This window comes from Pelophylax lessonae, assembly GCF_965119305.1.
Source record: "Pelophylax lessonae genome assembly, chromosome: 8".
Lineage (NCBI taxonomy): Eukaryota > Metazoa > Chordata > Amphibia > Anura > Ranidae > Pelophylax > Pelophylax lessonae.
Genome location: NC_138775.1, coordinates 215822881 through 215894969, shown reverse-complemented (window position 1 = coordinate 215894969; position 72089 = coordinate 215822881). Strand labels below are relative to the sequence as shown.

At 46.4% G+C, this 72089-nt stretch overlaps 1 long non-coding RNA gene across 1 annotated transcript; it reads left to right on the top strand.

The window, feature by feature from the left end:
• Window positions 1–35929: 35929 nt before the first annotated feature.
• Window positions 35930–67604, top strand: LOC309561033. Its single transcript, XR_014225544.1, has 3 exons — window positions 35930–36065; window positions 62644–62703; window positions 67534–67604. It is a non-coding gene; the product is annotated as an uncharacterized lncRNA (long non-coding RNA).
• The last annotated feature ends 4485 nt before the right edge of the window (window positions 67605–72089 follow it).

Here is a 72089-nt window from a genome sequence, read left to right as displayed (position 1 = left end):
TGTTTACATTGTAAACACCTGTAATTGGGCACAGATGATCATGTGGTAAAGTGACTCTGATTGGCTCTTTACCCTGAGCTGTGATTATCGGGCTCAATAATGGAACGTCATATGACTCCTTCCCAGAACTGGCCGGCCATGCTGTAGCCATAATTCGCTATAGCCTGGTCGAGAAGTGATTTTTTTTAAATGTGGTCCTTTGGTGATTTAAGGGACTAATTTAAGGGCTCATATATCAAGAAAGTTGACCACCTTTGTGGGTCTAGCCTCTTCAGTTCCCAACTCTTGCCAATGGGAAAGTGTAGGGGCAGAGGTGCTGAGAATGAGCAGTGTGATGGGCTCACATCTGTAGACAACATATGTGGCTACCCTGCAACAACATGCCAGGCAGCCATAGCCACCAAAGAAATGACTGTGCAGCAGCAGCCTCAAGACCCAGAGCACTAGGGCCCTTGTGATGCCCATGTCAATAAAAAGCAAAAAGGTGTCACCGAGAAAGTATCAAACTCTTTAGATCAGTATAACAGAGAGATGACTAGCAATACAGGGTCATCAATGGCAGCCTACACATTCTTGACTATAGGTTTCCATTAATGACCAAGTTAAAATATTTTACAATTAGCTGATCAATATAAAAAAAACAAAACAAAAAAAAAAAAAAAAAAAAACATCATGTAAATTTATTACTGATAAAAAAATTTTTTTACATGAAAATTAAAATTTTCCTCATGTTGATGATGGTGGATGGTTGAGCTGAAGGTTATATGTCATCTCTGTAATATTGGAAGCCTTGTCCTAAATAAAGTCTGATGCAACAACAGTAGCTCTGGTGGCTATCTCTGCCAGCTCCTCTCCAGGATGTTTACTTGCTATTGTCTTCACATCTTCTTTCAACTTATACCAAGTTCCATCTCATCTTTCTAATTAATATTTTGTGTACAGATCAATCATTAAATCAAACACTGTAGGCATTTCTCATTTTATATTGTGCATAGTAAAAATGCCACATCCGTATGAAAAGTAGATTTTAATTCAGAAGGTCCAGCTCCTTTTACAGCACACCTTGCAAAATGTATACCTGCCAGTTGGAGCTTCACATAAAATTAGTTAACCCCTGCATGTTTTTGTTTTTCAAACTCATTACTGTGTATGGTCAAATGCATGGACAAAATCTTAGAGTTTCTGTAGCACCCTCCTAGGTAGGTACTAGGTAGGTAAAGCCTAGTATCTCCTTCTGCTTATCAGGGGAGCCTGATCATTAGTTAGGCCTGTTGCATGTGTCCATATGTGATTCATCTGGGCTGAGGGAGCATCCCCACTGTGTCCAATAGGGAGGCCTGTTGGATAGTGGAGGAAACCCAGCCAGTGACACATAGGCTTTTGTAGCTGTCTCAGTGGGTTGGCACAGACAAGTGGTGCATCCTGGGATAGGCTATAAAAGCCAAGGGTACATGTGGCAGGGTGTCTTTGTGTGAGAGGCCAGGTCCCAGAAGGAGGGTGACATTTGTCTCTCCTGCTGCTATGGATGGTGGTCACAGGCAGTCGGCCTTGTGAGCCAGGAGTGTTGAGCTGAGCCAGAAGGTCCATGAAAGCTGACTGGTGGAGTTGGAGGCAGAGCAACCTTGGGAAAAACAGTGTCTGTGTGTACCGGAAAGCATTGCCGGGGGTCTGCCCAGGAAGAGGAACCCCTCCAGAGGAGAGTCAGTGGACGGGGGTCAGCCCACACAGCAAGAGAGAAAGGGGGTGCCAAGTTAGAACCCTGAAGAGTAATTCAAGTCAGTTGTCCTCACCATTGTGAATAGTTTTCAGTTCTCAATAAAACCACAAAACCAACACCCCCTGGATTATTTATTGACTGAGCCAAGAACTTTCATCTGCTGTTATTTGCTAAGGGTAACCCAGGGGAATCCAGAAAGTGTAATTCTCAGCAGTCCTCTGGGGGGTAGTGCTATATATGGGGGCTCGTCTGGGATATTGCCCTGGGTTACCGGAATGGCTGCTAACAGCAATGACTGAAAACATTTCTGAAAATGTAATTTTTCTCTCAAAAAATGTGTTCTGATGCTCAAGTGGAGTGTGAGGCCTGCTCTGCAGGAGATAGGGAGAGTGGGATGAAGAATCAAATTCAGAGTGATGGTGGCCAACAGCAACGGAAAAACCTTTGTCGGGACTGTAAATCGTCTGCTCAAGTAATGTGCTGGAGAGCGGGAGAGTTGCATCTTGCTGTACAAATGGACTGTGTCTGCTTAACAGTAGATGGTGCAAGTGTGGATGGAGAAAATGGAGGCCCAGGGCACGTGGATCGGTGTGCCGGGGGCCATGTGTGGGATAGAGCTTTGCAGAAAAATGTTGACCGTGCATCCAATGACAGCGGGACATTCTTCCAAAGTAGTGGCAAAGAGGATGCTGTAAAGAAAATTGTTGACCGTACAACTAATGACAGCGGGACATTTTTCCAAGACAGTATGGCGAGTCTTGCCTGTACAAGTGCTATGAAGAGAAATGTTGGCCATCTGACAGCGGGACAATTCTACTAAATAGCAAAGAGGGTCAGCTGGCCTGGAGATATGGAGGTGCAGCCCGGGCCCTGGTAGAGACAAGGAGGGTGGATGTGTCACGTGCAGACTGAAGAGCACGATTCGCCTTACAGTGACTTTCATGCAAGCTGAGCTGAGATGGAGTGGCACTGAAAAGGTTACTGTACCACGTGGGAAAGCGTGAGCTGGATAAATCTGCCTAGAAGGAGAAGCCACCGTCAATCCGGATTTGTGGAGACACCGCACAGCCAATCCGGAAATTTGAGGGAGTCCATAAATTGCTTCCGCTTTTGGGTGGGGCTGAGAGTGAGACACGTGTGTGGAGGAGCAAGATGGCGAGTACCGGAGTGAGCCGGAGCTCAGAGGCTATCCCACATGTTGGCGGAAAGCCGACATTGACCCTGTGGAATACAGGGGTGCGATTAGTGCTGACGGAAGACTGGAATTGTGCACTGGAGGAGGCCTGGAGCATTTGGGCCTGGTATGTAGTCAGTGTTTGAGTGTCACCATGCGGATGCAAGTTTGGGGCCAGTGAGGGCACTGCGGCAATCTGCTGATGCAGGCAGAGAGGAGTGAAGGTCAGCCCAGAAGATTGAGTGTGACATGGGAGACCGGGGTCACTCATGTCCTGTCAGCTGTGGAATCGGGACCCTTTGTGGGCAGAGGAAGAAGACCTGATAAGGAGACTAGGGATTCTGTGGTGTGGTCAATGTGCCAAGCATCTGGGGTTCTGATAGGCCTATTCTAATCGGGTCCCATATTTATCTCCACCAAGAAGCTATGCCCAGGCTTGGGATCAAAATGAGGCCTATGCCTCCCTCATCCAGAGAGTGGAGACCCTATACTCCCCACCTGGGTGAGGAAACCAACAGACCCTCTCCAGACTTTCCAGAATGCAACGCATGATTCAAAAGAAGGTGACTCTGGAGTTTAGGTATGACTATCCCTTTGCTCCACGGGAGGTCATGCTGGAGATAGAGTCCAGAAGAGAAGCATGGTGTGATGAGGCTGTGTGGGATTTTCTCTTTGTTCCAAAACCCCACCGCAACCAGTCCAAGATAGAGTTATGGAAGACCTTCCTGTTGGTAAAGGCAAACTGAATCATGGGCGGGCTATCCATATATACCGGGTGGAAGTTCGCCGCCCAGACGGATCTGGCCAGGCTAGGTCAATTAGAGTTAAAGATGAAGAGGGGAAAGTTGTGCGGATTCCCCATCCGGATTACTATTGTTGAAAGACAGACTGTTGAATCCTGTTAAGGCTGGCTAGCCTAAGTTATCGGCTGTGGAATATGCAGCACAGTCTGATCTTTGTTACTGTTAGGGCTCATGCCCTATGTCAACTACCCCTTCCCTTTCTATCCTTGCAAGAAGGGTTGAGGACTTTGCAAATATACCACTGTTAAGTGGATCCACCTGAGAGGGCCAACCTTCTAAAGAATCAACAGGGAATGACTTTGGAGAGTTTGAACCCATACTGTTAAGGAGAATAACTTGGGCCATGGGGCCAGGATTTTAAGCTTTGTAGACTAAACTTGGGCCAACGGGCCGAAGATGGAACTGTGTTGGGTTGCTGCTCAGCAGGAGCAGGTAGCAGCCTGAAGTATCCATTCTTGGTGGGGGGGTGCCCTAGTGCTAGGGGCCCCTAATGAGACTGCCACTTCCCAAAGGTCGGACAGGTTGCTCTGGCTCCAGCGGAAAATTTCCTGTCAAGGAGAAGACTTGATGTCTAGGTATGGCAGGTGATGAGGACACTGCCGACACTAGTCAGGACGGCACACGTCTTCCTGACCTTGGGGAGGGGGTGTTACCAGAATAGTTAGCCAGTGACAGGGTTAGTGTTGCCTTTGAGGAGCAATGTTATACGTTGTGTCAAGACTGGTGGAGGGAACACTTACTGGATCCCTTAGTTAGTAATGTTAGTTGAGAAGGTTGCCTCTACGGAGAGGGTCTTCTCGCCATATGCAGTTAGCTATGTGATTATTTGAATATGTAAACCAACAATGTACCTAACCTTGTTTCTTTTGCAGAATGCCTTATAAATAGATGACAGTCAGTTAAGATGTTGTGTTCACTCACCAGACTGAGTTTTGTTTGGTGGGGGGTGCGTTAAGTTAAATGCACTTTAAATGTATCATATTTGTACAGCCGATATTTCTATTTTTGCACCTAAATTATTTATTGTACATTTGTTCTTCCCTTTTCCAGGTTTGCGGAATACTCTGTGTAAATTTTGAGAAAATGTTTATATGGGGCGGCTGCCCCAGAGCCAATGTGGACATGGCTCATTTATGGTGGGGGGTGTATGTAGCACCCTCCTAGGTAGGTGCTAGGTGGTAAAGCCTATTATCTCCTTCTGCTTATCAGGGGAGCCTGATCATTAGTTAGGCCTGTTGCATGTGTCCATATGTGATTCATCTGAGCTGAGGGAGCGTCCCAACTGTGTCCAATAGGGAGGCCTTTTGGACAGTGGAGGAAACCCAGCCAGTGACACACAGGCTTTTGTAGCTGTCTCAGTGGGTTGGCACAGACAAGTGGTGCATCCTGTGATAGGCTATAAAAGCCAAGGGCGCATGTGGCAGGGTGTCTTTGGGCGGGAAGCCAAGTCCCAGAAGGAGGGTGACATTTGTTTTTCCTTCTGCTGCTGTGAATGGTGGTTACAGGCGTTCGGCCTTGTGAGCCAGGAGTGTTGAGCTGAGCCAGGAGGTCCATGAAAGCTGACTGGTGGAGTTGGAGGCAGAGCAACCTTGGGAAAAACAGTGTCGTGAGTACCGGAAAGCTTGCCGGGGGTCTGCCTAGGAAGGGGACCACTCCAGAGGCGAGTCAGTGGATGGGTATCAGCACACACAGCAAGAGAGAAAGGGGGTGCCAAGTTAGAACCCTGAAGAGTAATTCAAGCAGAAACACTTGATCTATCTTCTCTTCAGTGGAAGGGTGAAGCAGCGGCCTTGCCGCATTCTAAAATCAGTTGTCCTCACCATTGTGAATAGTTGTCAGTTGGAGTATCCCACTCATCCCTTCTCCTATCCAAATTCTCAATAAAACCTCAAAACCAACATCCCCTGGACTGATTATTGACTGAGCCAAGAACTTTAATGGCTGTTTATCTGCTTTCAGTTACTAAGCGTAACCCAGGGGAATCCAGAAAGTGTAATTCTCAGCAGTCCTCTAGGGGGTAGTGCTACATTTACAAAAGCTTGAGGGGTCTTCAAATGATGTAACTATAAATAGTTTACTAAATCATACAAGCTTTCTGTTTTACTTATTGACATATTAGCTGAACTCTCCATCCAAGTACTAACTAGTAGAGTTGAGCGGACACCTGGATGTCCGTGTTCGGCGGGTTCGGCCGAACTTGAAAAAAAAAGTCTGGGTCCGTGTCCCGGACTTTTTCCGAACTTTACCCGGACACCGAACCCCATTGAAGTCAATGGGGACCCGAACTTTCAGGCACTAAAATGGCTCTAAAACACCAATGGAAAGGGCTAGAGTGCTGCAAATGGCAGCAAAACGTAGTCAAGAGCATGGCAAGTGCTCTGCAAACAAATGTGGATAGGGAAATAACTTAAAACAACAGAAAAAAAAAAACAGAAAAATAAAACAATTTTCTTCATCTGTGAAGGACGAGGCCCATATGGAGTAGGAGGGAGGTTGAGGTGGTGGTGGATGTGGCAGTGTAGGTGGAAGCGGCGGTGGAGGAGGACGAGGTAGCCAACACTGCTTTTTTTCAGTCATTTTAAATGAGGGTACACCCCAAAAGAGTGAGAAAGATCAAAAATAGAACAATGGCTGGGTAAGGTCGGTATCCATCTCTATTCTGCACAAGGTACGGAAAAGTCCTGTGGGATCCATGCATGGTTCATTTTAATGAACGTGAGCTTGTCCACATTGTCTCTGGACAGGCGGCTGCGCTTGTCTGTGATAACGCCCCCCAGCCGTGCTAAATACACGTTCAGATAATACACTGGCTGCAGGGCACGCCAGCACCTCCAAGGCGTAAAGGGCAAGCTCAGGCCATGTGCCCAATTTGGAGACCCAGAAGTTGAAGGGGGCAGACCCGTCATTCACTACATGTAGGCGTGTGCACACATACTGCTCCACCATGTTGGTGAAATGCTGCCTCCTGCTAAGACGTTCCATATGAGCTGCTGGTGCTGCTGTTTAGTGTGGCGTGCTGACAAATCTTTTCCACATTTCGGCCATGCTAACCCTGCCTTCAGAGGTGCTGGCGGTGCCCTGGTTGCGTTGGCGACCTCTTCCTCCTCCTCCTCCTCTGCCTTGGCCTTGTGCTTCCACTGTGGCCCCGCTGTCAGGTGGGAATGCCAGCAGCATCGCGTCTACCACTGTGCGCTTGTACTCGCGCATCTTGCGATCGCGCTCCAGTGAGTGAATTAAGGACGGTACTTTGTCCTTGTAACGGGGATCCAGCAGCGTGGCCACCCAGTAATCAGCATAAGTTAGAATGTGGGCAACTCGGCGGTCGTTGTGGAGACACTGCAGCATGTAATCGCTCATGTGTGCCAGGCTGCCCAGAGGCAACGAAAGGCTGTCCTCTGTGGGAGGTGTATCGTCTGTGTCCTCTGTATCCCCCCAGCCATGCACCAGTGATGGCCATGAGCTGGCCTGGGTGCCACCCTATTGTGAACATGGTTCCATCTCCTCCTCCATCTCCTCCTCCTCATCCTCCTCATCCTCCAGAACTGTGCCCCTGCTGGACAAATGTGTCCCTGGCGTTTGTGGGTGCAGGAACCCACCCTCGGAGCCACTTGCGAATGACTGCCCTGAAAGCCTTGGAAATGTTACCTCTTCATCCTCCTCCTCATCCTGTGCCACATCCTCTTCCATCATCGCCCGAATCGTTTTTTGAAGGAGGCATAGAAGTGGGATAGTTAAGCTGACAACGGCATCATCGGCACTGGCCATGTTGGTGGAGTACTCAAAACAGCGCAACAAGGCACACAGGTCTCGCATGGAGGCCCAGTTATTGGTGGTGAAGTGGTGCTGTTCCGCAGAGCGACTCACGCGCGCGTGCTGCAGCTGAAACTCCACTATGGCCTACTGCTGCTCGCACAGTCTTTCCAGCATGTGCAAGGTGGAGTTCCACCTTGTGGGCACGTCACATATGAGGCGGTGAGCGGGAAGGCCAAAGTTACGCTGCAGCAGTGACAGGCGAGCAGCAGCAGGGTGAGAACGCCGAAAGTGCGCATAGACGGCCCGCACTTTCTGCAGCAGCTCTGACATATCGGGGTAATTTTTAAGGAACCTCTGCACCACCAAATTCAGCACATGTGCCAGGCAAGGGATGTGCGTCAAACCGGCTAGGCCCAGAGCTGCTATGAGATTTCGCCCGTTATCGCACACCACCAGGCGGGCTTGAGGCTCGCTGGCAGCAACCACTCATTTGTCTGCTGTTCCATGCTCCTCCACAACTCCTGCACGGTGTGTGGTTTTTCCTCCAAAAAGGCAAGTTTTAAAACTACCTGCTGTCGTTTACCCCTGGCTGTGCTGAAGTTGGTGGTGAAGGTGTTACGCTGACCGGATGAGGAGGCGGTAGAGGATGAGGAAGCGGAGTAGGAGGAGTTAGGAACAGGAGGCAAACTAAAGCGCCCTGCAATCCTCGGTGGTGGAAGGACATGCGCCAAATTGCTATCCGCCTCAGGCCCATCCGCCACTGCATTTACCCAGTGTGCCGTTAGGGAGATATAACGCCCCTGACCGTGCTTACTGGTCCACGTATCGGTAGTTAGGTGGACCTTGGCACAGATGGCGTTGCGCAGTGCACACCTGATTTTTTCCCCCATTTGGTTGTGCAGGGAAGGGATGGCTTGCCTGGAAAAGTAGTGGCGGCTGGGCACGACGTACTGTAAGGCTTTTAAAACTGTGTGTCTCCACCAGACGGAATGACAGCATTTCAAAGGCCAAGAATTTTGAAATGCTGGCATTCAGGGCCAGGGATCGCGGGTGGGTAGGGGGGTACTTCCTCTTCCTCTCAAGTGTTTGGGAGATGGAAAGCTGAATGCTTCCATGGGACATTGTGGAGATGGTTGGTGACCCAGGTGGTGGTGTTGCTGACAGATCCTCTGTTTGCGGGGTGGCAGGTGCCGGTATCACTACAGAGGTGGATGAAGAGGCCGAGACTGCAGCAGAAGAGGAAGCAGAAGGAGCCAGAGACCTTTCTTGGTTTTGAAGGTGTCTAGTCCACTGCAGCTCGTGCTTTGCACTTAGATGCCTGATCATGCAGGTTGTGCTCAGGTTGAGAAGGTTTATGCCTCGCTTCAGGCTCTGATTGCACAGGGTGCAAACCACTCGTGTCCTGTCATCAGCACATTTTCTGAAGAACTTCCACGCTAGAGAACTCCTTTGAGCTGGCTTTGGTGTGCTGGGTCCCTTGCTGCGTTGGGCAGTAGCAGGCGTAGTGTCTAGGGCACGGCCGCTCTGCTTCTGCACCCTGCTCCCTCTTCTGCTGTGCTGGTGGCTCTGTGCGACCACCGCCTCTTCCTCCAAACTACTCAGGTCACCTGCATGACCTTCATTCCATGTGGGGTCGAGGACCTCATCGTCCTCCACATCATCTTCCACCCAGTCTTCACCCCTGCCCTCCTTGTCAGTCTCCACAATTCTGAGTGCCGCAGCAGTTGGCACCTGCGTTTTGTCATCATCGGAGACGTGCTGCGATGGTCCTTCCATGTACTCATCTTGAGAAATAAGTGGTTGGGCATGGCTGCACTCAATCTCTTCCACTTCTGGGGCAGGGCTAGGTGGATGGCCCTGGGAAACCCTGCTGACAGAGTCATCAAAAAGAAGAAGAGACTGCTGCATGACTTGGGGCTCAGACTGCTTGCCTGATTTGCAAGGGGGTGAGGTGAAAGTCGGTTGGACATCGGCTGCAGGTGCCAACTCTGACCTTTCTGCAGTAGACTGGGTGGGTGACAATGTGAAGGAACTGGAGGCACTATCAGCAGCAAACCAATCTACTATCGCCTCTACTTGTTCTGGCCTCAACACTTGGCGCATGATGCCCTACCAAATACTGCTGCAGGTTCTGTCACCTACTCACACTTGAGGAAGGTGTTTCACTTGTGCGTGTAGCTGGCACAGATCGACCACGTCCTCTCCTTGCAACAGGAGCTCTACCAGCAGCACCACGACCCAGGCCATGGCCCCTATTTGACGGCCTCCTCATATTTCTGTAATTTATGATCTTGCCCTAGAAAGGTGTTTATTGAATAGCGGAACAAAACAACAACAGTATCGCAAGGGTGTATCTCAAATATGCAAACTATGCCGCAATTTATTTTTTTTACCCCAAAAGGGTGTTTATTAAATAGCGGAATAGAAAAAAGGATATAAAGCGGTGTATCTCACATGTACAAACACAGACTAGGCCCCGATTACAATTTTTTGTACCCTAAAGGCAGGATGAGGATGAGGAGTAGGAGGAGTTCGGAACAGGCAGGAGGCAAACTGAAGCACCCTGCAATCCTCTGCAGTGTAAGATGCGCCCAAAAATTGGAAAGGTGTATCTCACACGTACCGAAACAGACTATCCCGCAATTTAATTATTTTTACCCCAAAGGGTGTAGATTGAATAGCGGAATAGAAAATATGATATCAAAAGGTGTATCTCACACGTATAGACCCAGACTAGGCCCCGATTACAATTTTTTGTACCCTAAAGGCAGGATGAGGAGTAGGAGGAGTTCGGAACAGGAGGAAAACTGAAGCACCCTGCAATCCTCGGCGGTGGAAGATGCGCCCCAAAAATTTGAAAGGTGTATCTCACACGTACCGATACAGACTATGCCGCAATTTAATTCTTTTTACCCCAAAGGGTGTAGATTGAATAGCGGAATAGAAAATATGATATCAAAAGGTGTATCTAACACGTACAGACCCAGACTAGGCCCCGATTACAATTTTTTGTACCTTAAAGGCAGGATGAGGAGTAGGAGGAGTTCGGAACAGGAGGCAAACTGAAGCACCCTGCAATCCTCGGCGGTGGAGGATTCGCCCCAAAAATTTGAAAGGTGTATCTCACACGTACCGATACAGACTATGCCGCAATTTAATTCTTTTTACCCCAAAGGGTGTAGATTGAATAGCGGAATAGAAAATATGATATCAAAAAGTGTATCTCACACGTACAGACCCAGACTAGGCCCTGACTATAATTTTTTGTACCCTAAAGGCAGGATGAGGAGTAGGAGGAGTTCGGAAAAGGCAGAAGGCAAACTGAAGCACCCTGCAATCCTCTGCAGTGGAAGAAGCACCCCAAAAATTTGGAAGGTGTATCTCACACGTACCGATACTGACTATGCCGCAATTTAATTCTTTTTACCCCAAAGGGTGTAGATTGAATAGCAGAATAGGAAATATGATATCAAAAAGGTGTATCTCACATGTACAGACCCAGACTAGGCCCCCGATTACAATTTTTTGTACCCTAAAGGCAGGATAAGGAATAGGAGGAGTTCGGAACAGGAGGCAAACTGAAGCACCCTGCAATCCTCGGCGGTGGAAGATGCGCCCCACAAATTTGAAAGGTGTATCTAACACGTACTAATACAGACTATGCAGCAATTTAATTCTTTTTACCCCAAAGGATGTAGATTGAATAGCGGAATAGAAAATATGATATCAAAAGGTGTATCTCACACGTACAGACCCAGACTAGGCCCCGATTACAATTTTTTGTACCCTAATGGCAGGATGAGGAGTAGGAGGAGTTCGGAACAGGAGGCAAACTGAAGCACCCTGCAATCCTCGGCGGTGTAAGATGCGCCCCAAAAATTTGTAAGGTGTATCTCACATGTACCGATACAGACTATGCCGCAATTTAATTCTTTTTACCCCAAAGGGTGTAGATTGAATAGCGGAATAGAAAATATGATATCAAAAGGTGTATCTCACACGTATAGACCCAGACTAGGCCCCGATTACAATTTTTTGTACCCTAAAGGCAGGATGAGGAGTAGGAGGAGTTCGGAACAGGAGGCAAACTGAAGCACCCTGCAATCCTCGGCGGTGGAAGATGCGCCCCAAAAATTTGGAAGGTGTATCTCACACGTACCGATACAGACTATGCCGCAATTTAATTCTTTTTACCCCAAAGGGTGTAGATTGAATAGCGGAATAGAAAAAAATGTATAAAACGGTGTATCTCACACGTATAGACCCAGACTAGGCCCCGATTACAATTTTTTGTACCCTAAAGGCAGGATGAGGAGTAGGAGGAGTTCGGAACAGGAGGCAAACCGAAGCACCCTGCAATCCTCGGCGGTGGAAGATGCGCCCCAAAAATTTGTAAGGTGTATCTCACACGTACCGATACTGACTATGCCGCAATTTAATTCTTTTTACCCCAAAGGGTGTAGATTGAATAGCGGAATAGAAAATATGATATCAAAAGGTGTATCTCACACATATAGACCCAGACGTGGCCCGATTACAATTTTTTGTACCCTAAAGGCAGGATGAGGAGTAGGAGGAGTTCAGAACAGGAGGCAACCTGAAGCACCCTGCAATCCTCGGCGTTGGAAGATGCGCCCCAAAAATTTGGAAAGTGTATCTCACACGTACCGATACTGACTATGCTGCAATTTAATTTTTTTTACCCCAAAGGGTGTAGATTGAATAGCGGAATAGAAAATATGATATCAAAAGTAGGGTTGAGCGAACACGGACTTTATTATTCGTGTTCGTTCCAAATAATTGGATTTTTGTTACCCGAACACGGACCCGAAAACTTTACTGTATGTTTGGGTAAAAATCTTGGTGGGCTTTCAACAGCCAATCAACAAGCGTTTAACTGGTGTGCCTTAAACTATCCCAGCCATGCCTACAAATGTATTAGTAGATGTGATTGGCCATCTGAAGCATGTGACCAAGTCTTTAAAAGTTCGAGACGGAGCGCCGCTGCGTCATTATGCTGTAGTTCAGGGACAGAGCACACATCGTGCTGGCTGCTGATTAGGGACAGACAGGCAAAAAGCATTTTTGTCCGAATAGAATTGAGGGACAGGTCGGAGTGTTTTAGGCAGGGTGAGTTCTAGGGCATTTTAGGGCGAGGCTGCTGATTTTTAGGGTCAGTGTTCTACAATCGATTTTGCTGTGTGGGGGGGGTTTGCAGTGACCGATCTTATCAATCCTTTTAGGGAGAGGCTGGAGATAGGCAGGTGTCAGTGGTCCACATCGATTTTGCTGTGTGTGGGGTGCAGTGAACACAATCTTTTTGCACACTGAGGAGGAGGGAGAAAAGTCTTTTTTATCAGTCACTGTGTGCAGCGTTTTTCCTTCAGTGCTGCTGTGCTGACTGTGATAATACACTGCTGTGTGCACATGTGCTATTATTGAGTGATTTCAAAAGTTATACACTTTTTTCTATTCCACTATTCAATATACACCCTTGGGTTAAAAAAATTTAATTGTGGCATAGTCTGTACTAATCTAGTTAAAATTTACAAACTTAAAAGGGGAATTTTTTTTTCCCTCCATAGCCTGCAGCAGAGCTGACTGATATAAGACACTGCTGTTCACATGTGCTATTGATAAATCACACCAATTTTATATCATATTTTCTATTCCGCTATTCAATAAAAACCTTTGGGTATAAACAATTAAATTGCGGGATAGTCTGTGTCGGTATGTGCGAGATACACCTTTCCAATTTTTGGGGTGCATCTCATACTTCCGAGGATTTGAGGGTGCTGCCTGTTCCGAACTCCTCCTACTCCTCATCCTGCCTTTGGGGGTACAAAAAATAGTAATTGGGGCCTAGTCTGGTTCTGTACGTGTGAGATACATTCACCTTTTTTTTTATAATATTTTCTATTCCGCTATTCAATAAAAACCTTTGGGTATAAACAATTAAATTGCGGCATAGTCTGTGTTGGTACGTGTGAGATACACCTTTCCAATTTTTGGGGTGCATCTCATACTTCCGAGGATTTGAGGGTGCTGCCTGTTCCGAACTCCTCCTACTCCTCATCCTGCCTTTGGGGTACAAAAAATAGTAATTGGGGCCTAGTCTGGGTCTGTATGTGTGAGATACATACACCTTTTGATATCATATTTTCTATTCCGCTATTCAATAAAAACCTTTGGGTATAAACAATTAAATTGCGGGATAGTCTGTGTTGGTACGTGTGAGATACACCTTTCCAATTTTTGGGGTGCATCTCATACTTCTGAGGATTTGAGGGTGCTCCTGTTCCGAACTCCTCCTACTCCTCATCCTGCCTTTGGGGGTACAAAAAATAGTAATTGGGGCCTAGTCTGGGTCTGTACGTGCGAGATACATACACCTTTTGATATCATATTTTCTATTCCGCTATTCAATAAAAACCTTTGGGTATAAACAATTAAATTGCGGGATAGTCTGTGTCGGTACGTGTGAGCTACACCTTTCCAATTTTTGGGGTGCATCTCATACTTCCGAGGATTTGAGGATGCTGCCTGTTCCGAACTCCTCCTACTCCTCATCCTGCCTTTGGGGGTACAAAAAATAGTAATTGGGGCCTAGTCTGGGTCTGTACGTGTGAGATACATACACCTTTTGATATCATATTTTCTATTCCGCTATTCAATAAAAACCTTTGGGTATAAACAATTAAATTGCGGGATAGTCTGTGTCGGTACGTGTGAGATACACCTTTCCAATTTTTGGGGTGCATCTCATACTTCCGAGGATTTGAGGGTGCTGCCTGTTCCGAACTCCTCCTACTCCTCATCCTGCCTTTGGGGGTACAAAAAATAGTAATTGGGGCCTTGTCTGGGTCTGTACGTGTGAGATACATACACCTTTTGCTATCATATTTTCTATTCCGCTATTCAATAAAAACCTTTGGGTATAAACAATTAAATTGCGGGATAGTCTGTGTCGGTACGTGTGAGATACACCTTTCCAATTTTTGGGGTGCATCTCATACTTCCGAGAATTTGAGGGTGCTGCCTGTTCCGAACTCCTCCTACTCCTCATCCTGCCTTTGGGGGTACAAAAAATAGTAATTGGGGCCTAGTCTGGGTCTGTACATGTGAGATACATACACCTTTTGATATCATATTTTCTATTCCGCTATTCAATAAAAACCTTTGGGTATAAACAATTAAATTGCGGGATAGTCTGTGTCGGTACGTGTGAGATACACCTTTCCAATTTTTGGGGTGCATCTCATACGTCCGAGGATTTGAGGGTGCTGCCTGTTCCGAACTCCTCCTACTCCTCATCCTGCCTTTGGGGGTACAAAAAATAGTAATTGGGGCCTAGTCTGGTTCTGTACGTGTGAGATACATACACCTTTTTTTTGATAATATTTTCTATTCTGCTATTCAATAAAAACCTTTGGGTATAAACAATTAAATTGCGTGATAGTCTGTGTCGGTACGTGTGAGATACACCTTTCCAATTTTTGGGGTGCATCTCATACTTCCGAGGATTTGAGGGTGCTGCCTGTTCCGTACTCCTCCTACTCCTCATCCTGCCTTTGGGGGTACAAAAAATAGTAATTGGGGCCTAGTCTGGGTCTGTACGTGTGAGACACATACACCTTTTGATATCATATTTTCGATTCCGCTATTCATTTAAAAACCTTTGGGTATAAACAATTAAATTGCGGGATAGTCTGTGTCGGTACGTGTGAGATACACCTTTCCAATTTTTGGGGTGCATCTCATACTTCCGAGGATTTGAGGGTGCTGCCTGTTCCGAACTCCTCCTACTCCTCATCCTGCCTTTGGGGGTACAAAAAATAGTAATTGGGGCCTAGTCTGGTTCTGTACGTGTGAGATACATACACCTTTTTTTTGATAATATTTTCTATTCCACTATTCAATAAAAACCTTTGGGTATAAACAATTATATTGCGGGATAGTCTGTGTTGGTACGTGTGAGATACACCTTTCCAATTTTTGGGGTGCATCTCATACTTCTGAGGATTTGAGGGTGCTCCTGTTCCGAACTCCTCCTACTCCTCATCCTGCCTTTGGGGGTACAAAAAATAGTAATTGGGGCCTTGTCTGGGTCTGTACGTGTGAGATACATACACCTTTTTTTTGATAATAATTTCTATTCTGCTATTCAATAAAAACCTTTGGGTATAAACAATTAAATTGCGTGATAGTCTGTGTCGGTACGTGTGAGATACACCTTTCCAATTTTTGGGGTGCATCTCATACTTCCGAGGATTTGAGGGTGCTGCCTGTTCCGAACTCCTCCTACTCCTCATCCTGCCTTTGGGGGTACAAAAAATACTAATTGGGGCCTAGTCTGGGTCTGTACGTGTGAGATACATACACCTTTTGATATCATATTTTCTATTCCGCTATTCAATAAAAACCTTTGGGTATAAACAATTAAATTGCGGGATAGTCTGTGTCGGTAAGTGTGAGATACACCTTTCCAATTTTTGGGGTGCATCTCATACTTCCGAGGATTTGAGGGTGCTGCCTGTTCCAAACTCCTCCTACTCCTCATCCTGCCTTTGGGGGTACAAAAAATAATAATTGGGGCCTAGTCTGGGTCTGTAAGTGTGAGATATATATACCTTTTGATATCATATTTTCGATTCCGCTATTCAATAAAAACCTTTGGGTATAAACAATTAAATTGCGGGATAGTTTGTGTCGGTACGTGTGAGATACACCTTTCCAATTTTTGGGGTGCATCTCATACTCCGAGGATTTGAGAGTGCTGCCTGTTCCGAACTCCTCCAACTCCACATCCTGCCTTTGGGGGTACAAAAAATAGTAATTGGGGCCTAGTCTGGGTCTGTACGTGTGAGATACATACACCTTTTGATATCATATTTTCTATTCCGCTATTCAATAAAAACCTTTGGGTATAAACAATTAAATTGCGGGATAGTCTGTGTCGGTACGTGTGAGATACACCTTTCCAATTTTTGGGGTGCATCTCATACTTCTGAGGATTTGAGGGTGCTGCCTGTTCCGAACTCCTCCTACTCCTCATCCTGCCTTTGGGTGTACAAAAAATAGTAATTGGGGCCTAGTCTGGGTCTGTACGTGTGAGATACATACACCTTTTGATATCATATTTTCTATTCCGCTATTCAATAAAAACCTTTGGGTATAAACAATTAAATTACGGGATAGTCTGTGTCGGTACGTGTGAGATACACCTTTCCAATTTTTGGGGTGCATCTCATACTTCTGAGGATTTGAGGGTGCTGCCTGTTCCGAACTCCTCCTACTCCTCATCCTGCCTTTGGGTGTACAAAAAATAGTAATTGGGGCCTAGTCTGGTTCTGTACGTGTGAGATACATACACCTTTTTTTTGATAATATTTTCTATTCCGCTATTTAATCTACACCTTTGGGTAAAAACAATTAAATTGCGGGATAGTCTGTGTTGGTACGTGTGAGATACATACACCTTTTGATATCATATTTTCTATTCCGCTTATCAATCAAAACCTTTGTGTATAAACAATTAAATTGTGGGATAGTCTGTGTCGGTACGTGTGAGATACACCTTTCCAATTTTTGGGGTGCATCTCATACTTCCGAGGATTTGAGGGTGCTGCCTGTTCTGAACTCCTCCTACTCCTCATCCTGCCTTTGGGAGTACAAAAAATAGTAATTGGGGCCTAGTCTGGTTCTGTACGTGTGAGATACATACACCTTTTGATATCATATTTTCGATTACGCTATTCAATAAAAACCTTTGGGTATAAACAATTAAATTGCGGGATAGTCTGTGTCGGTACGTGTGAGATACACCTTTCCAATTTTTGGGGTGCATCTCATACTTCCGAGGATTTGAGGGTGCTGCCTGTTCCGAACTCCTCCTACTCCTCATCCTGCCTTTGGGGGTACAAAAAATAGTAATTGGGGCCTAGTCTGGTTCTGTACGTGTGAGATACATACACCTTTTTTTTGATAATATTTTCTATTCCGCTATTCAATAAAAACCTTTGGGTATAAACAATTAAATTGCGGGATAGTCTGTGTCGGTACGTGTGAGATACACCTTTCCAATTTTTGGGGTGCATCTCATACTCCGAGGATTTGAGGGTGCTGCCTGTTCTGAACTCCTCCTACTCCTCATCCTGCCTTTGGGGGTACAAAAAATAGTAATTGGGGCCTAGTCTGGGTCTGTACGTGTGAGATACATCCACCTTTTGATATCATATTTTCTATTCCGCTATTCAATAAAAACCTTTGGGTATAAACAATTAAATTGCGGGATAGTCTGTGTCGGTACGTGTGAGATACACCTTTCCAATTTTTGGGGTGCATCTCATACTTCCGAGGATTTGAGGGTGCTGCCTTTTCCGAACTCCTCCTACTCCTCATCCTTCCTTTGGGGGTACAAAAAATAGTAATTGGGGCCTAGTCTGGTTCTGTACGTGTGAGATACATACACCTTTTTTTGATAATATTTTCTATTCCGCTATTTAATCTACACCTTTGGGTAAAAACAATTAAATTGCGGGATAGTCTGTGTTTGTACATGTGAGATACATACACCTTTTGATATCATATTTTCTATTCCGCTTATCAATCAAAACCTTTGGGTATAAACAATTAAATTGCGGGATAGTCTGTGTCGGTACGTGTGAGATACCCGTTTCCAATTTTTGGGGCGCATCTCATACTGCCGAGGATTTGAGAGTGCTTCAGTCTGCCTCCTGCCTATTCCGAACTCCTCCTACTCCTCATCCTGCCTTTAGGGTACAAAAAAATCGGGACCTAGTTTGTGTTTGTACGTGTGAGATACACCGTTTTGTAAAATTTGTCCTATTCCGCTATTCAAATTTACACCCTGTTTGAGTGTAAAAAATTTAATTGCGGGATAGTCTGTATCGGTAAATGTGAGATATACCTTTTTAAATTTGTTTGGCGCATCTCCTTCTACCGCTTTGGTTTGCAGGGCGCCTCAGTTTGCCTCCTGTTCCCAACTCCTCCTACTCCTCTTCCTCATCCTGCCTTTAGGGTACAAAAAAATTGTAATCGGGGCCTAGTTTGTGTTTGTACGTGTGATACACCGTTTTGTAAAATTTGTCCTATTCCGCTATTCAATATACACCCTTTTGGGGTAAAAAACATTAAATTGCGGCATAGTTTGCATATTTGACTGTGAGATACACCCGTACGATACTGTTGTTGTTTTGTTCCGCTATTCAATAAACACCTTTCTAGGGCAAGATCATAAATTACAGAAATATGAGGAGGCCGTCAAATAGGGGCCGTGGCCTGGGTCGTGGTGCTGCTGATAGAGCTCCTGTTGCAAGGAGAGGACATGGTCGATCTGTGCCAGCTACACGCACAAGTGAAACACCTTCCTCAAGTGTGAGTAGGTGACAGAACCTGCAGCAGTATTTGGTAGGGCATCATACGCCTCTAGAAGTAATGAGGCCAGAAGAAGTAGAGGCGATAGTAGATTGGTTTGCTGCTGACAGTGCCTCCAGTTCCTTCAAATTGTCTCCCACCCAGTCTACTGCAGAAAGGTCAGAGTTGGCACCTGCAGCCGATGTCCAACCATCTTTCACCTCACCCCCTTGCAAATCAGGCAAGCAGTCTGAGCCCCAAGCCATACAGCAGTCTCTTCTTCTTTTTGAGGACTTTGTCAGCAGGGTTTCCCAGGGCCATCAACCTAGCCCTGCCCCAGAAGTGGAAGAGATTGAGGGCAGCGATGCCCAACCACTTATTTCTCAAGATGAGTACATGCAAGGACCATTGCAGCACATCTCCGATGATGACGAAACGCAGGTGCCAACTGCTGCGGCGTTCAGAATTGTGGAGACCGACAAGGAGGGCAGGGGTGAAGACTGCGTGGAAGATGATGTGGAGGACGATGAGGTCCTCGGCCCCACATGGAATGAAGGTCATGCAGGTGACCTGAGTAGTTTGGAGGAAGAGGCGGTGGTCGCACAGAGCCACCAGCACAGCAGAAGAGGGAGCAGGGTGCAGAAGCGGAGCGGCCGTGCCCTAGACACTACGCCTGCTACTGCCCAACGCAGCAAGGGAACGAGCGCACCAAAGCCAGCTCAAAGGAGTTCTCTAGCGTGGAAGTTCTTTAGAAAATGTGCTGATTACAGGACACGAGTGGTTTGCACTCTGTGCAATCAGAGCCTGAAGCGAGGCATAAACCTTCTCAACCTGAGCACAACCTGCATGATCAGGCATCTAAGTGCAAAGCACGAGCTGCAGTGGAGTAGACACCTTCAAAACCAAGAAACGTCTCTGGCTCATCCTGCTTCCTCTTCTGCTGCAGTCTCGGCCGCTCCATCCACATCTGTAGTGATACCGGCATCTGCTACCCCGCAAACAGACGATCTGTCAGTAACACCACCACCTGGGTCACCAACCATCTCCACAATGTCCCGTGGAAGCGTTCAGCTTTCCATCTCCCAAACACTTGAGAGGAAGAGGAAGTACCCCCCTACCCACCCGCGATCCCTGGCCCTGAATGCCAGCATTTCAAAATTCTTGGCCTTTTGGAGACGCACAGTTTTAAAAACCTTATGTCGGTGGCTGTCCCACAGTACGTCGTGCCCAGCCGCCACTACTTTTCCAGGCAAGCCATCCCTTCCCTGCACAACCAAGTGGGGGAAAAAATCAGGTGTGCACTGCGCAACGCCATCTGTGCCAAGGTCCACCTAACTACCGATACGTGGACCAGTAAGCACGGTCAGGGGCGTTATATCTCCCTAACGGCACACTGGGTAAATGCAGTGGCGGATGGGCCTGAGGCGGATAGCAATTTGGCGCATGTCCTTCCACCACCGAGGATTGCAGGGCGCTTCAGTTTGCCTCCTGTTCCTAACTCCTCCTACTCTGATTCCTCATCCTCTACCGCCTCCTCATCCGGTCAGCGTAACACCTTCACCACCAACTTCAGCACTGCCAGGGGTAAACGACAGCAGGCAGTTTTAAAACTTGCCTGTTTGGGGGAAAAACCACACACCGCGCAGGAGTTGTGGAGGAGCATGGAACAGCAGACAAATGAGTGGTTGCTGCCAGCGAGCCTCAAGCCCGGCCTGGTGGTGTGCGATAACCGGCGAAATCTCAGCAGCTTTGGGCCTAGCCGGTTTGACGCACATCCCTTGCCTGGCGCATGTGCTGAATTTGGTGGTGCAGAGGTTCCTTAAAAACTACCCCGATATGTCAGAGCTGCTGCAGAAAGTGCGGGCCGTCTGTGCGCACTTTCGGCGTTCTCACCCTGCTGCTGCTCGCCTGTCAGCGCTGCAGCATAACTTCGGCCTTTCCGCTCACCGCCTCATATGTGACGTGCCCACAAGGTGGAACTCCACCTTGTACATACTGGAAAGACTGTGCAAGCAGCAGCAGGCCATAGTGGAGTTTCAGCTGCAGCACGCACGCGTGAGTCGCTCTGTGGAACAGCACCACTTCACCACCAATAACTGGGCCTCCATGCGAGACCTGTGTGCCTTGTTGCGCTGTTTTGAGTACACCACCAACATGGCCAGTGCCAATGACGCCGTTGTCAGCTTAACTATCCCACTTCTATGCCTCCTTGAAAAAACAATTCGGGCGATGATGGAAGAGGATGTGGCACAGGATGAGGAGGAGGAGGATGAAGAGGTAACATTTCCAAGGCTTTCAGGGCAGTCATTCGCAAGGGGCTCCGAGGGTGGGTTCCTGCACACACAAACACCAGGGACACAATTGTCCAGCAGGGGCACAGTTCTGGAGGATGAGGAGGAGGAGATGGAGGAGATGGAACCATGCTCACAGCAGGGTGGCACCCAGGCCAGCTCATGGCCATCACTGGTGCGTGGCTGGGGGGATACAGAGGACACAGACGATACACCTCCCACAGAGGACAGCCTTTAGTTGCCTCTGGGCAGCCTGGCACACATGAGCGATTACATGCTGCAGTGTCTCCACAACGACCGCCGAGTTGCCCACATTCTAACTTGTGCTGATTACTGGGTGGCCACGCTGCTGGATCCCCGTTACAAGGACAACGTACCGTCCTTAATTCACTCACTGGAGCGCGATCGCAAGATGCGCGAGTACAAGCGCATGCTGGTAGACGTGATGCTGCTGGCATTCCCACCTGACAGCGGGGCCACAGTGGAAGCACAAGGCAGAGGAGGAGGAGGAGGTCGCCAACGCAACCAGGGCACCGCCAGCACCTCAGAAGGCAGGGTTATCATGGCCGACATGTGGAAAAGCTTTGTCAGCACGCCACAACAAACAGCAGCACCAGCAGCTCATATGGAACGTCTTAGCAGGAGGCAGCATTTCACCAACATGGTGGAGCAGTATGTGTGCACACGCCTACATGTAGTGAATAACAGGTCTGCCCCCTTCAACTTCTGGGTCTCCAAATTGGGCACATGGCCTGAGCTTGCCCTTTACGCCTTGGAGGTGCTGGCGTGCCCTGCAGCCAGTGTATTATCTGAACGGGTATTTAGCACGGCTGGGGGCGTTATCACAGACAAGCGCAGCCTCCTGTCCAGAGACAATGTGGACAAGCTCACGTTCATTAAAATGAACCAGGCATGGATCCCACGGGACTTTTCCGTACCTTGTGCAGAATAGCGATGGATACCGACCTTACCCAGCCATTGTTCTATTTTTGCTCTTTCTCACTCTTTGGGGTGTACCCTCATTTAAAATTTCTGAAAAAAAGCAGTGTTGGCTACCTCGTCCTCCTCAGGGCCAGATTAACATAGGGGCTATTGGAGCTGCAGCTCCAGGCCCCTACCTTAATATAGGCCCCGGGTTGGCCATATTCACTGTTACCGCTCTTCTGTCACTTGTAAACACAGAAGTCTGGCTTCTATGCTCGCTTCCCCAGGCAGCTCCCTCAGAACCTCCCCACACAGCACGAAGGCCGGACAAGGAGGGACAGTTGCCGATGCATGGATGTGTTTATAGGCTTCAGAGACAGCATTCCATGTTGAATCAGGCATGCATGGCTGCACCCTTCCTCCTCTGGGTGCATGCCAAGGCACGGCCCTTAAGGCCCTTCAAAATCCTCAGCACCAAGCCCATGATGCTCTTAATCCGGCCCTGGTCCTCCTCCACCGCCGCTTCCACCTACACCGCCCATAGGTGTGCGCAGCCTATTGCATTAGGGTGTGCACCCCAAAGTTTAAATACACATGCATGTGTTTGCCTACATGTACATGGCCCCGATACATTACTCTCCCTGCTGGCAAAGTGAAATAGAGCAGAGCAGGACCGAGGGAGATCTTTCCCATCTCCTCACTGGCAAACAGAGCGATAATGCTAATGTGCCCTAGGTGATTAAGGTGTGCCCAGGTACACCCGGCACACCCTGTGCGCACGCCTATGACACCGCCACATCCACCACCACCTCAACCTCCCTCCTACTCCATATGGGCCTCGTCCTTCAGAGATGAAGAACATTGTTTTATTTTTCTGTTTTTTTTTTGTTGGTTTAAGTTATTTCCCTATCCACATTTGTTTGCAGAGCACTTGCCATGCTCTTAACTTCGTTTTGCTGCCATTTGCAGCACTCTAGCCCTTTCCATTGGTGTTTTAGAGCCATTTTACTGCCTGAAAGTTCAGGTCCCCTTTGACTTCAATGGGGTTTGGTGTCCGGGAAAAGTTCGGCAAAAGTCCGGGACACGGACCCGGACTTTTTTTTCAAGTTCGGCCGAACCCGCCGAACACGGACATCCAGGTGTCCGCTCAACTCTAATCAAAAGGTGTATCTCACCCGTACAGACCCAGACTAGGCCCCCATTACAATTTTTTGTACCCTAAAGGCAGGATGAGGAGTAGGAGGAGTTCGGAACAGGAGGCAAACTGAAGCACCCTGCAATCCTCGGCGGTGGAAGATACGCCCCAAAAATTTGGAAGGTGTATCTCACACGTATCGATACTGACTATGCCGCAATTTAATTTTTTTTTTACCCCAAAGGGTGTAGATTGAATAGCGGAATAGAAAATATGATATCAAAAGGTGTATCTCACACGTACAGACCCAGACTAGGCCCCGATTAAAATTTTTTGTACCCTAAAGGCAGAATGAGGAGTAGGAGGAGTTCGGAACAGGCAGGAGGCAAACTGAAGCACCCTGCAATCCTCGGCGGTGGAAGATGCGCCCCTAAAAATTTGAAAGGTGTATCTGACACATACAGATACAGACTATGCCGCAATTTAATTATTTTTACCCCAAAGGGTGTAGATTGAATAGCGGAATAGAAAATATGATATCAAAAGGTGTATCTCACACGTACAGACCCAGACTAGGCCCCGATTACAATTTTTTGTACCCTAAAGGCAGGATGAGGAGTAGGAGGAGTTCGGAACAGGAGGCAAACTTAAGCACCCTGCAATCCTCGGTGGTGGAAGATGCGCCCCAAAAATTTGTAAGGTGTATCTCACACGTACCGATACAGACTATGCCGCAATTTAATTCTTTTTACCCCAAAGGGTGTAGATTGAATAGCGGAATAGAAAATATGATATCGGGGGCGCGACCGGAAGGCGGCGGAGGAGGACGCTGGAAACGGAGCTCCGAGATTGCGATTGCAATCCTTCTCCATCCAGCGAATTTTACCCTCCAAAGCCATCCTGAACGACTCTGCACTTGCCCCGAAGTGTGGGTGAAGCGTTTGGGGCCGATTTGGATCCTGCAAGGCGGTGCGGCCTAGCCGCGGGAAAAGCCGCGGCCTTTCCTGATCCGGACCGCGCCTCTACGGCAGCCGAGATCTGCATTCCGCACGGCCATCGAGGTGTCTCCCACGCCTCAGCACCTCGCCCAGCAATGTACCTGGCCGACTCAGAGCCCACCGACGTGGATCGAGCTGCGGAGGGACCCGCGGCCTACCCGAGCTGCCGCCGCCATCGCACTGAGTGTACTGCGGCCTGTGGACCATTCATCTGAGGAGGGGTAAGCTACTATTCACCTACCAGTACCCCCCTCACTGCCACACTGTTTCCCCCTTTAACACCAGGGGGCACAGGGAAGCCTGCTTCGGCCTATGCTCTGAGGCCTACTCCAGACGGCCGCCATCTTGACTGCAATACCTCAGGCCACAATCTGCTCTCATCCCTCTGCTGCACCCCATCCACAGCCCCTGGGTTATGTACAGATGCCCTCCACGCAGCCCTGAGACCCATACTGCTTGTTACTCTGTACATGCTGCTTCTTGTAGTGTCACGCAGCCATCCTGTACATCGCCACGTCCTGACTATATGCAGCACCAGGTTTCCACAAGCTGAGCATTTGCCATACTCCTGTCACCGCTGTAACTTCATTTCACCGCTTCAGGTCTATCTTCACACGGCAGTGTGGTCCGCAGTGGATCCAGATGATTGATTGTGGGGAGCGTACCCTGGCCATGGCGGAGTGAGGACATGTGCTGAGCAAGCTCCGGCCATCTCCCTTGTACTTATCTGCTTTAATACCGTTCACAAGTAACAGGAAAGAGAACTGGCAACCGGCGGAGGTCACGAAAGCCCTTACGTACTTCTCTGCGCTCAGACATTCACCGCTTCTTCCCCGGGACCCGTTCGGCCTCAGCCCGGGCTCAGACCACCAGCCCGCGTACTATTCCTACAGCCGCTACCTCAATGTCGAGCGCACCTTCCTCCCCTGCCGCTTCGGTTCGGTCGGAACCGTGGACTCTCCCGGGTACCCCTCTTCCTCTCCCCTCATCACCCGCACCCCTCCAGACACCTTTGGGAGCCGGGATGGAGGCCGACCTTCGGGCTTTAATTCAGGCCCTGCCCACCAAACATGACATGGAGGCCATGGTGCTCCGAGTGGAGGAGGCGCACAACAGGGACTTCCAGGCAGTACGGTCGGATATTCAACAATTGTCTGACCGGGTCACGGTTGGAGAGACGTCAGTCGCTTCTCTTGAGGTGCGTGTGGCTCAGCTGGAACAGGGACAGGCATCGCAGGCTCGGCATGTCACCTCGCTGCAGCTTAAAATGGAGGAAATGGAGGATCGCAGCCGGAGGAATAATCTGCGGCTAAGGGGCCTGCCTGAAGCCACGGAGCAAGAATCTCTACAACCTACTTTACTAGCACTGTGCCACCGTCTTGTGGCATCCGTACCGCAAGCTGATCTTGAATTTGACAGGGTGCACCGTGCTCTGGGCCCGCGTTCTACAGATGTGGACAGACCTCGTGATGTCATTTGCCGACTGCACAGGTATTCTCACATAGAGATGATCATGAGGAGAGCTTGGGAGGTTGGTGACATTGATTTTGACAGTGCCAGGGTCAGAATCCTCCCGGACCTCTCTCGTGCTACGCTACAGCGGAGGGCTTTGCTACGCCCACTCCTGGAAAAAATCAGACAGGCAGGCTGCACTTATAGATGGGGGTTTCCGATCTCCATAACGGTGTGCAAAGGCTCTTCTTCACTCTCGCTCCCCCATCCCGATGACCTCCCGGCTCTCTTCGGATTCCTGGACATTGCTCAGATCCCTGTCCCGAATTGGCTGCAACATCTACCGAGCCCACCTCGCAGATCGTCTGGCGGTGCTAACCGCGGAGGAGGCTTCCTGCCAAGAACACCACGCAGTCGGCGAAGGCTGGATCCTGCTACTCCTCAAGAGGTGAGAGAGGATTGATCCTGCCACCCTACAGCTTGTTTGTCATCACCGTGATGCCTTGAATATTCCCCCTTTTTCTAGTCAAAGCTTGCTCCACTGCAGTTACCCGAGGGGAGCTGCCCCTGACTCCTGGGCCTCCTAGCCATGGTCCTTCCTGTTGCCGGGTCCCTGCTGTCCCGGCACTGCCCCCTCCCCCACATTACGGTCTTGTGCTCGCCCCTGGTTTCCTGGCCTTCCGGACTGGCCGACGGTCCCTACCCGGCTGGGATGGGGACATTGACAGATCTGGCCATGCCCGGTTATATTGCTTTCTTCCCCCTGGGGGGTTCTGTGAGTCTGGGTGCGCACAGCGGATTCCGAGATCTGCCTTGACTCCTACACTCCTGCCTTGATAAAACCAGATGAAGATATCCTCCTCTGTGTGCGCTCAGGTCGGGGAATCTGTGTATACTAGCAAGAGGCATGGTTCCGGTTTGACCATAGAATGTTTTTTTTTTTTCTCTCTTAGAGGCCTCAGGACTATTTCTGAAGGATCTGAGTAGATCGGTGGGGGAGGGGGGGTGGGGGTTGTGAGATGGGGGCCGCTGTCCTCGTTTCAGTGAAGTCTGGAGTGCTGTTGTCCTGAAAAGAGGCGCATGCTCCTGGGTGATCTGCGCCGTTTACGTACGGACGTCGCCTTCATCCAGGAGACGCATTTCCGAACCGATGGGTTGCCGTTTCTCCAAAACGTTGCCCCCAATGTTGCCGCCAAGTCTAAGGGTGTCTCCATCCTGCTCTCGAACACCATCCCATGGTCCATGCTGGATAAATGTGCAGACCCACATGGTAGGTATCTGTTCCTTAAGGGGCGCATTGGGGGACAGCTGGTTACATTGGCCAACCTCTATGTACCCAATGCACACCAAGATACATTCCTGAAAAAAACTCTGGTATCCCTGGTGGATTTCATGGAAGGTCGTCTGCTTCTGGGAGGGGACTGGAACCTCCCTTTGGATCTGTCTTCGGACACATCCACGGGAGTGTCTTCAGTGCCTCGGGGGGTCAGGGGCCAAATTCTCAAATTGTTCAAAGAATTTCAGTTGATAGATGTCTGGCGCATACTGCATGGAGGCAAGAGGGACTACACGTATTTTTCCAATCCGCATAACGTGTATTCTCGTATTGACCTTTTTATGATCCCTCACCGTCTCCTTTCCTCCGTAGTGGATGTAGAGATTGGCTCCATCACATGGTCGGATCATGCCCCGGTCACGCTGGCGGTTGGGCTGGGGGGGTGCTGCCCGTGAATTGGACTGGAAGTGGCGGCTGAATGAGAGCCTGCTCCAGAACCCAGAGGTTCTGGCGGATGTCTCCCAACAACTCCAAATGTATTTCCAACTGAACGCTACTCCGGACAGTGACCCAGGGGTGGTATGGGAGGCCCATAAGGCCGTCATTAGGGGTGTCCTGATTTCCCATGGTATGCGACTCAAGAGGGAGAGGGAGCGACAACTGACCAAGCTCCTGGCGGACATTGCTCGCCTGGAGAACCCTCACAAGAGGCGCGTGGATGCCTCTGTGGGGACTGAATTGGCTCAGCTGCGGAGTCAAGTTGGGGACCTGTTGAGATACCGAGCGAAGGCAGCTATCCAGCGATGCAGAGGCACCCATTACGAGTTGGGAGACAAATGTGGGCGGGTGCTGGCCAAAGCCTTGAGGGATCAACAAGCCTCCTCTTACGTCCCATTTGTTAAGAACCCTGACGGCAGTAAGGTACATCTCCCCAGGGAAATAACTCGGAGGTTTGGCGAGTTCTACTCCGACCTCTACCATCTCCCCACGGGCCTGTCCAATGATGCAGCTATTGCCTCCTATCTGGACTCAGTCCCCCTTCCACGGTTTCCCTCGCCGGCGAGGGATGCTCTGGAGGAGGAGTTCACTCAAGATGAGCTGTCTATGGCCATTAAATTGGCGAAAAGAGGCAAAGCCCCAGGCCCTGACGGCTTTACAGTTCTGTATTATCAACAGTTACAACCCCTGCTCCTTCCTCACATGCTGAAAATGTTTAATGAAATAGGACATTCTACCGCCTTCCCCGCGGATTCACTCCTGGCGCACATATCGGTCATACCTAAGGAGGGGAAAGATCCCTCTTCCTGTGGGAGTTATCGGCCAATTTCGTTATTGAATGTCGATCTGAAACTCTTCACTAAAATGATTGTGTCCAGGCTCCAACCCCTTCTGCCGGAGTTGATCCACCTCGACCAAGTGGGCTTTATCTCATCCGGGGAGGCTAGGGACAACACCATTAAGGACCTGAACCTCATACACTTGTCTAAAGTATTGCGCAGCCCGACCGCCTTTTTAAGCACTGACGCGGAAAAGGCCTTCGATCGGGTGAGCTGGAGATACATGTTTGCGGTTCTTGGATGTTTCGGGGTTGGCCCCCGCATGCTCCACTGGATCTCGAGTATCTACTCCTGCCCCCGCGCGAGGGTCAAGGTGAACAGTGTTTTCTCCGAACCTTTCCGGATTTTTAACGGGACCCGACAGGGCTGTCCCCTGTCCCCGCTTCTTTTTGTCCTCTCCCTGGAACCCTTCCTGACTAAGGTTCGCCTCAACCCGGATATTTCTGGGGTCTCGATGGGCGATACATCCTATAAGATCTCGGCTTATGCCGACGATCTTCTTTTCTCCCTGACCAATCCCTTGATCTCACTGCCTAACCTCCTCCATGAGTTCAACCTTTATGGGAGGGTTTCCCATCTTAAGATCAACTATCACAAGTCGGAGGCCATGGGGGTGGCCCTGCCGGAGCGGACCAGGGACTCTCTCTGCAACAGTTTTCCCTAAATGGGCTGATCCGGCACTCAAATACCTGGGCACGTTGCTTCCACCGAACCCTGGAGACGTTTATCGCCTGAACTTTCCCCCTCTTCTGACCTCCACCCGCGCTCTGATGACGAAATGGTCGACTGGACTGCACTCCTAGTTTGGCCGCTGCAACATCCTCAAGATGTCCATCTTGCCGAAATATCTTTACTTGTTCCAGACGTTGCCGGTGTCTGTCCCTGCCGTCTTTTTTAAACAGGTGGAATACGCCTTCACCAAATTTATCTGGGCGGGTAGACGGCCCAGACTGGCTTGGCGCTTACTAATGCTACCCAAATCTCCTGGTGGAGTGGCAGTCCCGGATGCCAAGCGGTACTACCAAGCGGCCCACCTCAACAGGCTCGTGGACTGGTGCAGACACGCTAAACTGAAGATGTGGACGACGTTGGAGATGTCCATGTCCCAGGTCCATCTTCCGGGTGCACCGCGGTGCTTGGACTCAGTGCCAGACAGGGTCAAGCTGCACCCCCTTATTGGCCCGACCCTCCTGATCTGTTCCCAGATCCTGGCCCCTGGGGCTGTCCGGGCTGTTCAATCGCCCATGTTCCCGGTTCTGGGCAACATGGCCTTCCCGACGGGTTGTGGTGGAGGGAGGTTTCGGGTGCTTTTGGCGTCGGGGCGTTTCCGGGTGCAACACTTTGGGAATGCTGCGCTCTGGCCTTCCCCAATGCAGTTGACAGCTGAGAGTGGCCTGTTTGTTCTCTCCAGGTGGCAGGCGCTACAGTTGCTGCATTTTCTCCGTTGACTGGGGTCACGCTCCCTCTTCGAGAGGCCATTGACGCCCCTCAAGATTCTTATTTCGGGGGACACTCCCCTGCCTCATGCCCTTTCCCAGCTCTACTCCATACTTTCGGAGCCCCCGAGGGACTTTGTCCTCCCGGGACTTCTGAAGTGGGAGGGGGAACTGCAGAGGACCTTCACGGCGACCCAGCGCACAAATATTATTCGGTTCTCTTTGCGTTCCTCGATCGGCACGCGTGTCCAGGAGACCAATTACAAATTGATGACGCATTGGTATTACACCCGGCTCGGATAGCCAGCTTCTTTCCTGAGGCATCGGACAGGTGCTGGCGTTGCCTGGGAGACAGAGGTTCTATGCTCCATATGTTTTGGAGCTGCCCCCAGAGTTTCTGGTCTGAAGTACGGAGAATATCCCAAAAGGTGACTGATGTTATCCTCCAGGACGACCCTGCCTTCTTTTTACTGCATTGTACGACCATCCCCCCGCAGCGTTATAAGAAATCGGTCCTGCGCCACCTTCTCAACGCAGCTAAGGGGTGCATTGGCTTGTGTTGGAAGTCTACGACCCCTCCTTCGATACCGCTTTGGCTGTCCAGAGTTAAACAGGTTAATGATTTTGAGGACCTGGTGATGACATCGCAAGGCAGGAGGGAACAATACACGGCGACTTGGGGATGTTGGAATATGTTCATCCTTTCGGATGAGGGCAGGGCCCTACAGGACGCCGCCTGAGCCTCAAACACAGTGGACTCGGAAGGCCGCACGGGATCCACCCGGACCCCCCTATGTTCCCTTCCTTTTTTCTGTCCCCCTTATCCGCTTAGCTGCTGTCTTGCTTCCCGCCACTTTACTCCTGTCCCCACCCTTCTTTCCTCCCCCCATGTGTTCCCCCCCCTCCCCCCCGCTCTCCCTATCACATACATTATACAACTTCATTCTACCCCGGTGTGACTTTTACTCCTCATTGTGTTTTCCCGGTGAGAAAAGATTTTTCCATGTATTTACCTCACGCACTGTATTCCGAGGCACACTTACCTAGATACTCATCTGTATGTGGATCCACAACTCTCTCGGTGCTGATGTGCATTGTGACTGCACTTTGTTGGCTTACACGCTTAAGTGACTACACTAACCCTCCTTTGAATGTCTCTCCTTATGATATGTTGATGTTTTTTTTTTTTTTTTTTTGCTGGATAATGCTTTTCTCACTGATCTACAGTCAGTTTTGTTTTTGTCATGCTGCACTTTCTAATGTTGCCGTGTGTGGCATTTGTTTTTGTTGCTCTTAAATATTTCAATAAAGAATTTGAAAAAAAAAAAAAAAAAAGAAAATATGATATCAAAAGGTGTATCTCACACGTACAGACCCAGACTAGGCCCCGATTACAATTTTTTGTACCCTAAAGGCAGGATGAGGAGTAGGAGGAGTTCGGAACAGGCAGGAGGCAAACTGAAGCACCCTGCTATCCTCGGCGGTGGAAGATGCGCCCCAAAAATTTGGAAGGTGTATCTCACACGTACCGATACTGACTAAGCCGCAATTTAATTATTTTACCCCAAAGGGTGTAGATTGAATAGCGGAATAGAAAATATGATATCAAAAGGTGTATCTCACACGTACAGACCCAGACTAGGCCCCGATTACAATTTTTTGTATCCTAAAGGCAGGATGAGGAGTAGGAGGAGTTCGGAACAGGCAGGAGGCAAACTGAAGCACCCTGCAATCCTCGGCGGTGGAAGATGCGCCCCAAAAATTTGGAAGGTGTATCTCACACGTACCGATACAGACTATGCCGCAATTTAATTCTTTTTACCCCAAAGGGTGTAGATTGAATAGCGGAATAGAAAATATGATATAAAATTGGTGATTTTTTAATAGCACATGTGAACACAGCAGTGTCTTACGTCACGTTGAGCTCTGTAGCAGGCTATGAAGGGAAAAAAAAAAATTCCACTTTAACTTTGTAATTTTTAAATAGCAGATTAGTACAGACTATGCCACAATTTAATTTTTTTTAAACCCTAAAGGGTGTATATTGAATAGTGGAATAGAAAAAAGTATAAAATTGAAAATCACTCAATAGCACATGTGAACACAGCAGTGTCTTATGTCACGGTCAGCTCAGCAGCAAGCAGGCTATGAAGGGGAAAAAAATTCCCCTTTAACTTAATTTTTAAATAGCAGATTAGAACAGCAATCTGTAGTAAAATATAGCTGAATGCTGCACACAACAGACTGATAAAAATAGATTTTTTTCTCCCTCCTCCTCCTCAGTGGGCTCAAGTGAGGGCAAAAAGATCGTTCAAGTCACCACCACAGCAAAATCGATGAAGACTGTCCCTGCCTAATCTCTCCAGCCTGTCCCTAAAATGCTCAAAAAGATCGTTCACTGCACCACCCCCCACACAGCAAAATCGATGTAGACTGTCCCTGCCTAATCTCTCCAGCCTGTCCCTAAAATGCTCAAATAACTTTCCCTGCCTACACTCTGACCTGTCCCTGCATTCTTTTCGGGCACAATTTTTCACTGTCTGTCCCTAATCAGCAGCCAGCACGTATGATGTGTGCTCTCCCCCTACACTACAGCAGAATGACGCACCGCACTGTGGCTCTCGAACTTATAAAGACAAGGGTCACATGCTTCAGATGGCCAATCACAGCTACTAATACATTAGTAGGCATGGCTGGGATGGCTTAAGGCACACCAGTTAAACGCTTGTTGATTGGCTGTTGAAAGCCCGCCATTAAAAGCGTGCCATTACATGAAACAGGAAATAAAATTACCGAACACGGACTTTAAACCCGAACATACAGTAAAGTTTTCGGGTCCGTGTCCGGGTAGCAAAAATCCAATTATTCGGTACGAACCCGAATAATACAGTCCGTGTTCGCTCAACACTAATCCTGATTTCTTGTTTACTTTTCTTATTTGCCTCCTTGTATTGCTTGAAAGCCGATACTGTGCCCTCTGATTTATATTTCTTGAAGGCCAATTTTTTTCCCCTGATAAGTTTTTTAACGGTACGGTTTAGCCAGCCAGGTTTGGCTTTGTCTTTTCTAAATTTATTTCCCATAGGAATGCACTGCAAGATGCATTTGCTTAATATGTTCCTAAAGCATTCCTTCTGTATCCTGTGAATGCCTAATGTACCTCCAGCCACAAAATACTATGTTCTTAGCTGTCAGGTAAACCCACGTGAGCTAATTTTTGGGGCCTATACTGGCCGACACTTACTTCTGTATGTTGTCAATGCCTAATGTACCTCCAGCCACCAAATACTACGTTCTTAGCTGTTGGGTAAATGCATGTGGGCTAATTTTTGGGGCCTATGCTGGCCGATACTTACTTATGTAGCCTGTCAATGCCTAATGTACCTCCAGCTATCAAATACTATGTTCTTAGCTGTCAGGTAAACCCATGTGGGCTAATTTTTGGGGCCTATACTGGCCGACACTTACTTCTATATCCTGTCAATGCCTAATGTACCTCCAGCCACCAAATACTACGTTCTTAGCTGTTGGGTAAATGCATGTGGGCTAATTTTTGGGGCCTATGCTGGCCGACACTTACTTCTGTATCCTGTCAATGCCTAATGTACCTCAAGCTACCAAATACTATGTTCTTAGCTGTCAGGTAAAAGCATGTGGGCTCATTTTTGGGGCCTATCCTGGCCGACACTTACTTCTGTATCTTGTGAATGCCTTATGTACCTCCAGCCACCAAATACCACGTTCTTAGCTGTCAGGTAAACCCATATGGGCTAATTTTTGGGGCCTATACTTGCCGACACTTACTTCTGTATCCTGTCAATGCCTAATGTACCTCCATCCACAGAATACAACGTTTTTAGCTGTCAGGTAAACCCATATGGGCTAATTTTTGGGGCCTATACTGGCCGACACTTACTTCTGTATCCTGTCAAAGCCCAATGTACCTCCAGCCACCAAATACTACGTGCTTAGCTGTCAGGTAAACGCATGTGGGCTGATTTTTGGGGCTTATACTGGCCGACACTTACTTCTGTATACTGTCAATGCCTAATGTACCTCCAGTCACCAAATATTATGTTCTTAGCTGTTAGATATACCCATGTGGGCTCATTTTTGGGGCCTATACTGGCCGAAACTTACTTCTGTATCCTGGCAATGCCTAATGTACCTCCGGCCACAGAATACAACGTTCTTAGCTGTCAGGTAAACCCATGTGGGCTAATTTTAGGGGCCTATACTGACCGACACTTACTTCTGTATCCTGTCAATGCCTAATTTACCTCTAGCCACCAAATACTACCATCTTAGCTGTCACGTAAACCCATGTGGGCTAAATTTTGGGGCCTGTACTGGCCGACACTTACTTCTTTATCCTGTGAATGCCTAATTTTTCAGACTGGAATTGAAAATCAATGGGTCTTTAAAGGTTCTGCCAAATTGTGAAATGGATGCGGACCCATTTTATAGATGTGTGAATTGTCCCTATTTGTATTTGTCATGTATTTACCGGCTGTTGTCAGTTCTGGCTGATTTATGAAAAAAATGTTTTGCTGTTTGTAACGGATCTTTGTACCCCAGCTGAGCACATCCGCCGGACCTCTGTCTCCTGTCTTCCAAACGCACCCACAGCCTGCGGAGAAGCCATATCCAGCCCGTAACCCCTCAATCACGAGACAATCCACCCAGGTGTTGAGGGTTAACCATGCAAAGCTTAAACTGTTTATTACATTCCAAGACACAGTTTTTACACACAGTTAGGGAAACTCCCTTTAGCCTTGGAGGGGGGGGGATGAGACAAGGACCAACCAAGGAGAACTGAACATTTGTACAATGAAGCAGTCTTAATACACACCCCCTGGGGAGAGATGTCTCCAGCCCGACCATTGTCTGTCATGAATCCACACCCTTAGACACAGAAACAGGAGGGAGGGGGGGGGGGATGGGTTGTAACATTACATTACATGAACTCAATGCCATGAGTCAGTTGTTCAGAGGATGAATAAAGGGAAAATAAAGTGCAATGTCCCAAACTCATAAGAAAATGACACAAAGGGGTTTACAATCCAGGGACAGGGTGATCCGTCACCCATAGTGACGGTTATTACCGTCACATCTCTTCCCCCCAAAGGTAGACTAATCCAGGTACTAGACCTCCAACTGGTCTGTGCCTGAGTTAGTCGGGTAACAAGTCCCAAAGAGTCAATGTCTGTTTGCCTGGATAATTCGTCGGCATTGCCGTTTTGCTTCCCAGGGCAGTAGTGGATGGTAAAGTCAAAAGGCTGCAGTGCCAAACTCCAGTAGCTTCTGGCCCATAGTCTGTCGGTAGGAGGCTTGCGCACAGTCCCCTCCAAAACACACAGTGACAGTGGGTTCTGTCACACTGTTAAAAAAAAATAAAAAAATTTTAGGGAAACTTTTCCAATTGCAATACTTCTGTTATGCTATTGTCCATGTGGTGGGACTATTTGTTCACAGCTAGTAAGTCTTTTGTGGCTGCAAATATGAGCTAAAGGTTTTTAAAGTTTGCATCCCATTAAAGTCATTGGGGCCCACCACGAACTTGCGGTTCGCGGACATTTGAGTAAATTTGCGGCTGACATTCGCGAACCGCCCCGGCCGATGTTCGTCCATCACTATTCTAGAGCCTGCATCGCCCCCCTGTGTAATTAATATATGTCCTGGTTTAAAGGGATGAGGTTGCAACCCTATACACACAGGAGATCATCTCTTCTACATCACACAGCCAAGATCCAAACTTATCTAGGTCATGGCGGATCAGACTGACATCTATTGCCAGAAAGTCGATTTTGGCCATCAGTGCCTCCTTAAATGATGTGATGACCGCTAAGATATCTGCTCCAGAGGGGCTGCTGCTGAGACATGCAGTGAGAGCATTGCTGTCAGGGTAGCAATCAGCACTCACAGGATGCCTGCAGGATAATGGAAAGAGCAGAGTTTGGGAGCCATGTGACTGTCTGCTGCACATCCAAGCCATGTGCCTCCAAAAACCCTTAATGTTTAATAAAGTTTATAAACTACAAAAAATAGTAATACAAATAGCTACAATGTTCCGAAGGTTGAGATGGTAGGAAACAGGGTTAAAAAGTTATGATGTCTCTAATGTTTGCAATTTATCTTGACAATCACTGCTTGTTTCCTTAACTGCTGCCAACAGATCTGATTGGATGTTTCATCATCAAGAAAGTCTCTCAATGTCTCAAACATATGCCAGTGTGTGTGTGGCACAATGTCACATGTTTAATGATGTCACTGACTGTAACATATTGAAAAGAGGAACTGAATCATATAGTCAATCACTTACTGAGTAGAACTCAACAGTTAGCACAATGAAGATCCTACTTTTTGCCATGTTCGGTCTCAGCTTCTATCAGGGTAAGTACCATCAATCGATATACAAGATCTGTATTATATTGCTACAAAAATGTAGACATTTATATGGTGTCTTTAAATAGTATTACACTGAGTCTGTGTTATCTCAATGTTGTATTATAGCTAAAGGCGATGATGGCTCTTCCAATTCTGACCCTAAAGAACACACCTGTACATCTTCGGTTTCGAATGCCGACTCTGCAAATTGTCTAGAGCTAACATTGCAGGTAAGGTTGTATTTATAATAAAAATAAATATGTATTTTCTTAATTTGTCATCAGTGGCAGAACTACCAGGGTTGCAGCAGTGGCACTTGCGACTGAGCCCTGGAGTTCCACCACTGTGGGGGGGGGGCCGCCGCCCACTGCCACCGCTTCTAGGTAATGATCAGGGCAATATGTTCCGGACATAGTTGTACACTGCCACCTGCCACCGCCACTAATTGCAGACATCATGGCATCATGTCAGTCAGGACATTATACACTCACTGTGCCTGAGTGAGCACTCACTGCTACCGGCACAGCTCTCATCCTGCCATCAGTGGCAGGATGAGACCGTCCAGAGCCCTGGGTGAAGTTGCAAAAACTGTGCCCCCCCCTTTACCTGGGAGGAGGGGGCGGGGCTAATAGCAAAATGTATGTAATGTTTGTAGTATGCACTGAAATAGTACCAATTGTTGGGGTACACTGCAGCAAACTGAAGAGTTTAAAACTGAAACACAAGTAGTGTTTAAAGGGGGGGCATTAAGTACAGGAAAGTGAGCAATGTGTATAGTTATTTATTTTATTTTTTTTGGGGGGGTGCAAGTAGCTGGTCTTGCCTAGGGTGCAAAATAGTCTAGCACCGACCCTGTGTGGAGAAAATATGTTCCTGTGTCAGCCGTATTGCTAAGACAAAAACCGCTGCATCACTAGTGCCAGTCTGAGGAGGGTGGTCAGTGGGATGAAGGAGAGATGGGGCGGTGGGCTCTGAGGCTTGCATAGAACTGAAGGGATCTAGGGGAGACCATCAGTGAGGACGTTGAGATGAAAGGGCACATACAGATGTGTGGCTATCATTGCTGCCACTAAGAAAAGTGATATGTGGCATATCACTTTTCAGAGGGTGTTTGACAGGCGGTGAGGAGCAATATGTCACCTCCTCCCTGCTTGTTTTAACCCACTGAGCTACAGATGTGTGCATTGCATGCCTGTTGCAGAGTGGGGCTGTTCCATTAAATTTTTGCAATGGACACTAAGCAAAGCGTTTTGGTCATGGCATGTGTACAAAACAGCTGCAACTCCTTGTTCAAGTTGGTGGTTGGGGGTGGTAAAAACTTGGCTCAACTGCTTGCTTTTAGCACCCATGTGAACAAACTAAGATATGATTTTACAGCCTCTCAACTGCCCACACCCCCTCCCCACCCCAAACAAGCTGCAAAGGCAGTCATATAGGGGGAATACACATGCATGGCAAAAACTACAACGTTGTATCCCTGTCATGTTTGATAGGCAGATATCCCACTGAACATGATCCATACAAGTGAATAGGGCTGAGCTGCAGCCCCTCCACAACCCCGTGCAATGCATGTGATTTTGGCACATGGTGCAGGATTTTAGGGGCTTAAAATAGGTGGCGAGGAGGCAATATTATGCCCTCTCAGTCTGTCAAACAATCTCTGAAAAGCAATCCAAAGTGAATCACTTTTCAGGGGGCCATTGCAATTGTAAACTGGCCCTAAAGCTCGGATTCAGCAAGGGGTCTGCTCACGGATCCCCAGCAGATTGAAGTGGGCTTTGTTCTGTGTGAAAGGATTCTTAGGGCTCCAGACACCAGACTGCCTGAACACAAAACCAGGGCTGTCCTACTGAATGGGCCCGCTGGGCAGTTGCCCAGGGCCCCCACTTGCCAGGCGGGCCCCACCTGCCAAGCGACCCAGCCCCAGCCAAGCATTAGTCCCGACTCCTGTGTGCATCCAGCCGCCAAACTTAGCAGGTGGCAAGCGCCTGTCTGCCCTTCGCTGCAGTCAGGCCACTTGGGCACGGGAACAGGTACACACAGGGCAGCCAAGTCTGACTGTTATTAGCCTGGCACTGCTGTACCAATAAATATCGCCTTACCAATCATTTGCATTTTTATTCTCATGGGTGATTGTGTAGGCAGGGCCCCTGTGCACTGCATTGCCCTGGGGCCTATAATGCTCTCAAGATGGCACTGCACAAAACATATATCCGCTACCAGCTGGTCACATGCCACAGCCATGATTCTGAGCTTAAACTGCATATTGTTATTGGTGGGCGGTGCTACCTCTGAACGCAAATAATGTAGTCCATTGATGCTGCCCTGCAACTGCCCTACATCTAATTATGGCATTGTATGGGACATCAGGCAGGAATTGCTTACATAAATATAATAAATAAACATATAATTTAAAATAATAACATCACTATGACATTGGGTTGGAATTTAAAGGCCGCGGCCGTTTGATTATTGGTTTTAAATACAAAACATAAATAAAGGATTTTACTTCAAACACTTGTAAAGTTTACACATAAACGCAGACAACCTAGTCACTACGGCTCAGGTTGAAATGACACAACATCAACTCAAATAATTTTATCCAATACGAAATTCAAAACTCAGCTCAACACTTGTAGTCCAACAATGCATTACACAAAGGCGACACTTACCAATAAATATTAACTGGCCGCAACAACCAAAGGGAGGGAGGGAGGGAGGGGAACACCACAGCTCCGTTTCTGAGGCGGCTGAATCTGAGCCACTGGGGGACCCCTTAAATAGCCCTGAACTGAGGACTGGTTAAAACTGGAACGGTCATTCGGCGGGAGATTTGAGCGGGAAAAGGGGGTACCAGATCAAATCTCCCCAGAGACAGGGCTGATTTGAGCGGGGAGAAGGGTCCTGATTCAATGCTCGGCAGATACAGATTCAATTTGAGTGGGAAAAGGAGGCCAGCTATCCCAGGGGAAAAATTCAAATAGCCTTTTTCCCCAGAGACAGAGGTGTCACAGAATCCCCTCATAACCAGGTCAATACAAGGTCACTGACTTTAATATAGGCCCTGCCGCAATCCCATAAACAAAATAGGGGCTAATTACAGCCCCCATTTTCTCCATATTATGGCAATTATCAAGTTAAATCACCACCCCTCAAACAGTCCTGAAAAACGATCCAAGCATAGCTTTTCAGAGTGGCAACAGTCACTTCCATGTATGAGAACGAGCACCTAAAGAAAAATATCCTAGTTGGTCTTCAATACTGAGAAATATTGTACTTTGATGCCTATGTGAGGATTGAACTGTTTAGGAGAGGACCTGGACAATCCTTTTCATTGAAAGTCTTCATGGTGCATGTGATACTTCATTCCATCATGCAATCCACCTAAAAAGGTCAGTGAAAAGATAGCCAATTCAGTTCAGGCATCTTTATTTTTGTAGCCAGTTCTCTTTTTTTCTGTTTGAGTGCCGGTACACATTTCTACGATGCGGGAACGCTGCAAATATACAGCGTGTTCCCGCATCGCATCCGCTCCCCTGGCAGTTCACACTGCCATATGCGATATGCAGGGGGTGTCAATTCAAAGTTAACGACACCCCCAGATCAGTGCGATCTGAAAGTTTGCAGAGAATCGGATCGCACTAGTGTGAACCACCATGCGATCCAATTCTGCTGCAGACCAAAAAAAGGGTCCTGTGTGAGTTAGGTGCGATTGCAGTGCGAATTCAGCCATACAAACTGTATGGCTTAATTTGCACCGCACAGACATCGCATGTAATTTTAGGAGCAGTGCACTCCGAATTACATGCGATCTCTGTTATCGCAGAAATGTGAACCGGCACTAAAGCTCATCTAGAGCTATTGTTACTATAACTTTGAATACTCTGTATGTTTAAAAACCAATAAACATATATACAAATATTTAAAATAAAATAAGGAATAGACAAATTCCCCAATGTAGGTTAATCTAATATTCAAGAATGGAGCACTAGCCTTGATTTGGAGAGACGACCCTTCTCCTTACCTACAGTAGTCATTAACTGTAGTCAACTAAACAAATGCAGGGACCTAAAGTGTTAATCTGGATACAAATTGTACAACTTTTGTTGTTAGATTTCCTATAGATTTACCTTCAACTATATAGAGCAAGGGCCTTCCTGATTGCATACAAATCAAAAGTGTTTAGATTTGACCTCATATTATATGGTTTTGGTAAATCTAAAGACAATTGTATAGTGTGTAAGGCCCATTAATCTCCTCACCTGATTAGTGACGTTCGGTGCACACTCCTCAGGCTGGGCTGATGGCAGCGCTGGGGCAGTGGAGGATCGAGATACTGACATCAGCCCCATGTCCTGTCGAATAATGCCTCCCATCTAAAAATGCATCCGACGCACTGCGCATGTGCAGTACGCGACATCACTCCAGCTGATTTTTTTCGATCAGCTGGGGTTGACGTAATCAGTGCGCATGCGCAGTCCGTCGGATGCATTTTTCGACAGAGCGAGGAGCAGTGTTAATTTCTTCAACTAAAACCGTCTAAAACGTTTTCATCGACTAAAATAACACAATTTTAGTCGACTAAAATACGACTTAAACTAAAACAATTCAGATGACTAAAGTACGACTAAAACTAAAATGGCATTTTAGTCTTAAGACTAAAATACGACTAAAACTAAAATGGCATTTTAGTCAAAAGTCTATAACTAAAACAAAATCGAAATTTGCTGCCAAAATTAACACTGGTGCATACTCAAAGCTTAATACCATAAATAATAACATATTAGATTTTTCACTCCAGGACCAGCAGTAGTATATAATGAGTTTGGAAATTGTAGAGAAATGCTTAAATCATGCATTACAAATTACAATTGAATCCCATTCGATTATAGATGACTAAAATGAGTTTTAGTCTACTAAAATGTAGGACGTTTTAGTCCACTAAAAAGTAGGACGTTTTAGTCAACTAAAATGTACTGGAGTTTTAGTCGACTAAATACGACTAAAACTAAAACACTAGCAGAAGACTAAAATGGGACTAAAACTAAAATGCCATTTTAGTCCTAAGACTAAAACGAAATTGAAATTTGCTGCCAAAATTAACATTGACAGTGATGTAAGGGAGCACCCCGATGGGGACACTGATGTGAGGAGGCACTCCGATGGGGACACTGATGTGAGGGAGCACTCCAATGGGGACACTGATGTGAGGAGGCACTCCGATGGGAACACTGATGTGAGGGAGCACTCCAATGGGGACACTGATGAAAGGGAGCACTCCAATGGGGACACTGATGTAAGGGATCACTCCAATGGGGGCACTGATGTAAGGGAGCACTCCGATGGGGAAACTGAGGTAAGGGAGCACTCCGATAGGGACACTGATGTAAGGAGGCACTCCGATGGGGACACTAATGTAAGGGAGCACTCCAATGGGGACACTGATATAAGGGAGCACTCCAATGGGGACACTGATGTAAGGGAGCACTCCGATGGGGACACTGATGTAAAGGAGCACTCCGATGGGGACAGTGATGTAAGGGAGCACTCCGTTGGGGACACTGATGTAATAAGGCACTACGATTGGGACACTGATGTAAGGAGGCACTCCGATGGGGACACTGATGTAAGGAGGCACTCTGATGGGGACACTGAGGTAAGGGAGCACTCCGATGGGGACGATGAGGAAAGGGAGCACTCCGATGGGGACACTGATGTAAGGGAGCACTCCGATGGGGACACTGATGTAAGGGAGCACTCCGATGTGGACACTGATGTAAGGGAGCACTCTGATAGGGACACTGATGTAAGGAGGCACTCCGATGGGGACACTGATGTAAGGAGACACTACGATGAGGACACAGATGTAAGGAGGCACTCCGATGGGGACACTAATGTAAGGAGGCACTCCGATGGGGACACTGATGTAAGGGAGCACTCCGATGGGGACATTGATGTAAGGGAGCACTCCCATGGGGACACTGATGTGAGGGGGCACTACGATTGGGACACTTATGTAAGGAGGCACTACGATTGGGACACTGATGTAAGGAGACACTTTGATGGGGACACTGATGTAAGGAGGCACTCCGATGGGGACACTGAGGTAAGGGAGCACTCTGATGGGGACACTGATGTAAGGGAGCACTCTGATGGGGACAGTGATGTAAGGGAGCACTCCGATGGGGACACTCATGTAAGGAGGCACTACGATTGGGACAATGATGTAAGGAGGCACTCCGATGTGGACAATGATGTAAGGAGGCACTCCGATGTGGACAATGATGTAAGGAGGCACTCCGATGGGGACACTGAGGTAAGGAGGCACTCCAATGGGGACACTGAGGTAAGGGAGCACTCCGATGGGGACACTGAGGTAAGGAGGCACTCCGATGGGGACACTTAGGTAAGGGAGCACTCCGATGGGGACACTGATGTAAGGGAACACTCCGTTGGAGACCAAATTATAAGGAGGCACTCTGATGGGGACACTGAGATAAGGAGGCACTCAGATGGGGACAATGATGTAAGGAGGCACTCCAATGGGGACACTGAGGAAAGGAGGCACTCCGATGGGGACACTGAGGTAAGGTAGCACTCCGATGGGGACACTGAGGTAAGGAGGCACTCCGATGGGGACACTGACGTAAGGGAGCACTCCAATGGGGACAATAATGTAGGGAGGCACTCCCATGGGGACACTGAGGTATAGAGGCACTTCAATGGGTACACTGATGTAAGGGAGCACTCTGATGGGGACACTTATGTAATGAGGCACTCCGATGGGGACACTGATGTAAGGAGGCACTCCGATGGGGACACTGATGTAAGGAGGCCCTCCAATGGGGACACTGATGTAAGAAGGCACTTCGATGGGGACACTGATGCAAGGAGGTACTCCGATGGGGACACTGATGCAAGGAGACACTCCGATGGGGACACTGATGCAAGGAGGCACTCCGATGGGGATACTGACGTAAGGAGGCACTCCAATGGGGACACCGGATGTAAAGGAGCACTCTGATGGTGACACCTGATTTAAACACCATTGTCATGATGACTCGGTGCCTAGACTGACATCTGTGACGTCAGCAGAGAGCAGACTTCAGCTCGCTCTCTGCAGAAAACTAGTGACAGAAGTGCAAAACAAATTGCACTCCGGTGATCCTGTGATACAGCTTTGGCTGTACATCTCCTTTAACACACTGTGCTGTATACAGTGTGTTATATTCAGCACAATGTTCTATATAGCACAGTGTGTTATACATTGTACCATACATAACACAGTACACATTGCGGTCTGTATAACACTCTGTGTATTCCCAGTGACCACAACTGGACATAGCGAGGGCTTGGTGGGATGTCCAATTAATGTCACTGTGGCAGTGTGCCAGCTGGCTCCAATTATTTATATAATTATAGAAGTAAAAAGGTGACAGTCAGAAATGTATGTTCTGCTTGGTGTTTAATAAACAAAATCTAATTTTTGCAATCTAAACCATGAATCTGCACCAGCAGAATAATGACATTTAATTTGAATGAAATTTTATTATTTTTCCTTTACATCTACAAAGATGAGAGGGATTGGAGCTGTGGGATCAGGCACTTCTGCATTCTGTCAGGAACCCGGTTAGAGTTGTAGTCTTCTTCTACAACCAAAATAAATACAAAAAATGTGCTGCGCCAGACGTGCACCAATTAACATAAATGATATTAATATAATCAATATCTGAAGTCCATACAAGCTGTGATTATGCTCAAAATCCAATAAATGTGCATTAGTGTCCAAGTGTCCAAATCAGAAATGCAATCTGGTGAAAAGTGCACACCAATCTGTGAAATCCCTCCACCTGCTAGATTGGCCTTTCACCTCCAAAAAGGACCCAGACAGGCCAGCAAAAGCATATACTGAGGATATCAGACTCCTGGAAAGACACTCCAGCCTCTCACCTCCAGAGGTCTCAAGACACGGGACATGCGATGCAAAATATAAAAGGGAAAATATAGTGCTCTCCGTTTCAACAGTCAGGCTTTATTGAGGAAAATAGAAGTTTACTCACATGTACAGGGCACATCACCGTGCCTGCTGCTATGGCAAATAATAGCGTGTGTCACTCGAGAGATGTTCGGCGTCGGTCACGCAAGCTCTGCCCACCTATACGCATTACGACGAGCGTATGGCTCCAACGTCTTCCTCTGATTTATGTGATATTTAAGCACTTTTTCAGTACATCATTCACACACAGTGTTTTTACCTATTTTGAGTGTTATATCACATATTTGGTTTTGCGCTGATAGTTTTTTGTTATATTTCTTCTACAACCAGCTGGGGAATCTGGGATTTCTTCACAATAGGCATATATGTTAACTCAGCATCGGGAGGTGTTTTTAGATTCCATGATTTTAAGGTTAACCCCAGTGACAGTGCTGCTCTACATTCGTAATCTTTAATTTTTGATTTATCATATCTAATTTACCTAATCTAATTCAGATGATTCTAAATGTACCATTTGGGTGGGGGCCATGTATGGGTTCCCAGCAGTGGTTGTGGGGCTCAAATCAGGAATTGAGACAACTGGCCATGGCAACTAAAATGCCTCGGGGAACCAATACATATTTCCCACACAAATAGATCCCCCTCTCCTTTCTTCCCTGTAGTACCTTTCATACAATAGAGATGATTCACACAGGGCACCCCAGACCGGGTACCTCCGTTGGAAGATGCTCCTAGTGCTTTCCGAGGGCTCCAAGCTCTCCACCAGACACCGTAAGCACTTCAGACCCCACGAACCGCCGCAGCTTGGTTAGGGTCTTGCAGCCTCCTACCCACCCTGGACCTACGACAAGGCTCCAGGTTCCTGTGGGTGAACCTCTCTTTCCCCAGAGAGTGTAGCAGAACAAGCTCTTACACAAGCTCTTACAAGAGCTTAGTGATTCTCTAAGGGAGTATGGAAGACCATAGCAATCCCTGCAGCAGATTCCCCCAATAAGAGACAGAACTCTAGATTGAGGTTGAATGAACTCAGCACAACTTTATTGAACACGACTTATATACGGTTTTCACCCACAAAGTTACCACCCAGATGGACCTTGTTGAAGACTGAACATAATATTCACCATCCAATAGGAACAGAGTTTTACACTCTCACACAGTGTACAAAATATACAATGTGGTACAATCCCCCCTCCCCCTTAGCATCTAATCCACATTCCTATAAGTTTCTCTTAAAGCAGACAGACAGAACAAAGGTGAGCTCATTAGCACAGTTAACAATAGGTGAATTGAGAGCCACCTCAGACAGCCCGTCTCCTCAGAACTTCCTGGGATGACCATATTAGGAGTGGACTTCCTGTACCTTACAGTTTACAGGAATAAAGGTTTAGCTTCCAGGATAGAGGCCAGACTCCATTAGCCCCATGACTTATCCGTCTTTAAATTCCAGTGACGGTGAATACTGTCACACTCAGTCTCTGTGAAAAACAGTCACACAGAGTGTGAGTCAGTGTGCGTCTCTCTCACATAGAGTCAGGTCAAGTGACACAAAGGGTATGAAAATGGGTGACAGTGGATGAGTCTTACTTGGAGTATGATGGAGTGCCACAGACTGTGAGAGGGTTGAGTAGTACAAAGAGTGTGTCCCCCTGTCTCTATGTCATGGTGTCACAGAGTGTGAGAGTGAGTGGCTTAGACACTATGATGGAGCGTGAGTTACAGAGATTATTTGGAAGGGAAACAGACGCACTCTGCATCACGCACATTTCACTGACACACTCTCTGTGATACAGACACTGAGTGAAATGGAGGCACAGTGTTCTGCACATACTCAGGCATCCCAACCTGCAAAAACTCATTTCAGGGAGGTGGCACTCCGCACCGGCGCCGGCGCCCCCCCCCCCCCTCCACGCCCTTCCAGCACCAGGACTGCTCTATTTGATACCCCCTCCCCCTTTTCCTAACCCTATGCACTGCTTATTGGCTTGTCATCCCAAAATCACTATGATTAATACTACTACTTCCTACACTGTTTCAACCCAGTTTAATTAATTAACTAACACACACCTCCTACTTCACTTCTGGTTTCTAATGATCTGACCACTTAATAATAAGTTGTACTACAGGAGGAAGAGAGGTCCTATGTGACAGGTACAAAGATGCCTGCACCATTGAGGACACTACAGACAATATCACTACACCTTCTAGAGCCATATAAGATTTATAAAATATGACAAATACAACTTCCCAGAAGCAGGAAGCACCACAGATATGACCTGGAAAGGATTGTACTCCTCACAAATCACCAGCATTATTACCTCATTTCTCTATAGGAGGAGGGTAGAGGAGGACAGATTGCACAGTCCGATCTTCTGCCGCTGCTTCCTGTGGCTCCTGTCACAGGCGGAGTGCATTTCATATCACTCCGCCTGTGACAGAGCCGAAACTATACAGGAAGCAGCGGCTCTGTCACTGGCTCAGCAGACACCCGAAGTCTCCCACCGCAGCCGGGAGATCGCACGACGCGGGAGACTTGGGATGTCTGCATACTTCCACAGAGAGTGACAGAGTGACTCCATTGCCTCTATCTCTGTCACTCTCTCTCCCACTCTGTCACCCAGAGATTGAGAGAAAGGGACACACTGTGAGGGAATGAGTGACAGTGTGAGAGAGAGAGAGTGTAATAAAGGGACAGTGATAGGGAGTTGGAGCCTTATCTTCACAATATTGTAGCCAGGTTCCAGGGGGTAATGCAGATTCCTTCTTAGGCCTGAGATGATCTCCACGATTCTTGATAATCCCCACAGTGGATCCTGCAAAAGAAATGTATGTGTAAAAGTGATAATCAATGCATTTAAACAAAATAAAAATTTCAAGTTTCATTAACCTCCCTAGCGGTATTCCCGAGTGTGGCTCAGGGTTAAATTTCAGTGCCAAAAGCGGTAACCCCTCGGGGGTACCACTAGGAAGATCGCTGGATCCTGGAAGAGAGGGTACTCACCTTGTCCCCGGGGTCCAGTATGTATATATATATATATATATATATATATATATATATACATACTGGATATATGTATGTGTGTATATATGTATATATATATATATATATATATATATATATATATATATATATATATATATATGTGTATAATAAATAGGTAAAATCATATGTAAATAGTTGGTTTGGGCTGCTCATTCTTAAGGTTTACATGCAAAATAATGGTACCGTTTTCAGCACCTAAAATCGGAAAGAATCATACCGCCAGGGAGGTTAAATCAAGAAGAATCACCATATTTACTTGGACTACAACTCTCACTGGGTTACCAGACATTTTAAAGAGGCAAACAACAGAGATCCCAGACTAATGACATTTTATGGCATAGATAGGATGAAAGACCACTGGAGAGGAAATAACAAAAGAATCCTGGTTTCTCAGAATGAAACCAAGGGGATTTTTCTGCTCAATACCCTCCAGTCTGGAAGCCTTAATATTGATATAGATCTGAACTGTTTTATTAGTGACCTTTAACAATATACATACTGATCCCATTATTTCCATCATGTTTTTATACATTTATTTATGATTCTAATTTATTTAACATAATCTTACCACCTCCTTTATTATATTTTATAGCACAGACAGATTCGTTTATGTCTTATATTTTAATACTAATAATCCAATAACATTTTTATCAACATATCTATTATCTAGTCTAGTCCCGCACCACTGAAGTTTCCCACACCATAAACTATTTTACAAAATGTTTAAAAAATTCAAAAGTTTTAGAATTTTATATGACTTATTATCAAGTTCCGCACTATTACAGTTTCCCTTACAATTTTTAATTTTTAATTTTTAATTTACAACTTTTAATTTTTCAACTATGTCTTATAACATTTATGCATCTATTAATATCCTCTTCCAGATTTTAATTTAATTAAATTTTAATCTTATTTATATTAGCTATATGCATCTTAAAATTTACCATTTACCATTTTATTTATGTAGATTTTATATATTTATATTTATTTATATATATTCTTCATATTTTATATTTTTGATATCATTTCTTCAAGCCTTTACACAAATAATCATTGTACAAGATATTACACTCCTCTCAAGCCTTCATGTATTACCATGGCACCAGAGACTCATATGATAACAAATTAACCTGTACACACCTAATAACCCCTCTTCCTCCGCACAAATCAATCATATAACATGTTTAATTTTACTTTAATTTCAATTACACTCACACACCCAATATATATTTATTTTTATTTTAATTGTCGTTTTATTAAAGAATATTGTATGTTAAGTTATATATGCAATTGTATATCCATAATATGGCAGATAAATTACTGCGTTATACAACCAGCAAACCCACGATCACCATTAACAAAGCCTTATAATTTACTTTGGTTACACTAAACAGCAATAATGTGGGGTCATTGGCAAATCTATACTTTAAATCTTGGGCCAAAATCAACTAGTAATTTGCTACGGCTTTTCATGAGCAAAATATAGAGGTCTAGATGGTAACGGTATCAATAAATATGGCCACGAGGCCCCCAGGATCAATGGGGTTGCCTAGTTACCTACGGTATAAAAAGCGGGAGTGAGACGGAGTGACGTAGCTCCTGATGACGTCAATACTGACGAAACGCGTCAAGATGGATCGTGCATCACTCTGTCAATTCCGCTAGTGTGGTTCCGTCCTTTGGAATGCATTGAAACCCGGACATCCGGTCCGCACACTCACCAAGCGGTATCACGGTTGGCACCAAACCTAAACTGTAAGTGGATATTTATTTTATTAAAACACGTATTGAAATTACTACACTATGGTCAGTCTATTCTCCTTCATGTGGGGCACCATATGAGACACCCCGGAAACACCAGGAAGGGCCCAAGGGTTAGCGTGAAGATATCCATACACACCAGGACCAGTACCAGAACCATAGACCGGCTGGAGTCTGTAGAGGGATAATCGTAGGAACTCCTGGATCACCTATACTGCTGTGCAGAGCTTGCTACCCCTTTTACAGGGGAAAGCATTGCGGTGAGTGCAATTCTTATAGGGGCACTGCATCACCGCACAGAGCGCAGCCAAGTAAGAGATAAGGATAGTACCACCGTCTCACCTCTTCTTTTGGCTTCTCATAAACTTGGGATATCACAAGCACTTAAAAAAGATCACAAACTGTTAACACTTAGATTCAATTTTGGATTGTTTTGGCACTATAGCACCTTCACAGAGTAATGTGGCTGACAGTCCATCTCAGCACATAACATTGGGATTTTGGACATATTTGATCTGGAGATATTTATATACATCTATTTATTTATATTTATTTTTAACACTGTAGCACTCTATTTGTCATACTTTGTACCTATACAGTAGGTATTCACCTTTTCACAGGTGTGACACTGAAGCACTTTGTCTATTCATTTATTTATTTATATATATTATATTCCTATACCATAGAAGAATTCACTTTTTCACAGGATTTATTATCACATAATTTATTTATATATCATAAATTTGTGGCACCGAGCACGAGAGCACTTTACAGATATATCATATTGTATGCCGTGTATGTATAAGTGTGTTGTTTACCACATGTCACACTAACATTATAATAGACATATCATTACATACCAGTGTCAATATATCAACATATATTAGAAGTAGCGCCCACACCCTTTACTACCAATGTTTTAGGATGCACAGGTGCCTGATCCCACAGCTCCATTCCCCATCATCCTTGTAGATGTAAAGGAAAAATAATAACATTTCATTCAAATTAAATGTCGTTATTCTCTGGTGCAGATTCATGGTCTAGATCGCAAAAATAAGATTTTGTTTATTAAACACCAAGCAGAACGTAAATTTCTGACTGTCACCATTTTACTTCTATAATTCTATAAATAATTGGAGCCAGCCGGCACACCGCCGCAGTGACATTAATTGGACATCCCACCAAGCCCTCATTATCTCCAGTTGTGGTCACTGGGAATACACAGAGTGTTATACAGACTTCAATGTGTACTCTGTTATGTATGGTACAATGTATAACACACTGTGCTATATAGAACATTGTGCTGAATATAACACGCTAAGCTTTAAAAGAATACACACAGCACATTGTATACAGCACAGTGTGTTAAAGGAGATGTACAGCCAAAGCTCAATTGGCTGCACTTTTCTTTGGATCACAGGAGTGCAATTAGTTTTGCACTTCTGTAACCCATTTTCTGCAGAGAGCAAGCTGAAGTCCTCTTTCTGCTTACATCAAAGATGTCAGTCTAGGCACAATGTCATCATGACAATGGTGTTTAAATCGGGTGTCTCCATCAGAGTGCCCCTTTACATCTGGTGTCCCCATCGGAGTGCTCCTTTACATCAGTGTCCCCATCGGAGTGCCTCCTTGCATCAGTGTCCCCATCGGAGTGCTCCCTTACATCAGTGTCCCCATCGGAGTGCTCCCTTACATCAGTGTCCCCATCGGATTGCTCACTTACCTCAGTGTCCCCATCAGGTTGCCTCCTTACCTCAGTGTCCCCATCGGAGTGCTCCCTTACATTAGTGTCCCCATCGGAGTGCTCCCTTACCTCAGTGTCCCCATCAGAGTGCCTCCTTACATCAGTGTCCCCATCGGAGTGCTCCCTTACATCAATGACCCCATCGGAGTGCTCCCTTACATCAGTGTCCCATCAGAGTGCCTCCTTACATCAGTATCCCCATCAGAGTGCCTCCCTACATCAGTGTCCCCAACGTAGTATTCCCTTACATCAGTGTCCCCATCAGAGTGCTCCCTTACCTCAGTGTCCCCATCGGAGTGCCTTCTTACATCAGTGTCCCCATTGTAGTGCTCCCTTACCTCAGTGTCCCCATTGGAGTGCCTCCTTACCTCAGTGTCCCCATTGGAGTGCTCCCTTACATCAATGACCCCATCGGAGTGCTCTCTTACATCAGTGTCCCCATCGGAGTGCCTATTTACATCAGTATCCCCATCGGAGTGCCTCCTTACATCAGTATCCCCATCGTAGTGCCTCCTTACATCAGTGTCCCTATCGGAGTGCCTCCTTACATCACTGTCCCCATCGGAGTGCTCCCTTACATCAGTGTCCCCATCGGAGAGCTCCCTTACATCAGTGTCCCTATCGGAGTGCCTCCTTACATCAGTGTCCCTATTGGAGTGCCTCCTTACATCAGTGTCCCCATTGGAGTGCTCCTTTACATCAGTGTCCCATCGTAATGATCCTTTACATCAGTGTCCCCATTGGAGTGCTCCCTTACATCAGTGTCCCCATCGGAGTGCTCCCTTACCTCAGTGTCCCCATTGGAGTGCCTCCTTACATCAGTGTCCCCATCGTAGTGCTCCCTTACCTCAGTGTCCCTATCCAGAGTGCCTATTTACATTAGTGTCCCCATTAGAGTGCTCCCTTACATCAATGATCCCATCGGAGTGCTCTCTTACATCAGTATCCCCATCGAAGTGCCTCCTTACCTCAGTATCCCCATCGGAGTGCCTCCTTACATCAGTATCCCCATCGTAGTGCCTCCTTACATCAGTGTCCCTATCGGAGTGCCTCCTTACATCAGTGTCCCCATCGGAGTGCTCCCTTACATCAATGTCCCCATCGGAGTGCTCCCTCACATCAGTGTCCCTATCGGAGTGCCTCCTTACATCAGTGTCCCTATTGGAGTGCCTCCTTACATCAGTGTCCCCATCGGAGTGCTCCCTTACATCAGTGTCCCCATCGTAGTGCTCCCTTACATCGGTGTCCCCATCGTAGTGCTCCCTTACATCGGTGTCCCCATCAGAGTGCCTCCTTACATCAATGTCTCCATCGGAGTGCTTCCTTACATCAATGTTCCCATCGGAGTGCTCCCTTACCTCAGTGTCCCCATCGGAGTGCCTCCTTACATCAGTGTCCCCATCAGAGTGCTCCCTTACCTCAGTGTCCCTATCAGAGTGCCTTCTTACATCAGTGTCCCCATCGGAGTGCCTCCTTACATCAGTATCCCCATCGGAGTTCCTCCTTACATCAGTATCCCCATCGTAATGCCTCCTTACTTTAGTGTCCCTATCGGAGTGCCTTTTTACATCAGTGTCCCCATCGGAGTGCTCCCTTACATCAGTGTCCCCATCGGAGTACTCCCTTACATCAGTGTCCCTATTGGAGTGCCTCCTTACATCAGTGTCCCTATCGGAGTGCCTCCTTACATCAGTGTACCTATCGGAGTGCCTCCTTACATCAGTGTCCCCATCGAAGTGCTCCCTTACATCAGTGTCCCTATCGTAATGCCTCCTTACTTTAGTGTCCCTATCGGAGTGCCTTTTTACATCAGTGTCCCCATCGGAGTGCTCCCTTACATCAGTCTCCCCATCGGAGTACTCCCTTACATCAGTGTCCCTATTGGAGTGCCTCCTTACATCAGTGTCCCTATCGGAGTGCCTCCTTACATCAGTGTACCTATCGGAGTGCCTCCTTACATCAGTGTCCCCATCGAAGTGCTCCCTTACATCAGTGTCCCTATCGGAGTGCCTCCTTACATCAGTGTCCCCATCAGAGTGCTCTCTTACCATCAGTGTCCAGACACTTCTATGTGTCCCCATCCAAGCTGTGCTCACGACAATTTTCCCGCAGTTTACTAAAATAAACAATCCGTCCAATAAAATTAAAAAAAAAAAAGACTTACCCGCCCAATTAGAATAGGGTTGCTGTCATGCGCATGCACAGAGCAGTGAGCGAGGCAGAATCTGACATTAAGATTCTACACCCTCCTCACTCTGTCTCCCATCGAAAAATGCATCCGACGGACTGCGCATGCGCACTGAGTGCGTCAACCTCAGCTGATCGAAAAAAATCAGCTGGAGTGACGTCACGTACTGCGCATGCGCAGTGCGTCGGATGCATTTTTCGACAGGACACCGGCAATAAATAACGCTCAGCCTTGGCAGAGAATGTTCTGTTGTCATGTGAGGAGAGAAGATTTAGAACTTTATTTCCCGGTATTTGTTTTTGGCTACCGTAGGAAAGGAGAAGGGAACTGCTTGAGCTCCAAGTGCACCCCCTGCCTTTACACAGAGACACTAAGCCCAGGGCTTAGTGTCGGATGGAGGAAAAAGTCAGCTGATCAGCTGATGGGCCAGTAGAGTGAAGGGGGAGGAGTTCACCCCTGCATGAGCCAATGTGTAGATAGAGTCCCCATGTTGGGACACCTGCTGCTGGAGGCACTGTGAAGCTAGGCTGAGAGCGCTGAGTAAGAAGGGGGATCGACTGACACTGAGAACAGGTGAGTGCCAGTGTCACCCTCTAATCCCCCTCACCATCCCTCTGCCACTGATCTCATCCCTCCACCACCATCTCTCTGCCACTGATCCCATTCCTTCATTCCATCCACCCCACTCTCGCTCTGCCCCTGATCCCATCCCTCCCACCATCCCTCTGCCACTGATCCCATCCCTCCACCACCATCCCCCCATCCCTCTGCCATTAATCCCATCACTCTACCACCATCCCACCCCCCATCTACCTCACCATCCCTCTACCACTGATCCCATCCCTCCACCACCGTCTCACCCCCCCCCCCCCCCAACTACACAATCACCCACGAGAATAAAAATGCAAATTATCGATAAGGCGATATTTATTGGTACCTCCAACAAAATCAGTGTTTAAACATTAACATAACTAGAGAGAGAGAGAGGGGGAGAGGGGGAGAGAGAGAGAGAGAGAGAGAGAGAGAGAGAAAGAGAGAGAGAGAGAAGCACAGAGAGGATGTACATGGCAGATATAGGATGGCACACACAGGATGTACATAACAGATATAGGATGGCACAGTGAGATGACTTACAGGACAGGTATAGGAGGGCACATGGCACAGAATGTACATGGCAGGTAAAGGATGGCACAGACAGAGGATGTACATGGCAGGTATAGGATGGCACAGACACAGTATGTACATGGCAAGTATTGGATGGCACACAGAGGATGTACATGGCAAGTATAGGATGGCACACATAAGATGTACATGGTACACAGAGGATGGCACACAGAGGATGTACATGGCACACAAAGGATGGCATACAGAGGATGTGCATGGCACACAGAGGATGTCACACAGAGGGTGACACACAGAGGGTGGCACACAGAGGGTGGCACAGAGGATGTACATGGCACACAGAGGATGGCACACAGAGGATGTACATGGCACACAGAGGATGGCACACAGAAGATGTACATGGCAGATATAGGATGGCACACAGAGGATGGCACACATAGAATGTAAATGGCACACAGAGGATGGCACACAGAAGATGTACATGGCACACAGAGGATGGCACACAGAGGATGTACATGGCACGCAGATAATGGCACGAAGAGGATGCACATGGCACGCAGAGGATGGCACACAGAGGATGTACATGGCACACAGAGGATGGCACATGTCACACAGAGGATGGCACACAGAGGATGTACATGGCATGCAGAGGATGTACATGGCACACAGGGGATGGTACGCAGAGGATGGCACACAGAGGATGTACATGCCTCTACCACCATACCACCCCCCCCCCACCATCCCTCTGTCACTGATCCCATCCCTCCACCACCATCCTCTGTCACTAATCCCATCCCCCCACCATCCCTCTGCCACTGATCCCATCTCCCCCACCATCCCTCTTCCACTGATCCCATCTCTCTACCACATCCCATCCCCCTATACCTCTGCCCCTGATCTCATCCCTCGCACCATCCCATCCCTCCCACCATGCCTCTGCCCCTGATTCCATCCCTCGCACAGTCCCACCCCCCACCATCCCTCTGCCCTTGATCCCATCCCTCCCATTATCCCTTCCCCTTCCCCATCCCTCTGCCACTGATCCTATCCCTCTACCACCATCCCATCCATCCCACCATCCCACTGCCACTAATCCTATCCCTTCATCCCATCCCCCCCCACAATCCCTCTGCCACGGATCCCATCCCTCTACCACCATTACATCCCCCCACCACCCCTCTACCACTGATCCCATCTCTCTACCACATCCCATCCCCCTATACCTCTGCCCCTGATCCCATCCCTCGCACCATCCCATCCCTCCCACCATGCCTCTGCCCCTGATTCCATCCCTCGCACAGTCCCATCCCCCACCATCCCTCTGCCCTTGATCCCATCCCTCCCATTATCCCTTCCCCTTCCCCATCCCTCTGCCACTGATCCTATCCCTCTACCACCATCCCATCCATCCCACCATCCCACTGCCACTAATCCTATCCCTTCATCCCATCCCCCCCCACAATCCCTCTGCCACGGATCCCATCCCTCTACCACCATTACATCCCCCCACCATCCCTCTACCACTCATCCCATCCCTCCAACCCATCCCCCCACCATCCCTTTGCCCCTGATTCCAACCCCCCCCATCCCTCTGCCCCTGATTCCAACCCTCCCACCATCCCTCTGCCACTGATCACAACCCTCTCACCATTCCTCTGCCACTGATCCCATCCCTCTGCCACTGATCCATTCCCTCTGCCACTGATCCCATTCCCCCACCACCATCCTATCCCTTCACACTCATCCCTTCCCCCTCACCATCCCTCTGCCACTGATTCCATCCCTCCCACCATCCCTCTGCCCCTAATCCTAACCCTCCCACTATCCCTCTGCCACTGATCACAACCCTCCCACAATCCCTCTGCCACTGATCCCAACCCTCCCACCATCCCTCTGCCACTGATCCCATCCCCCCCCACCACCATCCCATCCCTCCACAACAATCCCATCCCCTTCATCACCATCCCATCCCCCCACCATCCCTCTGCCCCTGATCCCAACCCTCCCACCATCCCTCTGCCCCTGATCCAAACCCTCCCACCATCCCTCTGCCCCTGATCCCAACCCTCCCACCATCCCTCTACCCTTGATTCCAACCCACCCACCATCCCTCTGCCCCTGATTCCAACCCTCCCACAATCCCTCTGCCCCTGATTCCAACCCTCTCACCATCCCTCTGCTCCTGATTACAAACCCTCCCACCATCCCTCTGTGCCACTGATCCCATCCTGCCACCACCATTCCATCCCTCTGCCCCTGATTCCAACCCTCCCACCACCCCTATGCCCCTGATCCCAACCCTCCCACCACCCCTCTGCCCATGATCCAAACCCCCTCATCATCCTTCTGCCACTGATCCCATCCCATCCTCCCTCTGCCACTGATCCCATCCCTTCACCACCATCACATCCCCCCACCATCTCTCCGCCACTAATCCCATCCCCCAATCCCATCCCATCCCTCCACAACATCCCATCCCCCCTTAACATCCCTCCGCCACTAATCCCATCCCCCACCACCATCCCATCCCTCCACAACCATTCCATCTCCCTCCACCATCTCTCTGCCTCTGATCACTTTCCTCCCACCATCCCTCTGCCACTTATCTCATCCCCCCACCACCATCCTATCCCTTCACAACCATCCCATCCACCATCCCTCTGCTCCTGATCCCATCCCTCCCACCATCCCTCTGCCCCTGATCCCAACCATTCCTCCATCCCTCTGCCACTCATCACAACCCTTCCACCATCCCTCTGCCACTGATCCCAACCCCCTCACCATCCCTCTGCCACTGATGCCATCCCATCCCTCTCACCATCCCTCTGCCACTGATTCCATCCCTCCACCACCATCCCATCCTCCCAGCCTTCCTCCACCACTAATCTAATCCCCCCATCCCTCCACAACCATTCCATCCCTCCGCCATTAATCCCATCCCCCCACCACCATCCCATCTCTCCACAACAATCCCATCCCCACTAACCATCCCTCTGCCACTGATCCCATGCCTCCCACCATCCCTCTGCCACTAATCCCATCCCCCACCACCATTCCATTCCTCCACAACCATCTCATCACCCTCCACCATCCATCTGCCCCTGATCCCATTCCTCCCACCATCCATCTGCCCCTGATCCCAACCTTCCCTCTGCCACTGATCACAACCCTCCCGCCATCCCTCTGCCACTGATCCCATCCCTCCCACCACCCCTATGCCACTGATCCCATCTCTTCCACCATCCCATCCCTCTGCCCCTTATTCCAACCATCCCTCTGCCACTGATCACAAGCCTCCCACCATCCCTCTGCCACTGATCCCATCCCTCCCACCATCCCTCTGCCACTGATCCCATCCCCCGCCATCATTCTGCCACTGATCCCAGCCCCCCACCACCATCCCATCCCTCCACCACCATCCCATCCCCCCACGATACCTCCGCCACTAATCCCATCCCTCCCCAACCATCCCATCCCCCTCACCATCCCTCTGCCACTGATCCCATGCCTCCCACCATCCCTCGGCCACAAATCTCATCCCCCCACCACCATCCCATCCCTCCACAATCATCCAATCCCCCTCCACCATCCCTCTGCCCCTGATCCTATCCCCCTCCACCATCCTTCTGCCCCTGATCCCATTCCTCCCACCATCCCTCTGCCACTGATCCCATCCCTCCCACCATCCCTCTGCCCCTGATCCCAACCATTACTTTATCCATCTGCCACTGATCCCATCCCTCTGCCACTGATCCCATCCCCCCACCATCCCTCTGCCACTGATCCAAACCCCCTCACCATCCCTCTGCCACTGATCCAACCACCCTCACCATCCCTCTGCCACTGATCCCATCCCATCCCTTCCACCATTCCTCTGCCACTGATCCCATCCCTCCACCACCATCCCATCCCCCCAGCATCCCTCCACCACTAATCTCACCCCCCACCACCACCATTATCCCTTTGCCATTAATCCCATCCCCCCCACCACCATCCCATCTCTTACAACCATCCCATCCCCCTCGCCATCCCTCTGCCACTGATCCCATCCCTCCGCCACTAATCCCATCCCCCACCACCATTCCATCCCTCCACAACCATCCCACGCCCCTCCACCATCTATCCCATCCCTCCCACCATCGCTTTTCCCCTGATCCCATTCCTCCCACCATCCATCTGTCCCTGATCCCAACCATCTCCCCATCCATCTGCCACTTATCCCATTCCTCCCACCATCCCACTGCCTCTGATCCCATCCTTCCCACCATCCCTCTACCCCTGATCCCATCCCTCCCACCATCCCATCCGCCCACCATCCCTCTGCCCCTGATTCCGCCCATCCCTCCATCCCTCTGCCACTGATCACAACCCCCCCACCATCCCACTGCCACTGATCCCATCCCTCCCACCATCCCACTGCCACTGATCCCATCCCTGCAAACCCTCCCACCATCCCTCTGCAACTGATCCCATCCCTCCCACCATCCCTCTGCCACTGATTCCATCCCACATCCCATTCCCCCCCATCACCATTCCACCCCCCATCACCATCCCATTTCCCCCACCATCCCTCTGCCACTGATCCCATCCCTCCATCCCATCCCTCTGATCCCATCCCTCCACCACCATCATATCCCCCCTGATCCCACATCCCTCTGCCACTAATCCCATCCCTCCACCACCATCCCTCTGCCACTGATCCCATCCCCCCACCACTATTCCTCTGCCACTGCTTTCCCCTCAACTGCCATTGATCCCACCGCCGCAACTGATACCTTTCCCTTGCCACTCATTCCATCCCTCCCTCCCACCACCACTGATCCCACCCCCCCCCCCACAACCACTACTGCCACTGATCCCAAGGGGTCCTTGGTCCTTAGGAGGATGTAAGGGGGGACTCTGAAGGTAGTGTTTTAGTACCTCCAGAATGCCCCCATTATATCTTTCAGATTGCTGAACTACCAGGGTCTTAAAGGTCGCACTTGCGGCTGGGCCCTGGCATTCCACCTCGATGTGGGGGCCTCAAGACAGCAGGAGGGGACCCGCTGCAAAACATGAGAAAGGGTCCCGAGATGGGGTCGGGGGCGCCCTTCATGGCTTCTTGCATCGGGGCCCTTAAGGTTGTAGTTACGCCTCTGTTTGTTATCAAAGTATTATTTGAATATAGTTCATTAGGAATCTGGGTAATGCTTTGTTTGGGTAAGTGACATCCATTAGAACTGCTCAAACACTTTTTATCCATTTTATCTCCAGTCATATTTTAACTTTGGAATGTAGAAGGGATTATAGAGTTTTGCTTTCCTATAGTACAGAACTGTTGTTGACTTAAAACATATTTGTTTTAAAAAGCATTATATATTGTATTACAATTTTTCATATACAGATATGCTGTATCATTTATTTTTCTTGTTCAATAGGTTTTTCCAAAAAAATATAACAACAAGAAGCATAAGATACAATTTACAAGAATAGACCATTGTGATAGAGTAGGTATAAATCAAGTACAGAAATAGTCACTAGCTGAACATGGTCAATTTGCTATTATGCCACAAAGTAAAATTCTAGAACTGGATAATTGTAGTTTGTCCAAATATTTGATGAAGGGCCATCTAAGATTTACAAACTCGGTCTGAACGGTGCCAGCATTGGACAGTCTATGAAGTGTGGAAAACCATGTTCATCTGACTGCTGTGTAGCAGTCTGGTTATATCATTAGAAATAGATTATACAAATCAAACACAATGCGGGCTACTAAGAGGTAGAGGGTATCAAGGACAAAAGAGATAGAGAAACAAAGTAGGCAAGAAGGGAGAGGAGGAAGAGAAGATAAATTCCCTGAATGTAGAGCTTCCCCTGAGGAGGCATCAAGTGGGGCACAATGTTGTGTTCCTATTACCATGGCAGAGAGAGAGAGTTCGAACATCTCTGAGGCGATTGCGAAATCCTGTGCTACTGGGCAACTCCACCATATGAGCAAATGCATACCCAGCTCAGAACAGACATGAAAGCAAAGGGCTGAGTGGTTAGGGGCAAACTTAGTGGTTCTGGCAGGGACTAAATACAAACGAGTAAGCACCTTGTATTTGGTTCAACCGCAATTACATTTGACAATGGTTGCTGACCAAATTTCAGACTGTTCTGCTGTTTCAAAGGTGCGATCTAGGTCACTTTCCCACTTGGCAACATTTGAGGGGGGGCTCTCATCTGGCTTAGTGAGTAACTGGGAGTAGAGCGTTGAAATGAGTGTTCAAATATGCGGGTCCTGATTGCAGACATGTTCAAACAGTGAAAATTGATTCAGTGAAGTGAATTGTCTGTATTTGTATACAGAGTAAAACTTTTTTTTATTTGGTGATAGCGGAATAATTCTGATTGGGGGAATCCAAATGACTCGCATAGCGTTGGAATTGGCAGTAAATATGTCATCAAGACAATGTTGTGTACTCGGAAAAGACCGGATGTGGACCAAGCCCGAAACGTGGTGGAAGATTCCTAGGCTGGGTTTAAGGAATGAGAGAAGAGGATTATGCGGGGGTTATAGGCCATACGTTGTCTTGAGCCTATCCCACAGCGAGAGAAAGTGTTTTGTGACCAGGTTGTTTTGAATCGTTTATTTTAATTTTGCAAGTAATATCATATTTATTTATTTATTTTTATATGAAGACTTTAGTGAAGGCTTTAGTAAAGGTTACTTTACAAAGTAAATAGAGGCTGTTGACCTAAATCAGCTCATAGATTATAAATGTTTTTTTCTTTCAACCAGTAGGTTAAAAGGAAAAAAAATGAGTTGATTCCCTCAGCCACGCATTCAATATGAATGGGGGAATCCTCCCACTGGGTTATTGTATGCGGAGAACGGGGCAATGCTGGCTACAGCTGGCAGGGCCAATCGCACATACATTTTTCAACAGGGCAGTTATACAACCACCCTGCCCATACATGGATTGAAATTTGACAAGTCTCTGCTGAAGTGGGTGAACTTCAATCCATATATGGCTGGCATAACACATTGAACAAAGAATAAGCGTGTTTATGTTCAGTACCTGACCATGTACAGTATAAAGGAAATGAAGAAAAAAAAAAAAAAACACAATGCATTTTATTTGCATGACTGGTTCATTGAAGTGAACATACTGTCATTTTTTACCAAGTTAAGTGATGCTAACTAAACAGTCACTAAAACTTTACTAAGTCAGCCCCTTTTTTTTAAAGTGGTAGTAAACTCCATTTTACCACTTGTACCTAAAAGTAAGCCTATAATAAGGCTTACCTGTAGGTACTGTGAATATCTCCTAATTTTCACTGTTTAGAGATATTCACACTGCATTCACACAGCATGCGCTCTGAAGCTCTGGCATACTTTGGCGGACCTTCAAAGCCCGTGCCATAAACAGTGGGTTCCGAGCACATTCGCAGGAGTGACGTCATCGTGCCCCCAGCCAGCCATGTAGCTGGAGGCTCCGAACCAGGAAGGAAGACCAGGGGAAAATGGAAGCCCTGTCAGCGCTGACAGCGTGCTGCTGGAGGGCTTTCTTTTAAGGTAAGTCTCTCATAATGTGCTAGTATGTGATGCATACTAGCACATTATGTCATTGCCTTGCAGGGAACGTTTTTTTAACCGCTTGCCGACCGCCCACCATAATATTACTGCGGCAGCACGGCTCGGCTGCGTCCAGTCACGTAGTACTACATGACTGGAGTGCATGTGGTTTAGACACAGCGGGAGGTGGGCCGAGGGAGGAGCGATCGTCTGGGAAACCAAGAGAAGACCCGCCTGCTTATGTAAACAAAGCAGGCTGATCTTCTGTCAGACAGGCAGGGACAGATCAGCACTGAAACTGCGATCTGTCTGTGCCTGTCACAGAACCCCCCCCCCCCCCCACACACACACACACACAAACACTCACACACACACACACACACAGTCAGTAAGCATACAGGCATACATTTAACCCTTTTGGTGACCCCCAGTATTAACCCCTTCCCTGGCAGTGTCATTTATACAGTAACAGTGCATATTATTTAGCACTGATTACTGTATTAGTGTCACTGGTCCCCAAAAAGTGTAAAAAATGTCAGTTAGGGGTCCGATCTGTCCGCTGCAATGTCGCAGTCTTGCTAAAAATCACAGATCGCCGCCATTATTAATAAAAAAAATAAATAAATAAAAAGTCCAGAAATCTATCCCGTAGTTTGTAAATGCTATAACTTTTGCGCAAACCAATAAAAATACGCTTTTTGGGATTTTTTTTTTACCAAAAATATGTAGCAGAATACAAATTGACCTAAACTGATAAAAAAAATGTTTAATTTTTTTTTAATTGGGAATGTTTTATAGCAGAAAGTAAAAAATATGGCGTTTTTTTTTTTAAATTGTCGCTCTTATTTTGTTTATAGCGCAAAATCTAAAAACCGCAGAGGTGATCAAATACCACCAAAAGAAAGCTCTATTTGTGGGGGAAAAAGGACATCAATTGTATTTGGGTACAGCGTCAGACGACCGCGCAATTTTCCGTTAAATAACGCAGTGCCGATATTTAAAAAAAGAAAAATAACGCAGTGCCGAATCGCAAAAAATGGCCTGGTCATTAAGGGGATAAAATCTTCTGGGGCTGAAGTAGTTAAAAAAAATGTTACTGTGGTTTACAGTTCATAAACCTGTACTGTTATAATGTATTTCTCTATTAATAGTGTACAATATATTAATCTCTAACATATGTTATTTATTTTCAGAAATCTGCAGAATTATTGAAGGATGTTAGTATATTTCTCTGTGAATACCAAGCTTGTAAGGTAAATGTTATTGTGAGTCTAACAAGGTTTTCAAAAAAAGGCCTTTGTTAAAAGCACTGTTTATGAATGCATTACTATACAAAATAATGTCTGTGAAGGGTCTCATTTATTCAGGTCACGGTATACCCAGTAGTAGTAGTTAGTCATATTCATCTTACGTTATCTACTACTAGGTACACAAAGGGGTCAAGTTATTAAAACTGGAGAGCGCAAAATTGTGTGCAGCCCTGGATAGAAACCAATCAGTTTCCAGGGGTTTTTGTCAACGCTTAATTGAACAAGCCGAAGTAAGAGGCTGACGGTCTACCATATACAGCTGCACCAGATTTTGCACTCTCTAGTTTTAGTAAATCAACGCAAATGATTAAGTAACATATGAAGCAGCTTCTCCAAAGAGTAAACAAACTAACAAACTAAAAAGCCAGTATGTGAGTTATGTGCAGAAGAGTTAACTTGATTACTACTTCGAAAAAAAAAAAAAAAAATTCCACCATCCTCAGCTAATTTTGGATCATCCTTTTTAACTGCAGAAGAATGAACTAAAGTAACTAAAATAAAAGTAAAGCTAGCCATATAGAGGGTTTGAATCTTGGCTGGTTTAGCAGGAACCTGCTGTGATTAGAACCATGTATGAGCAGGCTGAATGTACAAATTGGGTACACCCGGCCTGCCGGATTTTACATGCATTTATTGCTAGCTACTTTTATAGCCTGGAGAACACAATGACTTTGCAGGAGGGATTCCCCTGTCAACACTGTCAGTGTTGATGGGGGAATTGAGTACATTTCTTTCCTGCAATCCCTTTCCTGCAATCTATGGCCGGCCTAAGCTAGATAAACTAATTATAAATAAGGATAAAATGGTTCAAAATCTCTCATATAATTTGTAATTTACCAAATATGTTTTTTTTTTTTTTTGTTTTGTTTTTTTTAATGTCTGTGTTCCATTGGAAAGATTTCCTTTTACTTCCCATTCTAGAGATACAACAGAATTAAAGATAGCATTCCTTTAAAATAACAGGGATTCACCTCTGCTATCACCTTCGCTTTCATACGAATTTTCTCATACGACAGAATTCAACTTCAGAAGTCATGTCATGTGTTGGATTGTTTTGTATATGTTCTTTCATCTCTGAGCATGCCTAGTCTTGCTCTTAAGATTTTTTTCGGATGAAAACTGTATTAATTAAATATAAATCGAACGTTGTATTGACATAAGATAAACATTTTATAGCCTGCACATCCAGTTTTTGTCGTCCAAAAATCCGTAATCGGCTGTCGAAAGCACTATACTAACAATCCGAAAATCGGCAGATCGTTCGTCGGACGAAATTTCCATTCTGGTTTTCGTACGGGCCTTAAGACAGCTGTCACTGGAACAGGTGGAAGATTTTTTCAAATCTTTTGTTCTGATGACTATAAAATTTTGAAAGGATCATAACTTTTTTGTCCTGTAAAAATAGTCTTTAGGACAAATAGTGAGGGTAATTCTGCCTAGCGGGGAAATTGACAGCAGTAAAATTTGACGGGGGCTTTAACCACCTTAGCGGTATCCCCGAGCGTGACTCGGGGTGGATTTTCTATGCTAGGATCGGTATCCCTGAGTCATGCTCGAGGTGGATGTGCAGAGCGCGCACCGGTGTCTTACCTTCTCCTGGCGATCCAGCGATGATCTCCCATTGCTGTGATCGCCAGCCATCTGAGATCCCCGCCGCTCTTCCGTCCTCCGTCGGTCTGATGACTTCCTAGTTCCGTTCCCTCCATGGGAGCGGAACTAGGGAGGGAAATTCAAACGTTGAACGTTGCACAAAACACAAACACACACATAACATTTATATTATATATATATATATATATATATATATATATATATATACATATATGTGTACATGTGTGTATATATATATATATATATATACACACATATATATATATATATATATATATATATATATATATATATATATACACACATATATATATAATATAACGCATGAATTATAATCAAATCAATAATATAATTTTATTATATAATATAATATAATATATATATATATATATATATATATATATATATTATATTATATATTAAAATTATATTATTGATTTGATTATAATTCATGCGTTTGTGTTTCAAATTTATCACATCTGGGATGTCTACTAGAGTCTTGTTTTGGTCAGGTTTAAGTCAGTAATTACTAAGAATTGTAGGCCTATAATACATAACGCCAAATTTCCATGAAAAAAATTGTATCGCTTTTGGTACAGAATTCCTGACATAATCATACCGCCAGGGAGGTTAATCCTTCCCAGCTCTATACATGCTGTGGGGGACATTTATAAAACAGTGAATGTGACATTCACAAAATATTTGCTGCGGATGAATCAATTACTGCAATTTAAAATACATGCAATTAGATTTACCCGCAGCTAATTTTTGGTGAATATCACATTCACTGCTTTATTAATATTCCCTTTTGAATTGGTAATATTTAATACCACGTCTACTTATTGTGTATACATGATTTTTAACCCACCTAGTCCTGGCATCCCTTGAACATGGTCTATACGTCTAGGGGTGGGAAGGACTAGCAGATCATATGCCCATTGTGATTGGACGCCACAGTGATCACATCATCAGCAGCCGGTCCTGCTGGCTGACGATCATTAATAGAGACTGAAAGCTGTCTTTTAGAGCTTGATCACTGTGCTGAGGGAACACAGGGAGCACACTCTCAGCACAGAAACCTCTGCCACCCATAGATGCATATGTGCAGTGTGTGGGCATTAAAGCCCACCCTGTTTGTTATCGCACATATTTGCTATGTGAGTGGCAGAGGTTAATAACTATTTTTGATGCTTAATACATAAAAATGCTCTCTCAAATATGTTGCTTTACTATTAAAAGATCTATGATTTATTACATGACATAAAGGTAGGTTATTGTGGTATGTGAGCTACTCCTTTACCCATTTAAAACAATAGTGGTTGTGAACTTTGCTCTTTGTCCTAATACAATAAATTCTTAAAATAAAATAATGTTCACCGAAAATAAAAATATTAATACAAAAAGTCATGATATTCAGAAGGTTGAGGTGGTAAGAAACATACATAATAAAGTTATAGTTGGGGTATTCATAAATGGTGTCATAGACACCATTTAAGATTCTGTTAAAAAAAGGCAGGCATACAGACATATACATGAATCTGTTTGTGTCTGCACTGAAGAAGATGTGTCCACATTGGCCATTTCTTCCTCAGTGCACTTTCTCCTTCCCCAGCCACTGTGCTCATCACACTGACAGACACATGGGCAAGGATCTTTGTACTAGGCGAGGTAAAGTCTAATGGGGAGCTAAGAGACTATTCCCCCATGAGGTCTGCTTTACTTTTGATTAATATTGCACAGCAATGGGCTGACCCATAACCACTATTTAGTCGAAGAGCAGCTTTAGAATCCGGCCACTGCTGTGCACTGTCAATGAACCATAAAGCAAATTTAGTGGGGAACTAGTCTCTCAGTTCCCCATCAGGCTCCGCCCCCCCCCAAAAGACATTTCCAAAATATGGGCATTGCCCATACTTGGGTAATGATATTGCCTACATCCACATTAATATTTAGCTTTCAGCGGGGGGGGGGGGGGGGGGATTTTAAATGAGATTAGATTAGATGGGGATTCTTCACTGTGCAAGAAGCAGTCACATTATGATATAGCTTCCCAGCACAGTCACAGCCCACTATGAGTACTGCCATACCTCTGTACACCCACTAAGGGTAGGTCTTAGTTACCACCAGTTTCTTATTCTGAGAACTGATGGTAATTCTTTAATAATTTGTTGCTCCCATAGCAGCGCTAGTAAGAACTACCTGACGTTTCCCCACGTGTCAGTAATGTTGCCTGAATTGGGCTCAGGTAGTTCATAAGGGGACTACCTCCAATAAGGGCAGTTTTGAATCCCCCCGAATGTCTTTAATGTTTCCATTTATTCTTGACAAGCACTGCTTAATGACTTCCAACAGATCTGATTGAATGTTTCATCACCATAAAAGATTTTTGGTGTCAAGACTTCCTCTTTCATTTGCCATGACATTATTGACTAATGGACCTCACTACAGAATATTCTGACAGACAGGTGCACAGAAAAAAAGCTGTCATCTATCTAAAGGCATTCCTCAAAATGTTATTGGTTTGTTGAGGTGGTTTTAAGGGTCCATGTACACTGCAACTTGTAAACGGCCATTTAGGAGCAGTTGGGCGTTTTTTTCAGAAGCCCCTGAACCCACCTCTATGTTATCTTATCTGTCCATGTACACAGGGTCATTTACAGTCATTTGCAGGCAGTTAAGTTCAGGGACGTTTTTTGGAAAGCAATTAGTTGCGTTTGAACGTGTATTTCCCGGCGTTTCAAACGCGAAAACGCGACTGAACGCGGCCGAACGCGACCGAACGCGATGACCCTTTTTTAGCGCTCACGTTTTTCTGTTTTAAAGGGGAATGATTTTTTTTACCTCTAGGAACGGTTTTAAACGCAAAAACGCGGGTGCAAACGTGACACATCGGACGAAAAAAAAAAATTCCAGCATTCAAGGGACTTTTAACAGTGTCCCGTGTACATGAAGCCTAACAGATTTTATTTCTAATAAGGCAGTTTGTACGATGCAATCTCTTGTTACAATAACTGTAATCTTCTCTGAAATAATCTTACTTAGGCATCTAACAATATATTGATTTTATACAATGCATGTGCTGTGTATTTTATGATCATTAACATTATTTATATGCTATTTCCTTTTAGTAAATTTGTCTCTTATTTTTATTTATTTTTTTAGGAAGGTGAAGACTTCTGTAATTCTGAGAATTATAAACAAACGCTTACGACTTTCGTTAAGGGAGCGGTATGGAGTACTAATAATATTACTTCTGTTTGAATCCCACTTTAAGAATAAATCTTCTTTTTCTTTCATTGCCAATGTGAAAATTAGAATTTATTAATGACATTCATGAGAACCTTGTTTCACCCCTAACAGTAATATGCCAGGCATACAGTAGGCAATTTTGGGCCAACGCGGTTGATATCAATCAGTCATTAATCACAATCATTTATTCCTTTCTATTAAACATATAATACAAAATGGGATGGAAATTCATTTCCCCTAATCAATGCTTACTCTCTTTACTCAGGCGGCTAAATAGAATTGTAATGGAGAAAAAGAAAGGTGCTACTTGGTAGGGAGATAATTAAAGCCCCTTTCACACCGGCGGACCATTTAGATCCGCCTGTCCTTTTTTTGGCAGATCTGAATGGTCACCCCATGCATGTCTATGGGGCATCAGATGTCAGCGGAGACATTTCCACTGACATCCGATCCGATCCGTCAAATCTGGACGGATGGAAACCCTATTTTCCATCCGTCCAGCGGATCGGATTGGATGGGATCAGATGAGAACGGAGAGATGGTCCGTTCCCATCCGATTCCCCCATAGAGATGCATGAGGAACTGACAGCTGTGTCTCCGCACACAGCACGGAGAACAGCTGTCATCCTCCTGCTCAGCGGCGGAATCGGCAGATCGATCCCCTGCTGAGATAAACGGAGTCCGTCCAACGGACGGACTGTGTGAAAGGGGCCTTAGTAAAATTGTTGCTTTGCCTTGCACTCCTGGAAGGCATTAAGAAAACACTAAATATTTTGTAATATCATTTAAAAATGTAATTAGCATACTTGAATTTGACTTGGTATAAGCCTCTTGAAATCCCTTGCAGAGAAGTACAGCAGTAGGGTTATTCCAGTCTTCTACATGAACATGAGTGCTTACTGACAGAAAGAGAGAACAGAGGAATGATTTCTCCAGTCTTCTGCTCCTCCTTAATTGTACAGGCTCAGGCTGCAAACATGGTGGTAAACTACTATATTCCTTAAGGATAAGTTCACCTTTACAAAAATGTCAGTGCATTTGTAACATGTTACACCCTGAATAAGGGCCCATTCTCATTATAATACTATGCTAACACACATGCATTACTGTGCATTATACTGTGCGTTATGTGTTGCATTAAACAGCCTATTTATTTGAATTTTTATATTTTCAAAAATAACCATTTGTTGTATTGTTATTACAATGCAGTTGCCATAAAATGAAAGTGTATGCTCTGACAGGGATTTCCTTTATTCTCTAATAATGTGCTTTCTAATCTCTTAGGCATGTTTTGGCTGTGGAATTGATAAAATGATTGGTACTGATTATACCCTTGTAAGTCTCTTTCCATCTACCTTTTTATTTTTTTGATATCATTTAAATATAATGTTTGCAATGTTTTTTTTATCTCATGAACCCCATTCAAATATCAAAGTGACAGCAAACCTATCAAACTCAGTGGGGCTGATTCAATAAAGAACTTGAGAAAAGCTCACTTGAAGTGGTACAGTATTCCTTTAAATCATCTGATCACACACACAAGACAAAATCTTAATTTTAAGGCCTCGCGCACACTGCACGTTAAAAAAAAAAAACGCCAAAAGAAAGCTGTAGCTGTAGAAGGAGGGGTTTTTTTTAGCTTTTTTTGCAGTAGCAGTTTTCAGGTTTTTTTTTTTGCTTTTTTTTTTTCAGCTTTAGCGTTTTTTAGCAAAACTATACTCCCACAAAAGCTTATGACTCAAAAATGTAGATAAACGCCGTACAGCTGCATTTTTCAGCGTTTCTAATCTTTTAGAGCGTTTTTACAGCTGAAAAACTCCTCTCAAAACCCACTATTTCTGGTGTTTTTTTCCAGCCAGAAAACACCCCTGACAAAAACTGCTGATAACAGCCTATGTGTGCATGAACACATAGGATAACATGCTGGGCAGTTTACTGGCTATAGAAAAAAAACGTCTGACACCAAAAAAAGCAGCTGTAAAAACATCCAGTGTGCATGAGGCCTTAAATACACCTCCTTGTGGCTTGGTATTCAAAGTGCACATTCTTTGCACCATAAGAAAGATCTACCCCAGTAAACCAATTCAATGAGCAATTAAGATATGCAAATGATTAGGGTGAATCCAAACACGAACAGACAACTGCTGGAGCACTTTACCTCTTTGGCAGCTGACTGCAGTAGGGGGCAGTGTGCTGCTTGATTCAGCGCATCACACACCGCTCCCTTTTTTTGTTTGTTTTTGTACAAACTTAACTCGAGGTGTACAAAAGTATCATGTGATTCTGTAACAACACGCTGCAAAATAAAATGTTTGCACTTTATTTCAGCAGGCTGCAGTGCAGATCATGGCTGCATTGCAGTGTGAATGGGACCTTGCGGTGACAGGCATTTTAAAATGCTGTAAAACACCTGTCACCGCACTTTGTGTACATTCCGCATTCAGAACAAACAAAGGAGATTACTGATCATTACTTCTTTGGCTTTTGCATTTAGAAATGAAAATAAAAATAATGGCAAAATGTTTTCCCAAAGATTGGTAACACTTTAAATAAAAATTAGCTGCATGGTTAGACATATACAGTACATGAAATTTAAAGAAATATTTTATTCTCATGGGTGTGCTCATGTGTGTGTGTATATATGTATATGTATATGTATATATATATATACTGTATATATATAAGAGAAAAAGTCCACAGGGATTGCTGCACAATTCTTTCTTTATTGGAAAGATATCCAAAGTACATACCAGTACAATATCATAGTATTTCAATCGTAGGTTAACATCCTTCCTCATACAGAAATACATGTATATGTATATATATATATTCTGTGTGTGTGTGTGTGTGTGTGTGTGTATATATATATATATATATATATATATATATATATATATATATATATATATATATATGTGTGTGTATATATATATATATTGTGTCTCTATCAAAGTTCATACATTATCATAAGCAATAAATGCTGATGTGAAAAATTAAAATACGGTATACAAAAAGACTGATAGCTTACAGGGGTGTATTTATTAAAGCAAAAATGCAATTAACTCAGTGATAGAGCATGTACATATGTTCTGTGTGACTGGGAAAAAAAACAAATGTTATTGGGCTATTTCCTATAATTTTTTTTAGATTTTCATTGATTTAAAACAGAAAATAAAGCATTTGGTTACTGGATGCTGCTATATATCATAGGAAATCCATATGATTCCTATAGAGAGATTTACTAAAACTGGAACAGAGAATCTGGTTCAGTTGTGCTTGGTAGCCAATCAGCTTCTAGCTTCAGCTTGCTCAATTAACCTTCCTAGCGGTATTCCTGAGTGTGGCTCGGGGTTAAATTTCAGTGCCAAAAGCAGTAACCCCGAGCCACACTCGGGGTACCGCTAGGAAGATCGCTGGATCCTGGAAAAGAGGGTACTCACCTTGTCCCCGGGATCCAGCGATGTATGATGATGGCGGCGGATCTTCCTCCCGATGCTCTGTGTGCCCCGGCTTCCGTCTCCTGCGACGTGACGCTTGCAGGGGGGTGGAACCGGCGGCAATTTCAAACAGTAAAACACACCAAACACACTGATACATTGCAATATATATATATATATATATATATATATATATATATATATATATATATATATATATATACAGTGGGTACGGAAAGTATTCAGACCCCCTTAAATTTTTCACTCTTTGTTATATTCCAGCCATTTGCTAAAATCATTTAGGTTCATTCTTCTTCCTCATGAATGTACACATAGCACCCCATACTGACAGAAAAACACAGAATTGTTGACATTGTTGCAGATTTATTAAAAAAGAAAAACTGAAATATCACATGGTCCTAAGTATTCAGACCCTTTGCTCAGTATTTAGTAGAAGCCCCCTTTTGATCTAATACAGCCAGGAGTCTTTTTGGGAAAGATGCAACAAGTCTTTCACACCTGGATTTGGGGATCCTCTGCTATTCCTCCTTGCAGATCCTCTCCAGTTCTGTCAGGTTGGATGGTAAACGTTGGTGGACAGCCATTTTTAGGTCTCTCCAGAGATGCTCAATTGGGTTTAAGTCAGGGCTCTGGCTGGGCCATTCAAGAACAGTCACGTTGTTGTTGTGAAGCCACTCCTTCGTTATTTTAGCTGTGTGCTTAGGGTCATTGTCTTGTTGGAAGGTAAACCTTCGGCCCAGTCTGAGATCCAGAGCACTCTGGAGAAGGTTTTTGTCCAGGATATCCCTGTACTTGGCCGCATTCATCTTTCCCTCGATTGCAACCAGTCTTCCTGTCCCTGCAGCTGAAAAACACCCCCACAGCATGATGCTGCCACCACCATGCTTCACTGTTGGGACTGTATTGGACAGGTGATGAGCAGTGCCTGGTTTTCTCCACACATACCGCTTAGAATTAAGGCCAAAAAGTTCTATTTTGGTCTCATCAGACCAGAGAATCTTATTTCTCACC